This window comes from Saccoglossus kowalevskii, chromosome 2 (genome assembly GCF_978046115.1).
Source record: "Saccoglossus kowalevskii chromosome 2, keSacKowa6.1, whole genome shotgun sequence".
Lineage (NCBI taxonomy): Eukaryota > Metazoa > Hemichordata > Enteropneusta > Harrimaniidae > Saccoglossus > Saccoglossus kowalevskii.
Window position 1 is genome coordinate 34358170 of NC_140642.1, and position 57269 is coordinate 34415438.

A 57269-nucleotide genomic window follows, 5' to 3' on the forward strand; every position below is an offset into this window, starting at 1 on the left:
TTATGTTATTTATAACTACGCAAACGCGTCAATAACTCTTATGCAATACACAAACGAATGTCGCCAAATATATCTACAAATTACGTTTTTATGAAACAGCAAATAACGTATTGCGGAAGCAATAGGCTTTGTGTCTGGAACGCAAGCGATAGTGCGCCATCAACGGAGCTGATGTGCGTAATGTGATGTCACTTCTTGTTGCGCGAGGTGTGACGTCACTCCATCTTCATGGCGTCACAACAGAAATGTAAGTGGTCTTTCTTAGTGTGGTAAATTGTGGAAATAATATTCATTTTATATTGATCTCCGCTTCACTTGGTATATTTATCAACCTTAATACATCCAAGATTTGAATGAAGGTGGTTTGGTGTGGTATATCATTTGAATTTCATTCCTAGAAGCGTTTTGAATTTGTAGTCTGAGGCGGTTTCTTTTGCTTAAAACCAAAAAAAACCACCAACGGTTCTTATTTTAGGACACTCGTTTGTAAGGCGACTCAAAACTTTTGTGCATGAGGACCAACAGCAATATAATGTGTCACCAACTTTCGATTTGAGTCAAATGGTTATTTATTTCCATGGTGTTGGTGGACGAACGGTATCGTCGCTGGTAAACTTTGACCTTGGTGTGGTGAGCCGGGTTTCGCCGGATATTATGGTCTTAGAGTTAGGGTCCAATGATCTGTGTGACTTTTGCGTGGAGCCATTGCAAATCACATGCAAAATGGTGGACCTCGTTCATCAAATGCATAGGGAATTCAGGGTAAAACAAATAATTGTCAGTCGAGTCATGCACAGGATGAGACCATTTCATAAGTTTCATATTTACAATGCTAGGGTAGATATTTTAAATCACGCGTTAAAGTCTGCCTTAGAGGAACTTTCATTTGCCATGTTTTGGAAGCATATTGGCTTATGGAATTCTTCTCTAACTATAATGTTACCAGATGGCATTCACTTGAACAAATTGGGTAATTATGGATATTATCGAAGTGTTCGTGGGGCACTCTTGCAGGCATAGAGGTTTTTAAAGGCAGCACAGGTTTAACTGGTGGTGGTTAGGTAGTTGCTAAATGCAGACTGTTACATGAATGAGTTTCTGCTTTTATTTTAAATTTTGCAGACTGTTGATCTTATCTCTATTGCAATTAAGGGTTGAATTTCTGTTTTTATTGTTATTTATTGGACTGTGGATACTATCTCTATTACTTGAGTGTGATTTTTGACTCCCATGTGCGAAGCACAAAATGGGAGTCTTTGCAGTTAGTGTGTCTGTATGTGTGTATGTGTGTATGTGTGTATGTGTGTATGTGTGTATGTGTGTCCGACTGTTCCACTGCTATCTCAAGAACCATACATTGGTTTTTGATGAAACTTGGTGCATAGATGCTCTGGGCCAATGCGCAGATTTGATTAGGTTTTGGTAAAAATCCATGCTCGTTAATTACCTAATTTGCATGATAATTAGCTAATTTTTAGCTGTTCTATGACTGTTCCACTGATATCTAAAGAACCACTCATTGGATTTTGATGAAACTTGGTACATAGATGCTCTGAACATATGCGCAGATTTGATTAATTTTTGGTAAAAATCCGTGCATATTAATTACCTAATTTGCATGATAATTAGCTATTTTTTAGTGGTTCCATGACTGTTCCACTGATATCTAAACAACCACTCATTGGATTTTGATGAAACTTGGTACATAGATGCTCTGAACTAATGCTAGGTTTTGATTAGTTTTTGGTAATAATCCGTGGATACTAATTACCTAATTTGCATAATGATTAGTCAATTTTCGGTTTTTCCACTGATATCTCAAGTACTAATCATCACATTTCAATGAAACTTGGTACATAGATGTCATACGACACTGCACAGACCTGATAGTTTTTATGGTAATATCAGTACATATTAATTACCTAATTTGCATAATTAATTAATTTTCAGCATTTGATATAAGTAGTTAGCATTACATTTCAATGAAACTTGGTACTTACATACTCAAGGACTATGCAGAGATTGATTGTTTTCGATAAATATTTGTGCATATTAATCACCTAATTTGCATAATTAGTTAATTTTCAGCTTTTCCACGGGTATCTCAAGTACTAATCATCGCATTTCAATGAAACTTGGTACATAGATCCTTTAGGACTATGCAGAGACCTGATTAGTTTTAGGGTAAATAATTGTGCATATTAATTACCTAATTTGCATAATTAATTTTCAGCTTTTCTACTGATATCTAAAGTACTAATCATCATATTTCAATGAATCTAGAATTATGCAGACCCAATTAGTTTCCGGTAAATATTTGTGCATATTAATCACCTAATTTGCATAATTAACCAACTTTCACACTGATATCTCAGGTACTATACATCACATATCAATGAATGTACATGGATGCTGTAGGACAATAGACAGACCTGAATAATTGTGGGTTAAAATCTGTACATATTAATTACCTAATTTGCATAATTAACCAATTTTAATCTTTCACACTGATATCTAAAGTACCGTAAAAACTCCAAAATTTCGACTGGTTTTAAATAATTTGTGTTAGAAATGTGACGTGTTTTTAGAGTCAAAATTAAGGTGCATTTTCGGACGGTCGAATTTTTCAGAATAGAAATCAGCAAAAAAAAATGGGGATGATAGACAGTGTGCTTCATTAGTTTTTAAAAAATGCAATGTCCGTCAATTGACGTAAACTTCCTCATGTTTCACGGTAAAAGCAAAGGTCGTGGCCGAGTTGTAACTCAAAATCTAAACAAAGTCATCAATCAGTGAGTATTATGACAAGCAAAACAAAACATCAAGACGCGGAGAAGAGGTCAGCACAAAACTAATAGGTCAAAAGACAAAGCTGTCTCGCACTACCTAGGAAAACTTGTGAATGTTCGAAGTACAGGTACCCATTGGACAAAAGATACATGGAAGTTTAGCAAACGATCTCCCCGACCCAGTGCAATGTATCCGGTTAGAATCAAAGCTCACGTGTCCCTTATTTGAGCACCGTACCGGTGATTTGAGGGACCAAATTCTGCCGTAAATTCGCCCTTGGATTAAAAAATATAATGGGATTTAAGAAAATAAAATGGGACTTTTAAGGTGTATTTTGGCGTCATTTTTCGGACATTTCAATCAATCCTGCCGGCTAAAATAGAGTCTAAGTTTTACCGTAGTCATTGACGTCTGTCTATTCAAGAGTACACGTGTATGATTTTTATCGTGACTAGCGTGAGCGGGTAAGCTTCCTTTCGAGAATGAGCTGTTATCACTGTGAACAATGTTAAATTATTCTTCAGATGACCAGTTTATTTTTTAAAAACAACTAATTTTTTTATTTAAAAAAAATCATGCCGTTTTCGCATCATCCAGCTTTTTGATTGGTTAATTAGCGATTTGACCTATTTGACCTAAGAGAACATGGCGGATATCCTACAGCATCAAACGTTTATACGAGACCGGAATCATTCGCTTACGATGAAACTAAGTTGACTTTTATTTGTATTTCATAACCATTCAACAAATTTATTTTGTGTACATTATTATAATCACTACTGAGTACAGTAATAATCAACAATTCAGAAACGCAGCATGCCGAGATTTTTGTGTTCGTTTTTATTTGAAACTTCGTTTATTTAGAATATATTTTCGTTACCAATAAAATAAAAATCTCTCAGTCAATCAGAAACCCGGATTCATGCCTTTGAGGAAGGTCCCGTTTGAACGCTCACATCGTGTTTTTTTTCGTTTGGGGGAAAACTAAAACTGGTCGCAATTTTCGAATAAGAATGAGTCGGCAATTTTTAGTGGAGTCGAAAATTTGGAGGTAAATAAAACACCGAAACCCGGCAAATAAATAGGCGGTCAAATTTTTAGAGGGGTCGAAATTTTGGAGTTTTCGCGGTGTTAATTATTCCATTTCAATGAAACTTAGTACAAAGATGCTCTAGGACAATGTACAAACCTAATTAGTTTGGGGTAAAAATCTGTTCATATTAATTCCCTAATAAGCATAATAATTCATAATTTTTGGGTTCTGTTACATTGCGCAGACCTCATTAGTTTTACACTCAAATCTGGTCATATTAATTTTCTGATTTGCATAATTAGTTTTCAGCTAAGTAATTTCGAATTATATTTAATGTGTCTCCAATACTCTCAGCACATGGGAGTTCTTTCTAAGCTTTCTTTGATTGTTTTTGTTTTTATTTAAAATTTCGCAGACTGTTGATCCTATCTCTATTACATGAGTGTGGAGTTTCTGTTTATTTAATATTTTGCAGACTGTTGATCCTATCTCTATTACATGAGTGTGGAGTTTCTGCTTTATTTATATTTTGCAGACTTTTGATCCTATCTTTATTACATGAGTGTGGAGTTTCTGCTTTATTTTATATTTTGCAGACTGTTGATCCTATCTCTATTACATGAGTGTGGAGTTTCTGCTTTTATTTTAAAGGTTGCAGACTTTTGATCCTCTCTCTATTACATGAGTGTGGAGTTTCTGCTTTTATTGTAAAGGTTGCAGACTTTTGATTCTATCTCTATTACATGAGTGTGGAGTTTTCTGCTTTTATTTTAAATTTTTGCTGAATTTTGATCCTATCTTGATCACACGTGGGAGTTTCTGCTTTTATTTTATATTTTACAGACTGATATTGTAAATGTTGCAGACTTTTGATCCTATCTTTATTACATGAGTGTGGAGTTTCTGCTTTATTTTATATTTTGCAGACTGTTGATCCTATCTCTATTACATGAGTGTGGAGTTTCTGCTTTTATTGTAAAGGTTGCAGACTTTTGATCCTATCTCTATTACATGAGTGTGGAGTTTTCTGCTTTTATTTTAAATTTTTGCTGAATTTTGATCCTATCTTGATCACACGTGGGAGTTTCTGCTTTTATTTTATATTTTACAGACTGATATTGTAAATGTTGCAGACTTTTGATCCTATTTCTATTTCATGAGTGCTTTAATATTAAAATGTTTTGCTTGATCCTAGCTCAGTACAAGTAGGCAGTTGATTCAACATCTTGCTCTAGTTTCTGCCTTCTTCAAAATAATTGTTCACTAAATAGTATCATCTGTTTATGTGCATCTCTGCACAGATTCATAGAGTATGTTTTGTAACAGTAATGCTGCTTAGTATCTTTATCATAGATCATGGCACCTGCGCGAAAGCGTAACACACTGAAAAAAAGTTGTGTCACCACCACGGAAGCGTACCATGGCAACCAGGAGAGGGAAAACCAAGCAACCTGTTCCCATGGAAACAACAGCCATATATGATGTTGGTGCAACACCAGTATCAACACAGGATGTGCCAGCACAGCCTTCTCCTAGTGTACCAGTGAGTCAACCAAGCACATCACAAGCATTAGCAGAAACAGCAGCACTTATTCAACAGTCTACTTCAGCATTACTCAAGGGTATTGAGACATTTACCAACCTACCAAACTCGATGCAAACAAGTCAAGCTAACACACATGGGTAATCGGTTATTGCAACACCAACAACTTGTACGAGCATCCCAGCTACTACAACAGTGGTTGAAAATGCTGTTCTGAATACAGTTAACGTAATAACAGGTTCCTGTCCACAATATTTGGTACAGGAGCAGGTGGAAGGAGGGAAAGTTAGTCATTTTACAAGTGTAACTGTTCCATTAGGCGCTTGGGTGCCAGACAAAGTTAAAAACAAAATTTGGTGTAATGAGTTTGTTGATTTGGGTAGTTTGTTGTCAAAATTTGACAAGGATCAGTATACATTATCAGTTATGAACCCTTCTCAGAGTGACAGTCCATCTTTCCGCCTGATTCCTACTGAAATTGACTTAATTGCAAAATGGTCATCTGCTTTTCAAATTTTCATAGCAATTTATTCAGCTAAGTTTAATTCTGATACACCTGGTCTTATGAAATACATGGATACTGTCAGGGAAATAGCAACTGGAGGAGGAGATTGGAAGTACTATGACACGAATTTTCGCAAATTACTTCAACAGGCAGCCTTACCTTGGGGTCAGTTGCACATTGAGTTGTATTTGAGAGCAAAACAATCTCCTCGCCAGTCTTTCCCAAACAGTTTTCAGTCCTTTCATTTCCAGCGCTTCTTTCCAAGAGGAGCATGTTACAAGTACCAGAAGGGAAAGCCATGTTCCAGATGCAACTACCCTCACACATGTTGCTGGTGCTCTGGATCACACCCAGGTTTGGAATGCAAAACCAGCAAACAGGATTTGCAAAATGGACCTGGCGTTGGATATAGCTCAATCAACCCCAGTTTTCCCTATATGTCTATTACCCACCGCAATAAATATTGAGCAGTTACAACTAAGGTTGTCTGGCTATGACCCTATTCTGGCTCAATACCTTATTGATGGTTTTAGTTGTGGTTTTTCTATTGGATTTTCTGGGAATAACATAACGTTTGATTCGCCTAATCTTAGATCAGCTGTTGAGCAACCAGGGGTTGTTGACAAAAAATTGCAGAAAGAATTATCTGCAGGCAGGATTGCTGGACCATTTCCGAAAAAAACCTTTAATAATTTTCATTTTTCACCATTGGGTGTTGTTCCTAAGAAGGTACCAGGTGAATTTAGACTAATTCATCATTTGTCTTGGCCACAAGGTAACTCCATTATTGATGGCATTCCACCTGAGCTAACTACAGTTAATTATGCACGAGTGGATGACGCGGTTCAGGCAATTATATAATTTGGTGAGGGCTGCTACTTTTAGTCTATGTAATGATTTGGGAGTACCATTAGTTAAGGAGAAAACGGAGGGCCCTGCTACTGTTTTGTGTTTTGCGGGTATTGAATTAGACACTGTTTTGATGCAAGCTCGTCTCCCACTTGAAAAAATACAACGTTGCATATTTCTAGTTCAGCAGTTTCTGGGACGCAAAAAGGCAACTCTTAAAGAAATCCAGTCCTTGGTCGGAACGCTTAATTTTGCTTGTACTGTTGTCACCCCGAGGAGACCCTTTTTAAGGCGCCTAATTGATTTGACTTTGGTTCTAACTCAACCTCATCATCATCGCCGTGTCAATCAGGAATTTTAACTTTGCCAGTCAGCGAGGCTTTGATAGCCATGTTTTTAACAGACATGCACATGAACGGGTTTGCGGCAAATACAATCACCACAACTGCATCAGCAATTAGTTACTTACATAAGCTACAGGGGTATAAGAATCCGACAGATTCTTTTGTTGTCAACAAATTGCTATCAGCCATGCGAAAACAAACACCGACTATAGATAGGCGTTTACCTATATCACGCTCCATTTTGCACGCCCTTGTTGACTATTTGCCATACATTGTCAATTCAGGCTATAACCATCGATTATTTAAAGCTCTCTTCCTGTTCATGTTCTATGCATGTACACGCATTGGGGAGGTAACTTTTACCACCAATAATGTTTCACATATCTTGCAATTACACGACATTGCCATTTTGCGCCAGGGGTGCTCTGCAGATAGCTCTTTGAAAGTAACTTTCACCAAATACAAGCATGGCTATGCCCCTCAGGTCGTTATTATTGGTTGTCAACATGTCCCCTACTGTCCAATTGCAGCAATCTCTACTTTTGTTGCGGTTAGGGAGCAAAAACCTGGGCCGCTGTTCTGTATGCCTGATCAACAGCCTATAAAACGTGATTACTTTATGCTTAAATTCAATGCAGGTCTACATTTTGGGGGCTTAAGCCCCCAATATTATAAGGGTCATAGTTTTCGTATAGGAGCTGCATCAGAGGCAGCAAGTTCTGGCTTGTCTGATGTACAAATCAGAAGTCTGGAAAGGTGGAAATCGGATGCATTTAAACTGTACACCCGTCAACTTGCACAATTTTAGTCAAGCAACTAGCATGGGCAATAGTTGTTTTCCTATATTCTGATTGGGCTAGCATGGGCAGCCCTTATGTCATCCCTGAGTGTTAGGTATCTTCTCATTTTTGCATATAATTTAATTTTTATTTTTTGGTGTGGGGCTGACACAAGGTGTGTCTGGTGGCATGATTTGGCCCCACACTCAGTGACGTTAACTTTGTAATTTGTTCAACAAACTTGACTTGCTACTTTTAGTCAAGAGTTAGGGATTTTAGAAAAACTTTGTTTATTCAATTAACTTGATATGTTACATTGTATTCAAGATTTTTCAATAACTTTTTCGCTTATTCAAGCATTTTGTTCACTTTACCCAAATAGTTAGGGTTTTTGAATAAACCGACCACAACTGGGGTATCCAAAGTACGGTAACCCAGTTGTGGTCCTTTTTTCAGCCAAATACAGGTGTATTTCATTGTGTAAATGGGTTCCAGACACAAATGAACGTAAAGTTATAACAATATTTTAACGGCAATAAATACGAACTCATTAAAAACTTTTTTTCTTAAGAACTCAGATACATTTACAGAATACATTTATTAGTTGTCTGAGTTAAGAATGAACACTACAGTCCAGCTAAGTTTGTCACGACTGTCCGAATCATACATAACAAACGGACGTTTTCTTGGAGCTGATGTTGTAGGCGCAGGTAGAGACGCGTTGATTTCACAGTTGTTAAAAACTGTAGTCGGTGAACGAGAAACAACTGCTTGACAAGAAGCAGTTTTGTTTACAGGAGTAGATTCGGGCGTAGCTAGACTTGTAGAATATCTGAAATGCGCCAATGATCTTCCATGGAGACAGTATCATAGTGCTTTAAACTTGACACGCTTTTGTGACCAGTTGTGGTGGAATTCTGGCTTTCGTCTTGGGTAATAATGAGTCCAACTGGTCTTTCGGTATATTTCCCACCCACTGAATAAAATTGTCACTCAGCCATTATCGAAGCGCAGACAATAATCTCAATAATCTCAAATTAAGCGCGTTGTTTGTAAACAGAAAGTTGTTCCAGGAAATAGACGCGTTTACCAAATATGGTAAACGGGGCCCTGGCGTGATATGGAAAATTCTTGCACGACTAGCGCATCGGGATTCCCATAGCGTTACGAGGCCAGGCAATACGAGGTATATGATAAATACAGTTTAAAAATGGGTATATGTGTGCTTGTGTACGTATGAAAACTAATATTTATTTATTATTTGATTAGATTTAGTATGTGAAGATCATTTAAAACTGCAAATAACTTCGACCTGATTTTGGAATTTCTGAATATATGGTATTTCAGTGATCTTCAGTGGTTTATTTTCAGAAGAGTCCCTGTTTTCAACGTTTTAAGCACAATCAACGACAAAATCTGCGGCCATCTATATTGTTTTTAATAAACAGACTCCAAATAGCTTTATCTTCGATGTCACAGTTATTTGGTCATCATTCAGTTTATCTACACATTTGGTCTAGAGGGCGTACTTATTGCTCGAAGGTTCGCGTATTTGTGGTATCAAAATGATTGATGTCTACTCGTACATCAACAGAAAAAGTGTTTAGAGGGTGTTTATAAAATAATCCGATATTTTGTTTTAACAGTGAAAATTGTACATCTCTTCACATGGTGGGAGGATGCGTGTGTTAAAAAACAATTTAATTACAATTTTGTTTTCAGAAGGTGTTGATTGTCTGACCTTCGCAGTACAAAATACACCCAGAGGTCACACTGTGTACTGTGTGGAATACTCGAACATGACCCAGGGTACTATCAATACTGATATAGGATATTGCGTATTTGCGTTGCCAGTTACCAAATAATCCATGCGTAGTGTAAATAGTTGTTAAAATAACACGCTACTATCACGGGGTGTGCTGAAGGATCCGTTCAAAACATATCTTGCTCCGCAGAACTTTCAGAAAAATCCAATGGACGGTGAGAAAAAAAAAATATTTATATTCTGTTATGGTCAGATTCGAAAACCACTTTTTTATTTCCTCTGAATAGTCTAAGTTTCTAGCAATACAGGATTATGTATGATTTAAAAAAAAATTATTTAAACAGGATCAAGAAAACATGCTACAAACTCAGATTTCGTATTTTCTCATTTTGCAACAGCCCCACAATCGCAGCAGAATGCCATTAAAAACTAAATAAATAAACAAACATATGGAAATTTCACGTATGAGGATGGAGAAAGGTATTTGTTACAAGTGGCCTGAGTTATATTGCTTGTTTTTTTAGTCATGGTGACATCATTTAGGAAAGAACTTTTCCTGAATGGTCGACATTCAAATCAATTTGCATATGAAAAGAATTGTTTAAGCATGATGCATTTATTATTCAACTGTATTAATGTTTAAATGCGAGCAATTACAATATTTAAAATAGCATCCATATCCATTAAAACATGCCATGTGCGCTAATTCAATAGTTAAAGCTATTTTGTTAGAGAAAACAGGTTGAAGCAGGGCCAAAACAGGAAATAAGTCCCAAAATATTTGGAATTTGTCGCAAATATTTCATAACTAGATTTGGTATTACTGGTCTAACACATAGATAACTGTTATGCAATCATACCGACAATGAGTTGTATACAGAAATATAATCTAATATAAATTATCTAAAAATATGCATAATATATATTACTATTGATGCATGGCGAAATGAATACAGTAATTAGAATCTATCTGTTGATAATAATGTCATTTTACAACTCAGTTGTGCAATTCCATTACCGTATACAGAATACTACGGATTTTGAATAATTGTTGAAACTTGATTTCATGACAAAAAATCATGTGTTATTTCGTTGTAAGCATGGTCTTTAATATGTTCTATCATGGTCTCTAACATGTTCTATCTGCCTTCCGAAATCTTTGAAATACGGTTTGCATCACTGTCGCGGATTTGCTTAGATCTTCCAATACAGAGTAATACACATCGGTGTCTCTTTCATCAGCAATAGTATTATTCTGACAAAGAAAACATACGTAACACAGTTCACAACCGATTAAGTTCAATCTTTGGTTGTTAACAAGCACACTAGCATGAACGTGGACGAGTTTAAGTTGTTCTTTATAGCTCGTACTAATGCACTATCATTCTTTGGTTATGAACACTGATGTTCCTGCGATTATGCGTGAAGACATATCATATCGGTCCGATTTCTGTTTTAGTCACATTGCATGCACATTTCTGTTACTTCTATGTATATTGCATAGCGCAAATCTAAATAAAAAAGTACATACCCATACACAAAACTGAGGATCAGCTAATTCAATAGAATGTCGGCAAGAATTGTGTGGTTCATACTCACCGCATGATACCATAGATGTCACCTAGATACATATCATAGAGTCGTTTACTTAATGATCTCGCCTTTCTTAATAATTTTATACACATTTATTCAAAAATATTCCATTGACAATATTTTGTAAGTTCGGAATTACATTGATTGTGTGCGGTGATATAGTCAACTCTCTTCACGCAGTGGTGTAGGTTAACAATTCATTCGAAATCGATCGATTACATTGAATATTATATTACAAGTGAATTGAAGTAACGATTGTGACATTGTTACAGTTTGTTCTCATACTTACAAAGTTGTGGATTAGATTGACGGTATTGTTTATTGGTGCAAAACTTCATGTCTCATGTTTTGGGTCCTACCATCCTCATCAATTGCTATCCTAGCTACCCACGGCAATAACTCAACCAGTTCACACTGATGAACCCACACTTGATTAACTTTCTTTAAACAAAATAAAACAACGCAAATCAATCACCTAATTTGAACTATTAATAACAAACATATCATCTGGAGTTGTTAAGAGTTTAAAATATATGTTGTCGCTTGACAGAATAAATAAATGTTGAAATTAGTAAATAGTATACTCACATCCATACGTTCGTAGCAATCTCTATCAACGTTGTATTTCAAAATCCCAGAACTTGTTCCTTGTGGCGTTTTGTTATGTCTAAATGCCTGAAATAAATCATTCGAATTCTGAGATTTTGTTTTTTTTATCAAGAAAGGATGATATGGCATAACTTCATGCGACATTGAACATTTGAAAGATGGAATAAACGTACGTACATATCTATCACGAAGAGACTGTACTTCAACTGACCAGTCATTATCGTCAACCACCTGTTGACAAAAATCAACGTTCTGTCCGCACACACTCTGTCGTCTTAGTGCGCTATGCACTAAAGGTGTTGCTTCTGTTACAGAGACGAAATGCACCATGGGAGCGATTGCCAATATTTGGAATAGTGTAACATACATCTGAAAGCAGGATTTTGATAGACATGCTTATTTTAAAGTATACGCAATATAGTTTTGAAAACCCACATAAATCAAAAGATTACATAGTAGCAAACACTTCACCATTTACGTTTATTGTTATTGTGTATTGATTATAAAGTTATACGCTACATTTAAAGTGTCAAAACGGAATGCAGCGGTTATCGGCTACAAATCACAACTTCGTTAATAGTTCATAAAACAGTATACTACTATTCAGTGCAGCGTGTTGGTATAAGTTAATATTTTATACACAAATACGATGGTAGGCCGAGCAACTGAAGTGTATGCATGGCATTGTGGTCAGTGATTATTTGTACTCAATTCACAAAAGTGTACACAAAGGTTAATAATTCTTTTTTTTTAAAGAACAAATTACTAGAGATTCTGAGACTATTGAAAACGATTCCGTTGATCATTATTGGGCACTGAGTTTGTAGATGCGTTAACAGTTTGGTGGTAATTTTACAAAAAGTGGTTGAAAGTGGTGTGTACGTGTGGCAAATTGGTATATGAAATAAAAAGAGTTTCCTGTATTCGCTGTTTAAAATATTAGTGATTACGATCTATTTGTCTCCCGAGTTACAAACACTACTTATAGAGGCTATTGCATTATTAACTAATCCACAGTGAGTACCTGATACTATACGAGGCATGCGTAATAGTCGGAAAGTGTCATGAGAAACCAAACGGTTTGTAACATCGATCAAGTAACAGTTAAGCTCATTAAAACAATTTCAAGTTATATATCTTTTATTTAAGTTTAGGATGCATGTTTCAATATTGTAATAATAAATTCAATTTTGTTTAATGATTATTCAGAAATAAAAAAAAAAACCTAACACAAATTAAGAATCTTTACCTTTGCAAATGGTGTAGCTTCTTCTTGAAGTTGGTCGAGAGTTGAGTAGAAATAAGTTGCCACTCCATCGCAGCAATGCCTTATATACTGTCTTCTTGCGTTACAATTCGGTTGATTTTGGATATTCCTACTATGATGATAATATTATGTATTTCATCAGTCATTTCCACTTGAACAGGAAATGGTATAAATAGATACCAATGGTAGTAAATCGTGTTATAAACTATAGCGTAGGAGGAAAGAATGTACGTAAGCCTAGAAAGAGAGTATATACTGACTAAAAATGAACAGGTGAGTTTCTCCAATTTCCTCAATCAACAAATCACTCAATATAGATACGTATTTGATAAGGTGCCCAAATTCTGTAGCTTGAGTAATAAAGGGAAAATAGGGATTTCTGTACATACCCATTAAATTAGTACCACAGCTTATATTTAATTGCACTTCATTTTATTCTGAAAGTTGGCGATTTGATTCAAAATCCCGAAGACATGTTTAGAGTAAAAGGTGTTCTCGTTTTTGTAGTGTGGAATTTTTTTTTGGGGGGGGGGGGTTAATAGCTCCGCCCGACGGTAGTGAGAAAAAATGTTTTCCCTATACAATATCTAAAAACATTTAACAGATTTTAGCAGAATATCACTCCAAACGATAAAATATACAAGTCATTTAAAATCCGCGGAGCAAGTTATTTGTTTGCCTCAGTAGTGTGTAGTGTTATAAATACCCACAAATAATGTTTTAGACAAATGAAATATCAACTCTTAAAAGCCTGTGGCCTTGATGAAAAGTTGGTAGACCAACTTGCCAGTGCTGTTAACATCAGTGTATGTAAAGTACAGTATATGTACTCCTAAAATGCAATACTTTCAATTAGGCAGTGTTTTCTTGACAATAATACTTATATTAGAAAACATAGATAATAATACAGTGAAATTACAGTTCAATGATAATACTGATGATTTCAAAGGGATAGTTTTAGTTGTATTATTCAGCAACATCATTCAACATTTTATCCTCAAATTGGGAATGAGTGTCAAATGTCATTATATTGAGTTGCTGACATATTTTTTTCGGGGTATTCTTCCCTTTTTGCAACTTATTTTTTTCTGGAAATTCAGAGCTAAATTAGAGTTTTTGCGCTTTCCTCTCTTGAGACGATTACTGCCAGTAACAAACTTCCTATGAGTATATTTATAGTATTTATTCCCACACTTTCAATTGACAACAATGGTATCATGATTTTTAGTAAAATGCCTCGGACTGGTGATGGATTTTAAATACATTGGTTTCACCGTGTTTTTAACTGCAGTGACATTTGTACAAGGCATATATTGAATAGAAACACTACAGCAAGACGACTATTCAACTTCTAATACGAGATTTTGATACTGTGGTAACATTTAACTGTATTCTTGATGTCCTGGGACCGTGTAGAACCTCAAATACGAGTACTGCAATTGGCTCAAAATCATGGGCTCATTTCAAAAAGCAAACAGAAAGTCAGAACGTTCAATAAATTATCGCTAATATGATGTGTTATTTGGCTTTATGACAAACGGAACTCCCTGGGTTGAATACAATTGACCAGTAAATTAATAATTATATTAATGATACAAACTCGATCGGGATATGAATACGTCAGGCGTCAACAAATAGAACAATCAGTTCTCATCTAGTCTTGGTTGATTATCCTGCAATTGGCGAATACTACCTCAGACAATTTGCCGTTGCGTTTTAATGATAAACATAAAGGATATTACAGGCACTTTTCACTAAATCGTGTATTTTATTCACCGACGAATATGTCGTGGGCGATTATCGAATGTTTATTTGTTGCAAATTTGCGGACGCCATCCAGTCGTATTGGTTGGCATGCGTTGACGGCCTACACACCGTAGTAGCATACATCGACACGCCCATGATTACGATTTCTATGTTAGTAGTTTGGATGAATGTAGTGTGGGTAATGTGTATTTTATTCGCCGACCAATATGTTTATAGAGAAATGACTTTCAATTTTCAAAGGTTTATTTGTTTGATGTTTATTTGCGGACGCCATCCAGTCGTTTTGGCGCGCGCGTTATTGGTCCAATAATAGAAACGCACCGATCATTTGTCTGCGGTAGTAATTGCTTTGATTTTTGAACTTAATGTGATAATAACAATTAACCCAGCCTCGATCATCACGTCAATAAATGATGATATTATTAACGCTACTTGTTTTGTGTAACCCATGTATGAACAAAACACTGCACGATATCAGTAAATACAAATGAAGAAATAAGTAAACGAAAATTGGGAATTTTTCCAAACAAGCAAAGTCGTGATTTCACTACGTAATAATTGGCTTCCAACTACGTAAATTGTGTTGAATTTACATCGTAACAACCTACGCCTTCTAAGCTTGGAAAGCACCTAAGACCAATAAGCTAGAGGCGTCACATACTACATAGTCGTGAATACAATTCAAAGTTCGTAAAATTACGATGTCAGATGGGACTGCAATCAACATATATATTGTCGACCATTGCTATAATGTATATACAGATGTTAATTATGTTGGAAATTAGTGCAACTCTTGTTTTTCTATCGCAAAATGTGTTAATGTGTAAATTCCACATCTCTGTCGCCCCTCAAAGACAGTGGTAGAAGAAAAACAACTTTGAACTGTGCAGTATCCTTACACCCACTAACTTAGGCAAATTGTTAGCAAAGATAGACATAGAGGAAACCGGTACTCAAGAATTATTGACACTGTAAATAAGCGTAGAAGTCATGCTTTGTATATTTGTGTGACTATATTGGCAATTTGAGAGTGTTGTCATGGTTTGACAGAATAAAAGTGAGATAATGCTTATCGAGATATAATTCCACAACTTCTAGACACAATTTCATACATTACAGAACAAAATTGCTTCAAAAAATAATACTAATGCATTACATAATCTAAAATATACTAGTAATATAAGATGATTTTTTTTTAAAGTAAAGAGGGTACTATTAAAAAGCCTACACACACGTGGTAAAAAAAGAATTTTCTTATATTATGACAGGAAATACATGAATGAAACTTGAATGAATCTTTCCCAGGAAATACCTATTAGATCTTGAACATGTTTAAGAGATTTAAGTGTAGGAATGCAAAAGTGTTTGAATAAATCGATGTACTAAGAATGGAAGAGTGTTTGAACTTTCCAGCATAGATATAATACAGTTAATGTGTATCCATTCAAGTTTGGCTTTCTGTGATGGTGTCTAGACATGCGAGCAGTACTCCAAGTAACTAGGCACCGTAAAGAAAAGTGACTTTAAAACTCAAATATCATCAAAAGGAGAACATTACGCTAAAGGAGACATATCACTTTGAAAGCCTTAGTAGCAATAATAATTTTGACACCCAGGTATTTTACAGACTTGGCCCTATCGCTGGGAATATCATTGATTAATATTAAGGGATTTCTTATTAGTCAAGGTAATTACATTTGTTCATACTAATTTCAGCTCCCATCGCTGACACCAACGAGTCAGTCTTACTAGTAATACGAGTGAATAATTTAGAATGGCCAGTGTAAAGTGAGAGAGCGTAATGAGATATGACGTCATCGATATACACCACATTATCGGCCATAGTTATGCCGATTAAAATAAGCAGTTTATTATTGAAACAATTTTTATCGAATTTACAGAAATTCACGTAAATTACTTGAAATACGAATACGGTGCTACATATGTTCTGATGCTTTACGAAGATACGCGTTCGTTCATAATATGTTCGTAAGCCGCGACAAAGCCTGCGTATGTCTCCTGCGCTGTCGGAATAATCTGGTCTTCCGGAAGTAGAAATGCATATTCTCCAGTGTCCCTGAGTTCTGTGGTATGGGAATATTTGATACCCATAATGCCATGCCCCCAGTCAACGCTGCAACCTGACGATACATCTGTGAAAGTTGCAATTATTTAGATACAGGTATTAATACTGAGATATCGGAATAAACTATTCGGAAGATTAAGTAAGTTATGGCACCTTTGAGTGTTTTATTATATTGGGATATGTTGAATTGATGAATGGGGCAATATCGTACCTATATATAGCTAGGTTATAACGCAATTAACTGATACATGTACCTGAATTGTTGGTTGATTCATATTATTCATTGACATAATATTACATGATATGAAAAAGTTACTTCATTGAAAGATGTTCAGTGTCTAGATATGAAAATCGTGGTCCATGTCCCTCCCATAAAACTATACATTATATTGAGTTGCAGTGACAATATTTTAACACTCACATGAATTCACAACGTATGACATATGGTTAGTATAAATAAATACACATTTTGTTTCAGGAAATCCCCATTTGATTTGAGCAGTCGGGTCAGTTGGTGACATATTACAAACATATTTATCGTATAGTTTCAGTGCCGAAAGACAAATTACATCACTTACAGAGTAAATCTGGGATGGTACCGTACGTATATTGTTGTCCATGGACTGACGCCACTGCTTCAGTGAATATCTCGCCAACTTTCATCTACAAAAAAAAATATCATTATTCTTTGTTAATGACGGCTATGTTTTTTATTAATAAAATCAAACGTTCGGACTTGGAATGAAATTGAGATGTGAAACGTGTTTTAGTTATGAACTGAGGAATGCCGATTTTTATTTATTTCAACTCAAAGTGATGAAGCGAACTGAAACAGCTACCCAAAGTATGGATTTGTAAATCAACTTCCATTATTCCAGGGTATTTGAAGTTATAAGACCGAGATGACCTTTTAAGGACAACATCCACTAGTAGAGCTGTTACTAAATCATTACTAATAACCATTAATGTATAGCTGCAGATTCGTGGGCGCAATCTTGGCTTTACTATTTACAAGTCGTATATTCGATGTAGCTGGAAGAAGTGTATTTAACTCAAATACTACTTTTTATCTTATTTGGGTTTTGGATCTGCTACAAATGCATTTGGTGTACCATTTATACAACGGCCCACTTAAGGCGCATATACGAAGCGCGGAATGTAAATTTATTATTTTGTGTATACTAGAATAAAACGGACTAATAATTCAAAATTACGTACGTATTGGAGGCCGTGGCGTGCGTGTTTTAAAATGATGTGTGCATTTTAAAAACGGTGTGACTGTGCTTTTTAATGGTATGTGCATTAAATGTATGTGCATTCAAAAATGATGTGTGTATTTTAAATAGCGTGTGTGTTTAAAAATGACGTGTGTTTAAAAACGACGTGTGTGTTTAAAAACGACGTGTGTGTATATTAAAATGACGCGTGTGTTTAAAATGACATGTGTGTTTTTAAAAATGACGTGTGTGAGGTCGAATTTCGTGAGTGTAAAAAAAACGCGTGCATTAACCTTTTTACGCCTGTAGGAGGCACTATTTTTGAATGATTTTTTTTTCGTGTGTGTGCAAAAAAACGCGTGCATTAACGTTTTTACGCCTGTGGAGGGCGCTATCTTTGAATGATTTTTTTCGTGTGCGTGTTAAAAAATCGTGTGCATTAACCTATTAACGCCTGTGGAGGCGTCGTCTCAAGTGGTAGCCATTTTCGTTTGTAGATTTATATAACATCAATGAGATACGTAGAAAGAAACGTGTCCAGCGCGAACGTTTTATTTATTCGGCCTTATAAATTTACCGACACTGTCAGAGGCCTGTCGATTTATTACGGATAGAACAGTATTCGGCCCCATGGGCCTAGACGTCCACGTATTGTCTTTTGCAACCCACCACACGAATAAATCGACAGGCCTCTGACAATGTTGGTAAATTTATAGGGCTGAATGAATAAAACGTTCGTGCTGGACACGTTCCTTTATACGTACCTTATTGACGTTATAGAAATACACAAACGAAAATGCACGCGATTTTTTTAACACACACACGAAAACAATCATTCAAAGATAGCGCCCTCCACAGGCGTAAAAAGGTTAATGCACGCGTTTTTTTTTCATTTTACACACACACATTTTCATTCGACCTCACACACGTCATTTTTAAAAACACACACGTCAGTTTTAAACACACTATTTTAAAATGCACACGTCGTTTTTAAACACACACGTCGTTTTTAAACACACACGTCGTTTTTAAACACACATCATTTTAAAAATACACATGTCATTTTAATATACACATAGTTTTTAAAACACAAACGTCATTTTAAAACACACGTCATTTTAATATACATATAATTTTTAAAACACACACGTCATTTTAATATACACATAATTTTTAAAACACACACGTCGTTTTTAAACACACGTCATTTAATACGCACATCATTTTTAATACACACACATCATTTTTAAACATACATAATTTTTAAAACACACGTAATTTTTTAAACACACATATTTTTTAAAATACACACGTCAATTTTAATACACACGCCATTTAAAATACATACATCATTTTTTAATGCACATGCATTTAATGAACACATACACACATCAGTCATTTTAAAACACACACCATTAAAACGCACAGTCACGCCGTTTTTAAAATGCACACATCATTTTAAAACACACACGCCACGGCCTCCAATACGTACGTAATTTTGAACTATTAGTACGTTTTATTCTAGTATACACAAAATAATAAATTGACATCCCGCGCCTCGTACGCATGCGTCGAATTGCTTACATGATCATCGTAGTCCTCAGGGTATTCTTCCGTGTAGCCCCAGGGATTCAACCACATCTGCGAATACGAGTGAATATCCATGAAGAAGACAAACTCTTGTGTTTTTGCTCTCTCTAAAATGAAATCCGCCACGTTTCTGACTTCGACTTCAGAGTGTGGGTAAGGACCACGGTATGTATCGAAACAAGGAAACTTGCTGGCCCCACTGCCTGTGAATGAACAATACACAACTGACAAAACTAGGATCATTTCGCTGATGGTCAGTGTTTTCTCCATGTACATAGTTGTTGATTTGGACTAGCTGCACTATCATCCACCATTCTAACAGAACGAATTGAATATAATGAATGGTCGCCATTTATCGTTATTACCATGTGGATACATATATTTTTCATGTTATTTAACCATAACTTCGCTTCTTTTTATCAGATTTATTTCATTGTTGTATGTATTTATCAGTATTTATTATCTTTAGTTATGTTATCAAGATTGCGTAGTAGTAGGCAAATTTCCTATAGATTTATGCTGTTTTCGTGACGCAAAGAAACACACTTTGGCCTGTATTCAGCCATTTCTATCAGTTTACATAAGTGTATTCTCCCTGATTGGCTCAATTAAACAACCAATCATATTAATTGACGCCAAGGATTAAAATTCTAAGGTGTGAATCCACCCTTGTCTTTAAATTGACAAAGAGTGTTAATTAAGACAGACTTCATCCTTTGTACTCCAAGTGATACATTGTTCCAAATCGTCCTAGTGTATGTAGTTTTCAACTAGCTCTATCTCATTGCTGTACAACTGAATAAATGCGTGTTCACCATTAGAACATTGCACACTGGTATACCGTCTACTGCTTGATGTATCTACAGTCTATCTGGTGAGATTTAAAGATCCTATACTGTTTGTGGCAGTTTTCCCCCACAAAATTGGTGCCGAGACCAGGATTCTCAACCAGACCTCTACGACTCAACGTCAGATCACAGCAAGCAATCATGCCAAGAACAGTTCAACTCATCCAGAAGCGGGATAAAGCTCGGACGCAACTCCGAAGAGTCCTCGAACCAGTTGAACTACTAGTCAATCAGTTCAATGAGCTACAAGACAAAGAGACCGCTCATCAAAATATACGCGTGCAGCAAGTGACGATAGAAAGAAAACTTAACGATCTCATCGCCGCTAACAAAGCAGTCATGGACGTCGTCGATGTTGACAGCCAAGAATTCGACGAAACAGAGTCGTACGAAGTCGATGTCAGCCACCGATGCACCCGACTCACGCTATTCTTGGAGGAACAAAATGCGACAGCCCAACGCGGTCAGCAGACCCAACGCGAGCCAGTCCAGCAAACCCAGGCAGCTAATCCGCCGCAACATCGACATAAATCAATACAATTACCCCAGCTCAAGATACCGACGTTCTATGGCGATTCACTACTATGGTCTTCATTTATTGACAGTTTCAACGCCGCTATTCACAACGATACGCAAATTCCACTGGTCCAGAAGTTTTCTTATTTGCGTAGTTTCACTGACGGAGAAGCTGGAAGACTAATCGACGGACTCCCGATCACCGAAGTAAACTACACAATCGCCTACGATCTCCTCAACAAAAGGTATGGACAAACCCAAAATATTATAAACGCTCACATGCGATCACTGTGGAACAGACCCGCACCGGAAAACAACCCAGCAAGCCTACGCCACTTTCACGATGATCTAGAAACGACCATCAGAGCATTAAGAGCCCTTGGACGTGACGAACAAAACTTCGGCGAGCTGCTAATACCAATGCTGTTAGACAAGTTACCTATCGATTTCCAGCGACAGTTAATGCGTGCGAAAGGAAGAAATGCGTGGACACTAACAACACTCAACGAAGCTATGATTAATGAGATAAGTGTACTTTCAGTCGGACATGAACCCACTATGTTTCAACCCGACACTTATCAACCAACCGTCTCTGCGTTCCGTACACAGGTAAATCGAACCCCAGTCGATAAATGTAACGAGACCAATCCTCAGAATATATCTGCCTTCCACGGATCTTCACAGCGACGTCCCCCGAGACAGTCCACGACGCGATACTCGAAAGGGAAGAATTACCAAAACTGTGCTTTCTGTGAGGGACCACACAAGTCGCTCAATTGCACAACGTATAACAATTACAAAGATCGCATAGACATTGTGAAACGCAACTCGTTGTGTTTCAATTGCCTCGGCAAGCACGCAGTGCGAGCATGCAGATCCCGTTTTACGTGCAGACAATGCCAAGGTAAGCACCACACGTCATTGCATACGGACAATAGCAATTCAACTTCAAACCCCAAATCATCCGAAGTGAACGTCCATTTCTCGCATGCTACTCGTAATTCTGAATCTCGGATTCAATCGGATCGAAGAACATATACTACGCCTGAGCCCAAACTACGCAGAACTCTGCTGAAAACAGCTAAAATTCCTACATCATATAATGGAAATACTTTACCCGCCACAGTGTTATTTGATGAAGGGGCCGACCGTAGCTTTGTTACTCAAAAGTTCGCCAACAAATTACGCGCCAACGTTCATTCATCAGAAGTTCTCAATCTCAAGGCGTTTAGCAACCCGCGTACCGGATATAAAACCATCCCGCGTACTACATTGAATTTACATAAGCGTGATGGTACCACCGCTCCTATTGACTTGCTTTACGTCAACGAAATATCCGATGATCTGATGAACAATGTCACCGCGGACATTTTACAACTGCCGTACCTTCGAGAATTGGAACTAGCACATCCCATTTCAAGCGAACCAACGATAACAATTGATATTCTCATAGGAGTCGACAAATACTGGGATTTCGTTGGTGACCACATAATTCGTGGTCCAGGGCCTACAGCTGTTTCATCGCCGTTCGGCTACCTGCTTTCCGGACCAACACCCACTGGTGAACCTCGATCATCACGAGTGCAAACTTTCCACATCACCGCGTTGCCTTCAACCCAGGACCAACTAGAAGCAAACGTTACATCGTATTGGGATCTGGAAGCCATCGGTATACGTGACGCGATAACCACTTCGGACGAACTCACTAACAATCAAGAGCAGTATAAACAATACACTGACAATTATTTATCACAACAAGATGGCAGATTCATCGCTAAACTACCATGGAAGGCGAATCACAACCCTCTGCCTACAAACTACAAGTCGGCAGAGAAACGCACACGTAACATGATCCACAAATTACCACGTGACATTGTCAGTATTTACGATAAGGTAATTTCTGACCAACTAAATCGTGGATTCTTTGAAGAAGTCAACAACGACAACCCATCCGTCGGTCACTACCTGCCTCATCGTTCGGTAAAACGTAACAGTGTCACCACACCGATACATGCAGTACCCGATGATGCAACGGACATTCCGAGCAATCACCGCGTGTTAAACCGCCGCTATCAACACATTGCTTCACTCCAACGCACTTTCTGGAAACGCTGGTCGGCGGAGTATCTTACCGCTCTTCGAGAAAGACACCTACTCACCACGAAAGGCGTGACAAATAACACAGTCAAAGTCGGTGATATCGTGTTAATTCACGATGATATTCGGAAACGAATCAACTGGCAAATGGCCAAAATAACGCGACTGTTTCCAGGCAAAGACGGTATTGTTCGTGTAGTCGAGCTCAAGACGCGACATGGGATGACAAATCAAGCCATCACAAAACTATATCCGTTGGAATTAAATGCCGGCGTCCCGACGAACACGCCTCCGCTCAACGATGGGGATATCCCCAGAAGTCATGTGCACGACTCCAGTCCCAGTTCAAAGAATCGAACGCTTCTTACACAACGCAAATCGAATCACGCAGACACTTCCCGTTTTCAACAAAAGCAGCGAAAGGCTTCTGTGTTGGCTAACAAACGCATTAATATGCTTATCAAGAAAGACCTCATCTAAGGACATAAATGAGACTTTTATATAGAAAACAACACTTTCTTCAAACTTTATTGACTCTTTAGTTATGTGACTAATCAGTCTCATTTGTCAACAAGTAATGTATAACTATTGTAAGCATTGCCTTATCGTACAATGACTATTTGATGACATAATTATTATTATTATTATAGTTCTAGTAATAATTTTCGTATTTTCTTTTCAGCATTTTTTGATTTATTCTAGTATTTAAATAACATTCATATCGTCCACATATGCCTTGTATCGTACAAGAGTATCTTCTCCGCCCCCGGGAGTATATCGTTATTACCATGTGGATACATATATTTTTCATGTTATTTAACCATAACTTCGCTTCTTTTTATCAGATTTATTTCATTGTTGTATGTATTTATCAGTATTTATTATCTTTAGTTATGTTATCAAGATTGCGTAGTAGTAGGCAAATTTCCTATAGATTTATGCTGTTTTCGTGACGCAAAGAAACACACTTTGGCCTGTATTCAGCCATTTCTATCAGTTTACATAAGTGTATTCTCCCTGATTGGCTCAATTAAACAACCAATCATATTAATTGACGCCAAGGATTAAAATTCTAAGGTGTGAATCCACCCTTGTCTTTAAATTGACAAAGAGTGTTAATTAAGACAGACTTCATCCTTTGTACTCCAAGTGATACATTGTTCCAAATCGTCCTAGTGTATGTAGTTTTCAACTAGCTCTATCTCATTGCTGTACAACTGAATAAATGCGTGTTCACCATTAGAACATTGCACACTGGTATACCGTCTACTGCTTGATGTATCTACAGTCTATCTGGTGAGATTTAAAGATCCTATACTGTTTGTGGCAGTTTTCCCCCACACCATTGTTAGGAACTCTTGTGCGCCTTAGATTAGTATTTTACTCAAAGAGTTAAATGGCGGCAGTCGTCGTGTCGCGTCCTGTTCGATATGGGACTCACAGCGACGTATACAACGCGTGTAAAATACATTGTTTGTTTACATGAAAATCGAACACGCGCTGCTCGACGACCACCGCGCTTTAAGGCTTCTGAATTGACTGACACGACACTGTACATGGTGCAGTTGGGGACTTCAATCTTATGTATTCATTGAATAAGGTAACTTGTTATAAGTTTTGCGAAATGCACAGTGACTCAATTCAATGATCTGTCACATCGATCAGTGTGTCGATGTATATGGGAACCAATAAAATGGCGTGCAATGCAAGTATGGAATGCCGTAGTGCGCCCCCATCACAGACTGGACACTGTATACATATATTTGCAACACTTCATTGTATTTTCAGTCACATTGAGATACAAGTTAAATAGGCGAATATCGTCCTCTGGTTGGTCAAACTAACACTAGCATACGTCTAATGTTTTACCATAGTTAATGGCAAATGGTTCAACGTGAAAATGTCTACCTACCTCCCCATTCATAGGCCCAGTTACGATTAGGGTCTACGCCGATACACGTCGAATCGTCGTTCACAGACCGAGTCTTACGCCACATCCGATCCTAAAAAACAAATTTATATCATTGAAGCGAAAATACATACAACACTTTCAAAAAGAAAATGGATTTCAATTAAATCTATAAAATATAATACATAAAAACGAAAGTCTATCATCGTGGTGGCGCACTCACATCTGTCCACGTGTATTCATATCCATCGGGATTGGTAATTGGTAGAATGTAAAAATCAAAAGTGTCCAGTAGCGTTCTCACAAGATCGTTTGTTGAATAATCGACAAGGAGCTGGTGGATATATAACATAATATTACGTGTCATTATCATGCAGATGTATTATTGGTCTTGGAACTAAAATAAACGAAGTGTAATCTCAAGATTTGTATGACCAACCTATACGATATGTTAGTTTACACTAGTCTTGATAATATATATAGTCGAGTGTAAATATATGCATTTTATATTACGTAAATAACGTGACGATGTTTCTTGTTATTAACCTGATTTGTCATCCATGTATTAGTTGCTGGGGTTACCCACTCCCTGGCATGAATACCACTATGGACCCACATTGCTGGCTTCACTTCACTCGATTCACTTCCAACCTAAGTAAAAAAATAATAGTACATTATCACAAATCACGTGAGACTGAACTGGGTCTAGTGTCAGACACACAACAGTTGATCTCGGGAATTATTGACGGTTGTTTATTGTAGGACCAAAACAGACTTTTTGGAAAGAAAATGGTCTAGATATGCGTTGTTTTTTAACACCTACTTCTATTAGTTTTTTAAAGCGTGCATTATTACCCTTCCAAAGAAAACTATACACACAATCTATACTTGCATTCTGGACATGTAAAGTTGTGCGTCACCAAGAGGCGTCATTCGTCCTTTCTTTCGTTTTCGTTTTCTTTAGTTTGTTTTTCTTCAAATACGCCACTTTGGGCATACTCGATATAATTTGTATAACGCATTTAGAAAAAAACGAAATGTTAGATCACATGACGTTCTAAAACGCAATGTTTTGTTTTCATACAACTAAAATATGTTTTACTCGAGTTAAATAACCTACCTTCAATGCTCTCATTACACGGTTTTCGTACGAGCTACCAATAACGAACTCTTTCGCTAGTGTTGGGTATCGAGCAGCTGTATCTTTCACCCATTGGTCGATCTAAATTTGCATATGAGACAGGGAAAATGTTGACTGATGATAGGAAGAACTGGTTACTGGTGAAGTACAAAGACTATGAGATTGTCGGATTCAGACATTACATGTTTATACTAATGCCAGAATGACATTCGTGCCACAATGATCTCAAAGAATAAACATTTTGGCTTAATTGTCAACTAAAAATGTTATACTTAGATGAATCAAAAAAAGTTTAGAACTCCCATATGCTGAAGGTATCGGAGGCATGAAGTACAAATACAGAATACCGTATTCACTATATTAGAAGCACATCTCCACCATTCACATAAAGCAGAAAGTGTATTTATTGCAAGCAAAATCATTGAAATATGCCTCATTTCGACTATAGACATGTCTTGGTCATTTATACTTATAGTAGCTATGGTTTAACAATTATAAATAGTTAATGAAATAATGACCATATATGATGACTTAATAAAATTATAGCACTAGTTGCATGTCCCTATCTGCAACAGTACTTAATTAAAGTTATGTATATTAATGAGGTCACGTAATTATCTATTGTCATTTGATAGATTAACACATAACATCGTAAAATGCCTGCATTATTTGAAACAGTGCTTATTACATTACAGGTATGCATATTAAGTAGGAGACATTAATTAGTATGCATGGATTTCAACCCTGAATTAATCAGATATGTGGATTATCCAAAAACAGATATGTACCTAGTTTCATTAAAAATTGATGAGCGGTATGCGTGTTATCTGTGGAGCACCTATAAATTGGTTAATATATGCAAATTAGTGAATTAGTAATCACAAAATGTTACCCTAAACTGAACATGTATATGGCTTATCCCTAAGCATCTATGTACCAAGTTTCATTAAATCTGCTATTGGCAGAAAAGTTAATTATATTTTAAATATGCAAATTAGGTAATTAATATGCACGGATTTCATTCAAAACCCAATCAAATATGAGCATTATCCTAGAGCATCTAAATACCAAGTTTCATTAAAATCAAATGATTGTGTGTGCCTTTTGCACTGATATCTCAAGAACCAGACGCACACAGACATACACACAAATGCACTATACAATCAGTGCACATGCGTACTAGAGAATTTAATTGTCGAATGAATATTCAGATGGGTGTTATAAAAACAGTGTTTTCATGTTATGATAACTAATAGTCTAATGTAGACATTAATAAACAGTTACAATAAGAACAATATTCAACATTAAAATTTTTCGCCCATATTGTATCTTTAAAAGGCAAAGGCCAGTAGTCTATCAGGTCGCAAATTCTTGTATATCCATGGTGCTTGTTTAAAGGGCGATGGTCGCCGCGCAGCGCGTGCTCAAATTCAATGCAAATGAACAATGTTTTAAATGCGTTGTGTACGTCGTTGTAAGTTTTATTTCTTTCATGTTGGCGAAATCACGATACGTATATTTGTAAATAATAATCACTGCTGTAGATATGTATAACCTAAAAGCCGATAAAAAAGACTATAAAGAAATGATTTGTTTTATGTAAGCTCTAGACGACTTTTAACTTGAGTGTTTATGACATATGTTAGGCACCATGTCAAGACATTGGGCTTACGTTTGGTCACTTACCTCAGCATACGTATGATAAACGGAATAATCGTAGTCATCTTGCGCAGTCGTGGTAGTCCTGGTATCGGGTGAGTAGTTATCGATTAATTGTTGCACATCCTCGATCCAGATATCATAATCTATGTCATTAAGTTCAAGAGATCTCACGAGTTCTTGTTTGTGTGTTGGTGACGTCATTACATGGTTAGGATAATGCCAAAAGTCGTACTGGTTTAAACAAATATTTAACAGAATCCATTTGGTTATTTGACAGTTAAGACTCAATATACGTTTTTCCGGGGTAGTGGAATATATTTAAACTTTAAAATTCAGACAATGGTTAAAAACACTGCAACTTTACCTTCCCAGAATCATGGACAGTCTTCAACGCTTCTATGTGCTGTTCAGAATGAATGTCGAGACGCAATACTTCATATCTAAAATAATAATGATACTTCAATCGTGCGCCTTCTTTAGAAATTGAAACGCTTTGATCATGTGACTGTATAGAATACTCACATCGCATGTAAACCAAATTAAATATTGTCAAATATCATCGTTATATGATAGATGTTGTATGCAACCAGCACATGCACCTACACCGAGTATTATGTTACACATACAACACCCATAAAGTACTGGTTGACAAAAAAGCGCCAGTAGCATCAGCAAAGTTGTTTTTCTTACCCATCGTATCTGACCCTTTCACCACTAATACCAATGATAATAAATTGCAGATATAGAAGGAGAACGTACATTACGCGAAATTTTGCGCTGGCCATGATCCAGTCTTCCACGCGACGTGTAACAATACGAATGTACATTCGGAATAAGGGAATAAGCTAAGACGTTGTTCATATCATGTTTCACTGATACATGTAACACGAGTACACATACAATCAGTAAATGATGCCGATATTCCCACCAAGTTGTGTACTATCACTGATGCAATAGCTTTTTTTCCCACGTACATGTGCGCGCACGTGGCAATATCGATCTGTGGTGTGTGTGTTCGAGACATATAATCTCGAAATCCAAATTATAAAAATAGATAGATGAAATGAAGGAATTAAATCGAAATGTTACGACTTACGAGCTAAATTCGTTCCGAGCGGTTTCAATGTTTTGGAATATAAATGAGATTGGTTCTCTGAAAGGCATAAGTGGTGCACTTACAAATCTTTAAAACCTGATTGTTATGCATTTGTTTGTTGATTGTTTCTTTCTACACCCAGTTCCCAGTTATCGAACAATAAAACAGCCAATCTTAAATCCACAGCTTTACAACGACATTGTCGTAGGTTATTCGTTTTATATTAAAATCATTGACATCACAAACATGCTCATGTAACAGTCTGCAAAATATCAAAATTGAGTAAATGTTTAGTTTAAAAGCACAATATAAAAAGATTAATACCAGTTTGCGAAGTTTTCAATTAGTGAATTGTTAGTCGAAAGTGTTTAAAACGTATCCACTGAAATGCACTAATCCATATATTTAAGTGAAATATGTAAAACAAGATGCTTACATGACTAAATGAACAAGGCTATACCACGCTTACACAATTTATACTCGTGTCACGTGATAACGGTTTGATAGCAATATTACATGTAATCATATAGTAGCATAACATAGACATATTTGGTTCACCATTATTTTAAATCCTCATGTTTCCCAACCCCAGCCCAGCTAACAACAGCTATCATCCCAAGGTGCCCTTTTGGAAGTAACATTCCATGCTCCCCGGTACCTCGCATTTCAGTCGCATTGCGAGTATTTGATTATCATCTGTCCGTGCGCACATTCACAGCTACCCCCCAGATAAAACGTCTACAATTAAAGAAACACAGTCGTGTATTGTCACCGTAAGTATATGGCATACCATGAACCGATTCCACAGTTTCACAAATGTCCGTTCCAATGTATTGTCATGTCTGTTCTGATGAGTTGAATAAATATATTTAATATGACACCATACATATTTGGTACGCATACGCGAAATCCTAAAAACACTAATATTAAGAATGTAACATCATTGTCTAGCCATTACTAGTATGTTTTGTTAACATTTTAGTAATGCACGCGCCTTCGAATTTTGAGGGCACACAAATGCAGTGATGTGTTATTCCTAGCAATAAAAACGAATGAAAATGTCCTGGGAAGTATAACGTACATACAACGACAAAGTTCGTTGGAATGATAAAAGAAAAACCTATATGACTGCATTAATTAAAGAAGACAAGAAAACAAAGAACGAGCAGTTCTGATCTCAAGCTTTCGAGTTTATTTCCCATACATCGTGCAATACACCATAAGAATACATGCGTCTGTCTATGTGTCCATCCGTCTGAGGTACTGATTGTTAGAATATGGTAATCGAATATATCTAGCAGTATCTTGACTTTGTCTATATATCATATTCTAACAGAAACTATAAGAGTCATGAAGATAAACTTGAAATTCAAAATGAATGTAAGAATAAAGCATAATGTGGGATACAAAAACAAAACACAATTGTAATATATATATGCAATGGCACAGAAAATTGTATATCGTGTGTTATATTAATAAGTAATATTTATTCACAGCATATTTTTGGTACAGTTTGTAGTTATCGCTGTATTACACGATTTCATATAAAACGTTGTAAGGTAAAGGTAACCATATTGTAACCTGCAATGGAGGTGATGGTAGAATTTTACTTGTTTCGTCATGTAACTTAATTAATAATTGTCAATGTGGGAAAGTTACAATAGTTCTCAAAACTGATGAGAAGTATCCCTTTTTCCCACGAAACATTGCACAATAAACACTTTTACTTATAAAATTAAAATACTTATTACCTCAATACCATAATAGTATGTCAATGGTTTATTCAAGAAAAGTAAAATTTGATTTTATATACGTAACCTCAATAATATAATGTTGGGGAAAATGTTCACGTTTCCTATTTCTTTTAAAATGTTAATAATCAAACTTATTAGTAATACTCATGTTTAGTCATAGACTTTAGTGAACAGGGAAATGCAACTGTGGGCATTCCTTTCATGTAACCTTAGTTATGATTCTCTATCCAATTAACACCTTAGATAAACTGACAATAAAGCTATGTCAACACCACTGTTACATCCTCTCCTGTTCCATAAGCTAAAGCCAGTGCGTAGTTACACAAAATGAGTTAATTTTGTGGTTAGAACTTGAAAATAATCAGAAAAATTACAATTGATCAAAACTGAATAACCAAGTTCATTCCATTGATACGAGTAAAACTAAAAATTGCGAAGTTAACAGTTTTTATTCCACTATGAAAACAGAAAAAGGAAAAAAAAGTGTAACTTTTCTCTACAATGAAACAAAACTGTCTAAAAGTAAACAACGACCAGTCAAAATGTTTGTCATAATAATGACATTATATTGGACTGTCATCATATTTAGAACCGATATATCCTAATCCACCTGTTATACACTGACAAATGTGAATATTGGCACAGCATAACTTATTAGACATATAAAAAAATCGTAAAATGGTAACAACTAAAACTGTTTCAGATGTATAAAGCTACTAGGTATATGTATTAATGGGATTATCTATACAGAAGATTATAACCCACGTTGCACACAGGAAAATGGATTGTTGTTGTCTCTGACTGAAGTTGCATGTCCCTGTTTTTTAAGGTCTATGGTTTAGTATACATAGTGATGAGATAAGTATGTGAAGATACATCTGGTTAAAATGAAACAAGTTTAAGCAAAGAGATAGTGACAGACAAGGTGATTGTCATTGTTTGTTTGTCACTCTTTTGAATTGCATTATCACATTTCAAATATTTACAATGGTCTCCTGTTTACCGAGAGAATTCGTGAGAGACATAAGAGCCAGGTCAACTTCAAGGGAAGACATGATAGTAGTTTAAGTTGGACTATAGGGACGACCATGAGGGCGCTGTTCATAATCGGATGCGATGACATCATACGAACAGCGCCCTCATGGTCGTACCTATAGTCCATCTTTAGCATAAATAATGACGTCACAATGGGAATTCGTGCATAAATTAGCATAAATGAGGACCAATGCCGTAAAGGGATCATTTGAATGAAGATGACGTCACAATGGGATATTGTGAATACATTTGCATACATAAAATAGATGTGAATACGAGGTCGTGTCGAGGTCATCGTGACATTTGCATAAATTACTATCAATTTTTTTAATTATTTTTTTTTTTTTTTTTTTTTTTTAATTATTTTAAATTTTTTTTTTAATTGGACAGGCGTGGACGAAAGATTTTAGCATAAATGAGGACCAATGCCGTAAGGGAAATTGTGCATACATTTGCATACATAAAATAGATGTGAATACGAGGTCGTGTCGAGGTCATCGTGAATACATTTGCATAAACTACCATCAATTTTTTTTAATTATTTTTAATTATTTTTTTAATTGGACAGGCGTGGACGAAAGATTTTCAGAATATATCGTAGAGGGCGCTCACACATACACACACACGTTAATAAATACACGTCATTTTGAAAACTAATGGAGTTTATTGCACAAAAGAAGTAAACAAGAATGAAATATTGACATGGAGTATATATTTATGACATGGTTGAGTATTTTTTAACGTCACAAAAAAACATACGATGTGAGTAAGGAAAATAGTTGCGTAGTGTATAAATGTTTAGCGTGATTAAATATTTCTTTGTTAACACCTCGAAAAATACGTAGATACATGTAAATGTGCGGCGTGGTTAAATTTATTTTTAATGCCACAAAAAATACGAGTACATAAACGATTCGATTAAAACACAGAAACGAGAAAAGCCAATAATAGTAAACATTGATCAATAAAAAATAATTCATTCTATATATACATATGTTGTTTATTTTTACATTTCTTACTTCCTTTCAATGAGTCAAGCAGTCTGTACACTTTTTTTTTTTATTCCATCACTATAATCAGAATCGCTCATCTGTCGTACAAGAAAGAGAGAGAGAGAGGATAATATTAAAAACCGATAGTTATATAAAGAAAGTATAAGTTATGTGTTGAAAATTTAATAGTATGAATTATCCCGTAAAACTGCGGTCATCAATCCGCTAAAATGCAAAGTATGCAAAATCGGTTGATCGACGTACAGTTTGTTTTTCAAAAAAATGGCGGACTACGCTACTATGAGTTAAAATGTATAATTACCTGATCGTTTCACAGAATAACTTTTGACATACATAATCATCACACGGAATGAGTTTACGGTGTAACGTAGCGATTTTCGTTTTTCCCTCGACGAAGAAAATATGTCCTCGCTTCTTGCCAAAGATTCAAAGGCGGTAGACCAAGTTTGACCTTCCGTGAAAAGTTCATCTCATGGACACTACGAGTCATACAGGACGTATTGGCAACACATGGCTTGAAAGTATTTGATGATTGTAGATCCACGTACGTGAAATCTTATAAATTCCATGACATGACTACCGTACGAGTCATAATAGTCTTCGTGGTAAGGGTATTTCAGACAGAAAGTGGCCCAACGCGTTCCACTCGCGAATATCAACGGTGTTTGATATAAGCGATGTGTATCATTCCGAAGCACACTTGTGAATGCCAGTCTGAACTCAATCACAAGATTAAATGTAAGGCGTGTCTAGTCCTAAGTGTTCCCATGGAACTATAAACCCCGGTTTATAGTTCCATGGTGTTCCCAACGTGAAATAGACCTCCCACGTAGATGATAAACAACAGATGTTGGTATATTTATGTTATCTAAAACATGAACACTCACAAACAGCCTGAGGGATATCGAGTTTCAAGTTGAAAGCGTGAATTTCGACCTGCGTGTATGGGATACTGATAACATGACTCGACATTCTGTTGACCCCTGCACTATCAGTCAATTCACTGACTTAAACCACAGTCACTCTACTAGGACGGTTAGGAAGCGCCGCGTCATTCTATTGTACCCACCCTTGTCTCCATAAACATTGAAACAAGAGAGGTGTTAACGAGTTAAGAAGTCATTAGCATTAAACAGGCGACGGAAAACACGCGATAAATCATGAGACAGTGCGAGAGTTGCGTCATTTCCCCCCACAAAGCATTGCAATACATGGCACTTTGACCTTTCAACGAAGAGCAGTCTCAAATGCGGAAATGAACATGCTTTGTATATACACGTTTTTCGCGAGAAAATCTTGCTGTCTTGTATGGCATTCTGAAATTATAAATAGTTAATAGAATACTATATTAGTGAATTTCCCCCAAAAGTCGCCCCTGTCTCGACTGAATCAAAACATGTTGAACGGGATTTGTATCAGTCGTCAAATAAAGCGAATGGAGGGATATGAAAGCACGACAATCAAAAATCTTTTTTGTCCAATTACCTCCTATGAAAACTATGCAATAAAGCAACACGGCGACCACCTCCATAGACGAAAACATGCAAAACTTCGCCATAAAGTTACTCTAAAAACACACAAAAAATACGAGAATGGACAAAGGAATATTGTAAAGGTTTGCAGACATCAATGTTTTTAGCGATAAAATTGTTTCTAAACTGAGTGAGGGGTTTATTTTACGGACCGAAAGACTGTTAGAGATCAAGACAAAGAGACTGTCAACAAAACACCGTTTTTCTCGAGTAAAGCATCTTCAAGATTGCAAAAGAATGCTCATCTGAAAAATACAATATCACTCCTAGTCACAGTTCAGTTGAGATTGTAGTTTGATGTAAAAATAAAGCACAATTTAAAAAAGTTCACGGTCTTCTCGAGGGTCTTCTCGAGCAACATCGAACGCAATAAATAATGGTGAAAAATAGTGCATTCCAATGACAAATACGTCATAGTTTTGAGACCAGCATAGGTTCTCAGAAGCTGCTCGTTCACACCTTTAACCAATAGAGCTTCCTAACCGTCCTAGTAGAGTGACTCCTAGTAGAGTGACTGTGCTTAAATTATTTTTATCAATTAGCCTTTGCTAAAATACTACCGTCATTTTCCACGTCATTAAAAAAACATGCCCCGCAGCGGAGGGATTTGAAATAAAACACGTTCAATCTCGTAATGACGCGTTCTCCGTGTCAATGTTACGATTATACTCGAAATTGACTATTTGGGGGATAAAAACTGGGTCAACTTGATTCAGTCAACATGAATCTGACCCAGGCAGTATGATGATTCCAGTCCGTCACCAATTCACTTGTCTGAAAAGGCACACCCCAAGGGTGTATGACGCCTTGTCTCAATTCAGGCCGAATCAAAGACTGTGCACGCCGTCGATCTATATCTGTGATCGATGTAGACGAGAAACATTCCACCACTCTGATCGTTTTTATATCATCGGTAATTCAGTGTACCGCTCGAATGTAATGCATCAATCAATAGTTTAGTTTTGAAGGTTTATTTTACAATAACTGGAAAACCGACCGAAATCGCGAAATTTTAGGATTCAATCTTTACTCAGTCAAACATCAAAACTAAGTATTCAGTTCATTCTCTCTTCACTAATAAAATGGCAGTACTCAGCAAACTATCATTCATCGTTTTTTAAACATCATTTCGAGTATCCACGATTTCGAAATACTAGAAGAGGCAAGAACGAACGTTACATTTGAATGGTCAAATGACAAGGGGCTGACCCCGCTCGAACGTGCAACAGAATGTATTAAATACATTGACCCATTTGAAAAACAGAGTCAACCTCAAAACATTGAGAGCCATAGCCGATGCTTCAAACAACGAGTTTCTCTTCAAATGGTTCAAAACCAAATTAAATGAAGCACTATGATTCGTCACAAATTACGCTGACATCCTTAGCAGCCTGGCAAAAGAAATCACTCAACTAACCACACCACCAGATTCAAATTTCCACGATCAACGACAAAAAAGAAACATTATAGACGATCTCCTGTTCGAGGTAACGGCCTTGGCTTGGCTACAAAGAGACAATTGTAGTTACTAGCTCGAGAAATTGACCCATATTTCTAAGACAAAATTAACCAAATTTTGAAATTATACATATTTTAATACCAAACTTGTTATTTTTACCAACAAACTACTGAATCACAGTACGTATAATAACGTATACCATTGACAAATTCAGACTCCGCTTATAAATTATACTCGATTATGTCTTTACCACTAATTTAAAATAAACAGTTATATTGGAAAGAATGAGATGAAATTTTATTATTATCATTGTAGATTCAATAAGCAAACTGGAAGCGGGTCAAGAAATCGTAAATGTTTCATATTATAGAGATGGTGCGTAGTTTGTTCTTTGACGGTAAACACGTACGCATTTTCAATGGCGAACATCGACCAGTAATAATGGCATACACTTTGTATGCTAATTCATGTTTAATAAAATGCGCTAAGTTTTGATTATTCCCAAGATGTACAGAGAGCACTCGCTTATCCATTAGACAGATTCCACTATACAATTATAATATCCTGACCGCATTGTTTAAACTCTCGTAAATCGACTGTTTGACGTGACTGGGGCACCGGTGGACGAGAAATGCGTGCGTGCACATTACATTTCGTTAACACTTTCATTCATAATAGTATCACTTGCAATATGGCGTAATATCAATCGACGATCCTCAAAATACTGTATGTATGTATGCACGTTGTAGTTCGAATGATTAGATATTTCTTTTATTTTGCCATTTTTGTCGATTCTTTCATTATGAACAGTGTTGACTTGCTCTCGAAATAAATACTTTACACCGATGTTACCGTTTGTAATGTTTATAGTGTATACGTGAAAGATATTCGCCTTTGAAATAATAATTGAAGACACAACTGTATAGTCTTCAAATCAGCTGGGTGTTACTATTGAAGTAACGCACGACGCGTGATATTGTTTTAATGGGGTCTGATCGCGTTTCATAACTCCTGTATTGAATAATGCCATGAATCCAAATTGTCCTAACAACATGGTAAACACGGGTCAGCAATAAGTAGCTATTTTATCGGTGAGGAAAGATCTGCTTCTTGATTGCGATTATGATTATGTCTAATATAATTTATAATAATCTATTACTCTACGTACACAACTTGAAGCGGGCTTTTCAATTCAACTCACTGCGGCCGTACACAACATGGCTAGTTCCCCCTTCGAAAGAGTGCGTGCGTGTGCTGCGTTAGCAACACTATCTGTGACCACTGAGCTTTTCAAATATTTACAAAGCACGATGTGATAACTGAGGTGGTAAACTGACCATGATGTCAATATCCAACCATCTAATTTGCACAATAATAATTAAAATTGAAACCGTATTCATGCGTGGGATCTTGGTTGGAAATACAACGAAGTAACAAAAAACCAGCAAAGTGTAACAATAATAAAATCACAAACATGTGAATGTAAAGCAAAAAAAAAAATATTTGGTGGTTGGTTTAGGCATTTGGCATTTTAGGATTTTTTTTTCTTATCGTGCCCTGAATCAGATGTGGACGAATGTTCCTAGCTCAATGATTGTTTTGTCATTTTAACTTTTTAGTATACCTGTTAGGTGTTCATCATCTGTCCTAAAGTTGATTTTATTGTATTTAATATTTTAATCATGATTTTTTTTTGTTTCTTATTGTATAGATTACAAATGAGAAGATATTGTTTTTCGTTCACTGTTTTGTCATTTTAACTTTTTTAGTATACCTGTTAGGTGTTCAACATCTGTCCTAAAGTTGATTTTATTGTATTTAATATTTTAATCATGATTTTTTTTTTGTTTCTTATTGTATAGATTACAAATGAGAAGATATTGTTTTTCGTTCACAATTTTCTAGTTGTCACAAACTGAGCAAATTCAGTCTTCAGCTATAAGATTATATACAATAAAGTAACAAAAATAAGCAATGTGTAACAATAATAAAATCACAAACATTTGAATGTAAAGAAAAACAAATTATTTTGTGATTGGTTTAGACATCTGGTATTTTAGTTTTTTTCTTGTCGTAACCTGAAACAGATGTGGACGAATTTTCCTAGCTCAATGATTATTTTGTCATTTTAACTTCTTAGTATATCTGTTAGGTGTTCATCGTCCGTCCTAAAGTTGATTTTATTGTATTTAATATTTTAATCATGATTATTTCGTTCCTCCATGTATAGATTACAATTGAGAAGTTGTTTTTCGTTCTCAATTTTCTAGTTGTCACAAACTGGGCAAATTTAGTCTTCAGCTATAATGTTATTATATCTACCCCTTTCCATTTGAAGGGTATGAGCCTTTATTCCGAGTTTCGCCTTAGCGCAGCACTATGTTTTAGATTTTTGATTGTGGTGAGATATTTTTTATATGCAAATTCTGTTTTAATTTTCTGTAGGTTCGTAACTTGTTTTTATGATGTGTACTTTTATTTGCATCGTGTAATGTTTCTGTGCTATGAATTTCTAAAGGATTGTTCGAATTACCTGTCAATATTTCAATGATTTTCTTTTTTGTCATCCTGAGATTTATGTGTATTCCAAATATTATTTTTTCCATAGTCAAATTGTTTAAAATCTGATTCATGTCTTTTACAAGGATATTTTCTCAACTCTAGCAGGCTTGCCAAATTTCTTGGTTTGCTATTTACTTTGATCCATGTCTTTTACCCAGTTGTCTTTTCCCTTTTCGTCAATATGTATTCCATTCTTGTTTTACGATGAATATTCCTGATTTGTGTGTTTTTAGTATGCAGGTATATGTAGGTTTTTGTATATTCAAGTTCTCCCCCATCAGCATAAAATTTCGCTTCATAAAAATGAAATTTGTACGAGGGAGAACATCCACACACAAAATCCCGTCTTATGGCAAATCTGTCTAGACCAATGGAAAAAAATGAAAATATATTACTGCAAATACCTTCTAAAATTAAATAGCAAAGCAAGAAATTTCGCTAGCCTGCTAGAGTTGGGAAAATATCCTCCCCCATAGCAACTAGATTGAAATATTGGATCAAAATAAATAATTCTAACCCAAACTCGCTAGTTCACGAAGCTCACAAACTTGGAATACATATTGACGAAAAGGGAAAAGACAACTGGGTAAAAGACATGGATCAAAGTAAATAGCAAACCAAGAAATTTGGCAAGCCTGCTAGAGTTGAGAAAATATCCTTGTAAAAGACATGAATCAGATTTTAAACAATTTGACTATGGAAAAAATAATATTTGGAATACACATAAATCTCAGGATGACAAAAAAGAAAATCATTGAAATATTGACAGGTAATTCGAACAATCCTTTAGAAATTCATAGCACAGAAACATTACACGATGCAAATAAAAGTACACATCATAAAAACAAGTTACGAACCTACAGAAAATTAAAACAGAATTTGCATATAAAAAATATCTCACCACAATCAAAAATCTAAAACATAGTGCTGCGCTAAGGCGAAACTCGGAATAAAGGCTCATACCCTTCAAATGGAAAGGGGTAGATATAATAACATTATAGCTGAAGACTAAATTTGCCCAGTTTGTGACAACTAGAAAATTGAGAACGAAAAACAACTTCTCAATTGTAATCTATACATGGAGGAACGAAATAATCATGATTAAAATATTAAATACAATAAAATCAACTTTAGGACGGACGATGAACACCTAACAGATATACTAAGAAGTTAAAATGACAAAATAATCATTGAGCTAGGAAAATTCGTCCACATCTGTTTCAGGTTACGACAAGAAAAAAACTAAAATACCAGATGTCTAAACCAATCACAAAATAATTTGTTTTTCTTTACATTCAAATGTTTGTGATTTTATTATTGTTACACATTGCTTATTTTTGTTACTTTATTGTATATAATCTTATAGCTGAAGACTGAATTTGCTCAGTTTGTGACAACTAGAAAATTGTGAACGAAAAACAATATCTTCTCATTTGTAATCTATACAATAAGAAACAAAAAAAAAATCATGATTAAAATATTAAATACAATAAAATCAACTTTAGGACAGATGTTGAACACCTAACAGGTATACTAAAAAAGTTAAAATGACAAAACAGTGAACGAAAAACAATATCTTCTCATTTGTAATCTATACAATAAGAAACAAAAAAAAATCATGATTAAAATATTAAATACAATAAAATCAACTTTAGGACAGATGATGAACACCTAACAGGTATACTAAAAAGTTAAAATGACAAAACAATCATTGAGCTAGGAACATTCGTCCACATCTGATTCAGGGCACGATAAGAAAAAAAAATCCTAAAATGCCAAATGCCTAAACCAACCACCAAATATTTTTTTTTTTGCTTTACATTCACATGTTTGTGATTTTATTATTGTTACACTTTGCTGGTTTTTTGTTACTTCGTTGTATTTCCAACCAAGATCCCACGCATGAATACGGTTTCAATTTTAATTATTATTGTGCAAATTAGATGGTTGGATATTGACATCATGGTCAGTTTACCACCTCAGTTATCACATCGTGCTTTGTAAATATTTGAAAAGCTCAGTGGTCACAGATAGTGTTGCTAACGCAGCACACGCACGCACTCTTTCGAAGGGGGAACTAGCCATGTTGTGTACGGCCGCAGTGAGTTGAATTGAAAAGCCCGCTTCAAGTTGTGTACGTAGAGTAATAGATTATTATAAATTATATTAGACATAATCATAATCGCAATCAAGAAGCAGATCTTTCCTCACCGATAAAATAGCTACTTATTGCTGACCCGTGTTTACCATGTTGTTAGGACAATTTGGATTCATGGCATTATTCAATACAGGAGTTATGAAACGCGATCAGACCCCATTAAAACAATATCACGCGTCGTGCGTTACTTCAATAGTAACACCCAGCTGATTTGAAGACTATACAGTTGTGTCTTCAATTATTATTTCAAAGGCGAATATCTTTCACGTATACACTATAAACATTACAAACGGTAACATCGGTGTAAAGTATTTATTTCGAGAGCAAGTCAACACTGTTCATAATGAAAGAATCGACAAAAATGGCAAAATAAAAGAAATATCTAATCATTCGAACTACAACGTGCATACATACATACAGTATTTTGAGGATCGTCGATTGATATTACGCCATATTGCAAGTGATACTATTATGAATGAAAGTGTTAACGAAATGTAATGTGCACGCACGCATTTCTCGTCCACCGGTGCCCCAGTCACGTCAAACAGTCGATTTACGAGAGTTTAAACAATGCGGTCAGGATATTATAATTGTATAGTGGAATCTGTCTAATGGATAAGCGAGTGCTCTCTGTACATCTTGGGAATAATCAAAACTTAGCGCATTTTATTAAACATGAATTAGCATACAAAGTGTATGCCATTATTACTGGTCGATGTTCGCCATTGAAAATGCGTACGTGTTTACCGTCAAAGAACAAACTACGCACCATCTCTATAATATGAAACATTTACGATTTCTTGACCCGCTTCCAGTTTGCTTATTGAATCTACAATGATAATAATAAAATTTCATCTCATTCTTTCCAATATAACTGTTTATTTTAAATTAGTGGTAAAGACATAATCGAGTATAATTTATAAGCGGAGTCTGAATTTGTCAATGGTATACGTTATTATACGTACTGTGATTCAGTAGTTTGTTGGTAAAAATAACAAGTTTGGTATTAAAATATGTATAATTTCAAAATTTGGTTAATTTTGTCTTAGAAATATGGGTCAATTTCTCGAGCTAGTAACTACAATTGTCTCTTTGTAGCCAAGCCAAGGCCGTTACCTCGAACAGGAGATCGTCTATAATGTTTCTTTTTTGTCGTTGATCGTGGAAATTTGAATCTGGTGGTGTGGTTAGTTGAGTGATTTCTTTTGCCAGGCTGCTAAGGATGTCAGCGTAATTTGTGACGAATCATAGTGCTTCATTTAATTTGGTTTTGAACCATTTGAAGAGAAACTCGTTGTTTGAAGCATCGGCTATGGCTCTCAATGTTTTGAGGTTGACTCTGTTTTTCAAATGGGTCAATGTATTTAATACATTCTGTTGCACGTTCGAGCGGGGTCAGCCCCTTGTCATTTGACCATTCAAATGTAACGTTCGTTCTTGCCTCTTCTAGTATTTCGAAATCGTGGATACTCGAAATGATGTTTAAAAAACGATGAATGATAGTTTGCTGAGTACTGCCATTTTATTAGTGAAGAGAGAATGAACTGAATACTTAGTTTTGATGTTTGACTGAGTAAAGATTGAATCCTAAAATTTCGCGATTTCGGTCGGTTTTCCAGTTATTGTAAAATAAACCTTCAAAACTAAACTATTGATTGATGCATTACATTCGAGCGGTACACTGAATTACCGATGATATAAAAACGATCAGAGTGGTGGAATGTTTCTCGTCTACATCGATCACAGATATAGATCGACGGCGTGCACAGTCTTTGATTCGGCCTGAATTGAGACAAGGCGTCATACACCCTTGGGGTGTGCCTTTTCAGACAAGTGAATTGGTGACGGACTGGAATCATCATACTGCCTGGGTCAGATTCATGTTGACTGAATCAAGTTGACCCAGTTTTTATCCCCCAAATAGTCAATTTCGAGTATAATCGTAACATTGACACGGAGAACGCGTCATTACGAGATTGAACGTGTTTTATTTCAAATCCCTCCGCTGCGGGGCATGTTTTTTTAATGACGTGGAAAATGACGGTAGTATTTTAGCAAAGGCTAATTGATAAAAATAATTTAAGCACAGTCACTCTACTAGGAGTCACTCTACTAGGACGGTTAGGAAGCTCTATTGGTTAAAGGTGTGAACGAGCAGCTTCTGAGAACCTATGCTGGTCTCAAAACTATGACGTATTTGTCATTGGAATGCACTATTTTTCACCATTATTTATTGCGTTCGATGTTGCTCGAGAAGACCCTCGAGAAGACCGTGAACTTTTTTAAATTGTGCTTTATTTTTACATCAAACTACAATCTCAACTGAACTGTGACTAGGAGTGATATTGTATTTTTCAGATGAGCATTCTTTTGCAATCTTGAAGATGCTTTACTCGAGAAAAACGGTGTTTTGTTGACAGTCTCTTTGTCTTGATCTCTAACAGTCTTTCGGTCCGTAAAATAAACCCCTCACTCAGTTTAGAAACAATTTTATCGCTAAAAACATTGATGTCTGCAAACCTTTACAATATTCCTTTGTCCATTCTCGTATTTTTTGTGTGTTTTTAGAGTAACTTTATGGCGAAGTTTTGCATGTTTTCGTCTATGGAGGTGGTCGCCGTGTTGCTTTATTGCATAGTTTTCATAGGAGGTAATTGGACAAAAAAGATTTTTGATTGTCGTGCTTTCATATCCCTCCATTCGCTTTATTTGACGACTGATACAAATCCCGTTCAACATGTTTTGATTCAGTCGAGACAGGGGCGACTTTTGGGGGAAATTCACTAATATAGTATTCTATTAACTATTTATAATTTCAGAATGCCATACAAGACAGCAAGATTTTCTCGCGAAAAACGTGTATATACAAAGCATGTTCATTTCCGCATTTGAGACTGCTCTTCGTTGAAAGGTCAAAGTGCCATGTATTGCAATGCTTTGTGGGGGGAAATGACGCAACTCTCGCACTGTCTCATGATTTATCGCGTGTTTTCCGTCGCCTGTTTAATGCTAATGACTTCTTAACTCGTTAACACCTCTCTTGTTTCAATGTTTATGGAGACAAGGGTGGGTACAATAGAATGACGCGGCGCTTCCTAACCGTCCTAGTAGAGTGACTGTGGTTTAAGTCAGTGAATTGACTGATAGTGCAGGGGTCAACAGAATGTCGAGTCATGTTATCAGTATCCCATACACGCAGGTCGAAATTCACGCTTTCAACTTGAAACTCGATATCCCTCAGGCTGTTTGTGAGTGTTCATGTTTTAGATAACATAAATATACCAACATCTGTTGTTTATCATCTACGTGGGAGGTCTATTTCACGTTGGGAACACCATGGAACTATAAACCGGGGTTTATAGTTCCATGGGAACACTTAGGACTAGACACGCCTTACATTTAATCTTGTGATTGAGTTCAGACTGGCATTCACAAGTGTGCTTCGGAATGATACACATCGCTTATATCAAACACCGTTGATATTCGCGAGTGGAACGCGTTGGGCCACTTTCTGTCTGAAATACCCTTACCACGAAGACTATTATGACTCGTACGGTAGTCATGTCATGGAATTTATAAGATTTCACGTACGTGGATCTACAATCATCAAATACTTTCAAGCCATGTGTTGCCAATACGTCCTGTATGACTCGTAGTGTCCATGAGATGAACTTTTCACGGAAGGTCAAACTTGGTCTACCGCCTTTGAATCTTTGGCAAGAAGCGAGGACATATTTTCTTCGTCGAGGGAAAAACGAAAATCGCTACGTTACACCGTAAACTCATTCCGTGTGATGATTATGTATGTCAAAAGTTATTCTGTGAAACGATCAGGTAATTATACATTTTAACTCATAGTAGCGTAGTCCGCCATTTTTTTGAAAAACAAACTGTACGTCGATCAACCGATTTTGCATACTTTGCATTTTAGCGGATTGATGACCGCAGTTTTACGGGATAATTCATACTATTAAATTTTCAACACATAACTTATACTTTCTTTATATAACTATCGGTTTTTAATATTATCCTCTCTCTCTCTCTTTCTTGTACGACAGATGAGCGATTCTGATTATAGTGATGGAATAAAAAAAAAAAGTGTACAGACTGCTTGACTCATTGAAAGGAAGTAAGAAATGTAAAAATAAACAACATATGTATATATAGAATGAATTATTTTTTATTGATCAATGTTTACTATTATTGGCTTTTCTCGTTTCTGTGTTTTAATCGAATCGTTTATGTACTCGTATTTTTTGTGGCATTAAAAATAAATTTAACCACGCCGCACATTTACATGTATCTACGTATTTTTCGAGGTGTTAACAAAGAAATATTTAATCACGCTAAACATTTATACACTACGCAACTATTTTCCTTACTCACATCGTATGTTTTTTTGTGACGTTAAAAAATACTCAACCATGTCATAAATATATACTCCATGTCAATATTTCATTCTTGTTTACTTCTTTTGTGCAATAAACTCCATTAGTTTTCAAAATGACGTGTATTTATTAACGTGTGTGTGTATGTGTGAGCGCCCTCTACGATATATTCTGAAAATCTTTCGTCCACGCCTGTCCAATTAAAAAAATAATTAAAAATAATTAAAAAAAATTGATGGTAGTTTATGCAAATGTATTCACGATGACCTCGACACGACCTCGTATTCACATCTATTTTATGTATGCAAATGTATGCACAATTTCCCTTACGGCATTGGTCCTCATTTATGCTAAAATCTTTCGTCCACGCCTGTCCAATTAAAAAAAAAATTTAAAATAATTAAAAAAAAAAAAAAAAAAAAAAAATAATTAAAAAAATTGATAGTAATTTATGCAAATGTCACGATGACCTCGACACGACCTCGTATTCACATCTATTTTATGTATGCAAATGTATTCACAATATCCCATTGTGACGTCATCTTCATTCAAATGATCCCTTTACGGCATTGGTCCTCATTTATGCTAATTTATGCACGAATTCCCATTGTGACGTCATTATTTATGCTAAAGATGGACTATAGGTACGACCATGAGGGCGCTGTTCGTATGATGTCATCGCATCCGATTATGAACAGCGCCCTCATGGTCGTCCCTATAGTCCAACTTAAACTACTCATGATAATAAATTAATAATCTTTATGGACTGGATACGGCGGCCCGAGGTCTCGCAGTGGGAGCACCAGAGCTTGCGAGGGCGCGTAAGCCGTACGATTGAGGGCAACATGAGCCGTATCCAGTCCACGAAGGTTTTACCACATACCTTATAGATGTAATTACAATTTTACCACGGCGTGGCCTCAAACACACGAGGTAATTTAGAATGAAATTATTGTCTTGATGTGTGGGCGTACTTCCCATAGCGTTACCAGGCAATACGAGGTGTATGATACAAATTAATAGTATCCAAACTACCATTATTTTTTCCACATGGACTTCTGTTAAGTTGAAAAATCTGATCAATAGCCCCAAGACGAATTTGTTCATTACAAAACTTCATTGCATCGTCAAACTTGTATACGTGTTTACAACCCTGTTGAGACAGCATGACATCTGCGCCCAAATAGGTACATTTTTCAACTACTCCTAAACAATGGGTCCTAGTTTTATAATATGTGAATATTTGTTTAAACCAACGTTTTCCATCAGACTGGCTTGAGACACACCGAATTGTCGATACGTTTTTTGTAAACACAAGACAACAACTAATATTAAAGCGGGAGGGTCGTCACCCGCGCACGCGCTGGAATTGAGTCCCAAGCGATGAAAACAACACACGCTAAAAACGCAAAGGCTCATGGGTAGTCGCTTGTTTGTAAACAATGACACGCTATGGCCATCTGACGCATGCGCAGGTGGCGACTCCCCCATACAAATATGCAAATCAATTCCTAAATCAGATTGTTTTCGATTAAGGAAATAATTTTAACTATTTTTATCGTGTTTAACTAAAAACTGATTTTTTTTTGATTTTTTTACTATATAAGAACAATAGCATTACCTTTAATATAAAAAAAGTGCCTAAAGGGTGTATATTAGAATTATGGTACGTCAAACGTGACAAGTGTTATACACCTAGCTCTGTAATCTATGGTGCTGAGCACTACAATATTTTTCGTTATTCGTGTTACTGTATTCGAGTATTGGGGCGGACTTATTTGTCCGACAATCCGATGTTCCGACAACCAATCTAATTAAAGCACATTTTTACTATGACCGACTTTATATCTCAACGAGGAATATTACGACGTCACTTACTGTCTGTATCTTAATAGTAGATAATTCTCGTTAAAATCACAGTAATGGACTATATTTGGCGTTGCTAAATACTTTTTGAGCGCAAATGATATGAGTCCACGGTCGCCTTGTATTCACGCGTGGGTAGGAACGTCGCCATCTCGAATCACCCTGTTCAGTTCAAACGACCGTCGTACGCATATGGGGCATACGGAGTACGAGAAGAAAGACAGTCACGGTGTTTTCGAGTTACTCGATATATTATGCTGCAAACCACATCATACGTACATTTCAGTATAGTATCACAATGCATTTTTTTAAAGAATGCTTTAACACGAACACTTGCGCAAAATGAAGTCAATGCAAATACAAAAAAGTGCCGAAAAGGTGTAATATCTAACATACTAGTAAATAGTTTTCAGTACGAGCAAAAATGACTTCAAATGCGGGAGCTTAAAATAACAGATTTGATTACGTGCTATAGGCGAACATGGATGTTTGCCATTTGTTTTGTCCGCGTGTTCTAAAGTCAGTAGTTACCTTTTTTTGGTACACATATGTTTTTCGTTGACAATTTCACCGAGAAGTCTTACGCCAAAACATACTGTGTTACACATGTTCACCTTCATATACTATTTTTCTTATTTGCATGCAAACAATGCTGTTGCATACGTGTAAAGCTATTAGTAATTAAATTGGACTTTCTACTTTCGTGCATACTGCGTAGTATATTGCTTCAAGGACCGATCAATGCGCATCACTGCTGTATCTACGCAAAAACAATTTCTTTATTCACGTGGTACTAAAAACATGCTTAACACGAATTTAAATTGATATTTGCTGCAATGTGTACATTCTACGTAGTATCATAACAGCGGACAGGTAGTCTGCTGTGGTGAACCTGTAATTGTAACAACATTTGTGTTTGATCAAGTTGGAAGTCAGCAATCTGAGTCGGGATTTTGGGTTGACAGCGTACACGCACATATAACAATACTGATTTCAAATGGCGGTGGTCGTCGCGCCGCCTCGGACTCATAGCAACGTATACAACGCGTGTAAAATACATTGTTTGTTCACATAAAATTCAAACCGGCGCTGCGCGACGACCACCACCCTTTAACGCCACATGCGTCAATTTGGATCTTGCGTTTGATATCAGCACAATTGATTGAGTTTGAAATATCATTCTTTTGTTTGCACTGTGACACTGAACAAGATTCGGAATTGGACACATCAACTGTATCTGCAAAAAAACACACAAAAAACCGTGAAACTCAAAATCATTGCCGGAAGCGGTGAGCAAAATCGACAATGATTTCTTAAAGCGGGAGGATCGTCACCTGCGCACGCGCGGGAATTGAGTCCCAAGCGACGATAACAAGACACACTGCAAACGCAAAGGCTCATGGGTAGACGCTTGTTTGTAAACAATGACACACTATGGCCATCTGATGCATGCGCAGATGATGACTCCCCCGCTTTAACTGAACGATAATTGTTTGCTTACTAATTATACGACCTCTGAAGCGATGCTCAGCAATATTTTTATTTTATGTATAATAATGTGGACGTAGAAGACATAGAAACCTCATATACTGTATTCAGAAGTTGCTGTTGACATTTATTAGTCGAGTGTGCCCAATTACGATCTCGCCTTTGTCTGACCTCAACGACGGTGCTCCGTTTGCCAGCTATCACCTATTTCTAAAGTAATCGACAGTAATATTAGGCTGTGTGTTGTTTGAATAAATCAAATCGGTACTACGGTACATAAACACCAATTACACGATAATCGACCCATGGTGACGCAACAACGGGTCATCGTTAAACATGATCAGGTTTTCGGGCAGATGGGCGACCTCGAATATGTAATCAACTTAATGAACAGCGGCTAGGTTACTGCCGCCTAGAACTCCTCGGATATAATCAGTGGTTTTTTTTAAAAATTTTACAACAGCACTTTCAGTACAGTGCTGGTAATCTTGGCCACCATGTCCCAGTTTGATTAAAACATGGGCAGATTTAAACAACAAACTGAGGGCGCTGCAGGGATGGTGTCAAGTAAGTGTAAGCCGCGTTCCGTCTTGCTTTAAAATGCCCTGTTTCGTTTTTTATCGTTTTAGTCGACACAAGGGTTATAATAATAAGGATATACACAAAATATCGGAATATTACACTGAAATGGCGCAATGGTGCTTATTCTAATAATATCTACTAGTGTTATTTCAAAAAGATATAAATAGGATAACAACATTTCTGTCGACTATCGATAATGGTCTGTGGCAATGAATTCAAATGCGTGTCCACCGTCGCGTTTATTAGAATATGTTTTGAATCGTTGTCGAGCCGTTGTTGTGGGACCAATTTATAACACATTGGTTTTACACAGAGAACAATATGTAACTCAGGTTGCTGCATAAAGGCTAGGATCTTGCGCAAAATCATGATGGCGACCATAAGTAACCGGATAAGTACAAGTAAGCAGTCATTCAAATGATCCTGTCAGGCTCAGTCAAGTTTCATGGTCGACGTGACTTTCCACACAGTATTACCTCAAACGCATTAGTCGTTTTTTCGTAAGTATGCCTATAGGGCGTTGCTACTTATGTCTGCTAAGCAACGGAAGAACATTCGGTTTGAACTCGGTTTTAATAATACCTGACTGCTAGTGCCGATTAAAAACCGATTGTGTTTTGTTGAAAAGAATCAGTATCCGTGAAATTATTCTTACACACTTATGCTACACAATCAATATTAGAGAGAGGAAATATAATATGGAAGCAGGCTGGCGGCAGTTGAGTCGAAAACCTAATGCAATTAAAGTAAAGAAACAATACATTTAAGTCTTAAGAGAAACGTAAATATATGCAGAAACCACCAAAGTGCCCAAGGCACAGTTGTTGAGAATGTTCTTATTAATCAGAATACAGTGGACATTAGGAGATAATATTTGGTAATCGTAGTCCTAAATAACTATTAAAAATAGCATTGGCATTTGCCAAGGTTGTGTCAATGTCAAGAACGGATTGTATTGGATCTACGGTTTCCCGTGACAATCAGGATCGTGTAATTTTGGCACTTACGCACTATCCTTTAAATGTCAGGATTAGAAACTTGATGTACAAACATTTTCACATTTTACAGACCAGCGAGGAGACAAGTTCTACGTTTCCACTAATGCCTACTGCTGCCTGGCGCCGTGACACTAATTTAAGGAGGTTCTTGGTGCATACGGGTGAAAGGGGAGATCCTGAGAAATATGGTTCTGTCCCGTGCAATCGTCCTAGGTGTAATGCTTGTCCTTTTATTACAGACTCTAATTGTATATTTGGTCCCAAGGGAGATGTTGCGGTCAAATATCCGTTCAGTTTTATCACTATGAATGTTGTATATTGCATTTCATGTATTAAATGCGGGAAACTTTACATTGGTTCTACAGTTCGTCGACTGGATGATCGGTTTGCTGAGCATCTACGGCAAACTAGACAGAAAAATCGTTATTATCCGGTTTCACTTCATTTTAATTCTAGTGGACATAATATTACAGATATGTCTATTTCTGGTGCATGCGTTGTCAATGGCAACGAAAATCAGCTCAGGCGTGTCGAGGAGGAAACTATATTCCGCCTTGGAACTAAAGAACCCCATGGTATTAACAAACAAAGTAAGCAAATAACACCGAATAAACGGCAAGGTAAAGACTATGTCTAATTATAGTAAATACGTACTGCGTGCGTGACTCGAACCGGCGCTCGCGTACGGCACCTAATCGCCTAGCTTCACGCCACTACACGTCTTCCCCTCGGCCACCGGGCATCCCCGGGCCGAGGGGAAGACGTGTAGTGGCGTGAAGCTAGGCGATTAGGTGCCGTACGCGAGCGCCGGTTCGAGTCACGCACGCAGTACGTATTTACTATAATTAGACATAGTCTTTACCTTGCCGTTTATTCGGTGTTATTTGCTTACTTTACTTCCTATGTCGACAGCAACTATGTGTATTAACAAACAGTTCAACTCATTTGTTAAGCTCACTGCCTAAGGCGCGTTATTTGTTCTATTGTGGAATTTGTTGTGATTCTAACTTATAGTTCATGCGCGTTCTTACGTTCCTATGTTCTACCTGTACGTTATAACACGTTCTTCTATGCTATCGATAAAGAACCATTGCTCGAAACGTCTAGCTATTTTTAATAGTTATTTAGGACTACGATTACCAAATATTATCTTCTATATATCATATTTATCAGTCCGAGCAGCGTTTATTTATTTATAAACTACAGTGGACATTATTCGGTGATGTAGTGTACTTCATTCGAGTTCAACCATGACTGTTCAATTCACTGTTAATTACGTGAACTGTTTTCTGATGTTCATAATCTTTGGTAAGTAGAAACCAGCAAAAAGTATTGAGTGATGTTTTGTATGGTATATGTACAATGCAGATGAAATGATCCCGCCCGGGAAAAAGGGCATGAAACGCTTGCAAACCCACTTCTTCAGAACCACATTCATCGGAAAGTTTGGTTTTAACATTCTTGTATAAAGGGCACCAGTGTCTGAAATTTCATATTCCTATTGGTTTCGTGGGAATTCTTATAAAAAGAAAGTATTGTGCAAAAGTGCACGATGTCTCATACTTCTAGGGGTACAGGTCACTTTAGCTCTCACTAGATTAACAACTAAAAATATGTCTAACAATTTCAATTTCACCAAAATACATCACAATGGTCATGTCCTGTGCTTTCCAGTTGGGATTGAATACAGACAGAAAGTACTCCAGCTAAAATCTTACACTGCTATGCAGACCTGAAATTGTGTAAGGTATAGGTTGATTGTTGCAAACCTCGCATCATTCTTGACAACCGTCGCTATGCCTATCTGAGCCAATTAAACTCTAATTGCATTTCAAACTTCAAATTAATACTGCAAATGTGCTAAAGGTGACAGAACATCATTATCGTGTATTCACTCCTGTCACAAATTGTAATATATTTCACAAAATCTTTAAAATGATTTTTATTTATTTGTCAAACACAAAGAAACATTTACAAGTTAGAAACAATAATAAGAAAATAACGAAAAGCAAGTACATTTGCTAGCAGGATGTCGTAATTGAAATGAATTATTATTGTCATGCATCGCCAATAACATACTCCATATGTTTTGAAATGTTTCATGGCTATATATTGCTTCGTTTGACAAAACATTTTTAAAGAAATCTATAAAGTTAAGGAAAAGTAAAGTTTTATTTCTTTACGGAAAAATATGATTATGGTTAAAAATGACACTTTCATTAAAGCAACTTGTGACTGAATTGTGACTGTTGATACCAGTGTTTATAACCACCAGTTTTGAAAACCAGCAGTGCGCCATTGTCTCAAATGTTCCCACAAAAAAATACACCAGTCATCTTCTCTAAATTTCCCCCAATTTTAACCAATAATTTACAGCCCAAGAAAATTACTAATATTAAATTGAAATATTTTTGTTAATGAGTCTGGAATTTATATATATTTATTTATTCTGCAATTTTTTTGTTAATGTGCACATGATTTCTTTTGTAAACCAAATTATAATTCTTGAATTGATGTCATTCAAATTGTACAATTTGAACCCTTTACAAACAAGCGTCTACCCATGAGCCTTTGCGTTTTTAGCGTGTGTTGTTATCGTCGCTCAATTCCCGCGCGTGCGCAGTTGACGACCTTCCCGCTTGAATTATTCATCAATGATAAGTAAGCCCTCGCTGGATAATTAACCATTTGCTGTTATATTGACTGTTTTTAATTGATTAATATGCTGAGAGAGCTGTCCATCATAACTAAGTTTAGAACGGTAAAGTTCTTTGTAGAAATTATGTTGTAGACTTAACATTTCTTTAGAAGAAGTAGTGGAATTATTGTAATTAGTTTTTAGCTTCCTGGTTTTGGTGAAATTCTGTTTTTCTAAATTCAATTTTCGATATCATCCTCTTTATTTCTATTTTGTCTTCCTTTACTTTTACTATAAATAATCGAAAAACATCTGATTTTAAACTTCAAAATACAGTAATAGTGGTGGAGGACATAGCCAGAGTAACAGCGGTCACTCGACTGACAATTTAAGTAGCACAAGTGAAGATGAAGGAGGACCATATGGTGGTGGATATGGTGGAAATAATAATGCAAATAGTGGTGAAGAACATGGCCAGGGTAATAGTGGTGGAGGGCATAGCCAGAGTAACAGTGGTCACTCGACTGACAATTTAAGTAGTACAGGCGAAGATGAAAGAGGATCAGATGGTGGTGGACCTGGTGGAAATAATAATGCAAATAGTGGTGAAGAACATGGACATAGTAATAGTAGTCACTCGACTGACAGTTTAAGTAGTACAGGTGAAGATGAAGGAGGACCAGATGATAGTGGACATGGTGGAAATAATAATGCAAATAGTGGTGAAGAACATGGTCATAGTAATAGTGGTGGAGGACATGGCCAGAGTAACAGTGGTCACTCAACTGACAGTTTAAGTAGTACAAGTGAAGATGAAGGAGGACCAGATGGTGGTGGACATGGTGGAAATAATAATGAAAATAGTGCTGGAGCACATGGCCAGGGTAACAGTGGTCACGCTACTGACAATTTAAGTAGTACAGGTGAAGATGAGGGAGGACCAGATGGTGGTGGACATGGTGGAAATAATAATGCAAATAGTGGTGAAGAACATGGTCATAGTAATAGTGGTGGAGGACCTGACCAGAGTAACAGCGGTCACTCAACTGACAATTTAAGAAGTACAAGTGAAGATGAAGGAGGACCAGATAGTGGTGGATATGGTGGAAATAATAATGCAAATAGTGGTGGAGAACATGGCCAGGGTAATAGTGGTGGAGGACATAGCCAGAGTAACAGTGGTAACTCGACTGACAATTTAAGTAGTACAACTGAAGATGAAGGAGGACCAGATGGTGGTGGAAATGGTGGAAATAATAATGCAAATAGTGGTGAAGAACATGGTCATAGTAATAGTGGTCACTCCACTGACAGTTTAAGTAGTACAGGTGAAGATGAAAGAGGATCAGATGGTGGTGGACCTGGTGGAAATAATAATGTAAATAGTGGTGAAGAACATGGTCATAGTAATAGTGGTGGAGGACATAGCCAGAGTAACAGCGGTCACTCGACTGACAATTTAAGTAGCACAAGTGAAGATGAAGGAGGACCATATGGTGGTGGATATGGTGGAAATAATAATGCAAATAGTGGTGAAGAACATGGTCATAGTAATAGTGGTCACTCCACTGACAGTTTAAGTAGTACAGGCGAAGATGAAAGACGATCAGATGGTGGTGGAACTGGTGGAAATAATAATGCAAATAGTGGTGAAGAACATGGTCATAGTAATAGTGGTCACTCGACTGACAGTTTAAGTAATACAGGTGAAGATGAAGAAGGACCAGATGGTAGTGGACATGGTGGAAATACTAATGCAAATAGTGGTGAAGAACATGGTCATAGTAATAGTGGTCACTCCAGTGTTTATTTAGGTAGTGTAGGTGAAGATGAAGAAGGACAAGACGATGGTGGAAATAGTGGAAATATTAATACAAAAAGTGACGAAGAACATGGGCAGAGTAACAGTGGTCACCCCAATTACAGTTCGGATAGTGCAAGTGAAGATGAAGGAGAACCAGATGGTGGTGGACATGGTGGAAATACTAATGAAAATAGTGTTGGGGGACATGGCCAGAGTCACAGTGGTCACTCCACTGACAATTTAAGTAGTACAGGTGAAGATGAGGGAGGACCAGATGGTGGTGGACATGGTGGAAATAATAATGTAAATAGTGGTGAAGAACATGGTCATATTAATAGTGGTCACTCCACTGACAGTTTAAGTAGTACAAGCGAAGATGAAAGAGGATCAGATGGTGGTAGACCTGGTGGAAATAATAATGCAAATAGTGGTGAAGAACATGGTCATAGTAATAGTGGTGGGGGACATAGCCAGAGTAACAGTGGTCACTCAACTGACAGTTTAAGTAGTACAGGTGAAGATGAAGGAGGACCAGATGATAGCGGACATGGTGGAAATAATAATGCAAATAGTGGTGAAGAACATGGTCATAGTAATAGTGGTCACTCCACTGACAGTTTAAGTAGTACAAGCGAAGATGAAAGAGGATCAGATGGTGGTAGACCTGGTGGAAATAATAATGCAAATAGTGGTGAAGAACATGGTCATAGTAATAGTAGTTACTCGACTGACAGTTTAAGTAGTACAGGTGAAGATGAAGGAGGACCAGATGATAGTGGACATGGTGGAAATAATAATGCAAATAGTGGTGAAGAACATGGACATAGTAATAGTGGTCACTCCACTGACAGTTTAAGTAGTACAGGCGAAGATGAAAGAGGATCAGATGGTGGTGGACCTGGTGGAAATAATAAAGCAAATAGTGGTGAAGAACATGGACATAGTAATAGTAGTCACTCGACTGACAGTTTAAGTAGTACAGGTGAAGATGAAGGAGGACCAGATGATAGTGGACATGGTGGAAATAATAATGCAAATAGTGGTGAAGAACATGGTCATAGTAATAGTGGTGGAGGACATGGCCAGAGTAACAGTGGTCACTCAACTGACAGTTTAAGTAGTACAGGTGAAGATGAAGGAGGACCAGATGGTGGTGGACATGATGGAAATAATAATGCAAATAGTGGTGAAGAACATGTTCATAGTAATAGTGGTGGGGGACATGGCCAGAGTAACAGTGGTCACTTGACTGACAGTTTAAGTAGTACAGGTGAAGATGAAGGTGGACCAGTTGATGGGGATCATGCTTTAAATACTAATGCAAATAGTGGTGGAGGACATGGCCAGAGTAACAGTGGCTACTCTACTGACAGCTTAAATAATGTAGGTGAAGATGAAGAAGGACCAGATGGTGGTGAATATAGTGGAAATATTAATGCAAATAGTGGTGGAGAACATGGTCAGAGTAACAGTGGCTACTCCACTGCTAGTTTAGGTAGTGTAGATGAAGATGAAGAAGTTGATTTCGGAGATGGTGGAAATACTAAAGCAAATGGTAGTGGAGAACATGGACAGAGTAACAGTGGTCATTCCACTGACAGTTTAGGTAGTGCAGATGAATATAAAGAAGGACCAGATGGCGATGGACATGGTAGAAATACTACTACAAATGGTGATGGAGAACATAACCAGAATAACACTGGTCACGTCACTGACAGTTTGAATATTACAGATGAAGAAGTAGAAGAACTGATTGATGGTGTACATAGTGGAAACACTAGTACAAATGGTAATGGGGATCTGGGCCAGAGTAGCAGTGGTCAATCAAGTGATAATCCGGGTAGAGCAGATGAAGAAGAGGAAGGTCAAATAGAGAGAACTCAAGGTGGTAATATAAATGATAATAAAGAACAGGATGAGAATAATGGTCAACTATTAAATGTTGAAAATGTACATGAAGTTCATGAGCAGGTACTTACAACACCCACCTATAACAATATTTGGTACAAAAGAGTAGTTCCTGTAGAAGGTGATGTTGGAGCACAGCATGCAGGTTTAACTACCCAAAAAGCATTTGAAGGTGAGTATTAATCATTCAATCACTGTAACGTATCAATTTTCAGAATAGCATTTTTTCGAGTGTATTCACCTGTTTTTAAATTTAAACTTGCCATGGAATTTATTAGTTATTTTGTGATTGTGTACGTCAATATACATTAAATATATCAGCAAAAAAGTAGAAATTAAAATCAATGAATAATGATTAACTTGTTTCCACATGGTCATGGATTCACTTGGATTACATGTCACTGACAATGTGTTGAGGAAATAAATAAATCATAACAGATCATATGATTAGTTGATCAAATCAGAAAACAATGATTGTTTTGGGTTTTCAGAAATGAACAGCATCATTTCGGAGAGTTCTACTGTTGCAATCAGTATAGCAGCTGCTGTTGGTGTAGGAGGGATATTCGCTGTTGTGGGAAGACACTTGTACAAGAGGTATGTGCTAGACTAACAAATTCACCAGGGAATAGGGTCGTTTTCTGTCTGTTAAAATGATCGATGAAGATTCACTGCATGTGTATTTTACAATGTGATCAATGGTGGAATAAAAGTCAGTTTCTCCTACGCCAATTAATTAAGATCGCTTTTTATCATAATGATGGTGGTAATGATGCTCGTCTTCATTTACTTTAATTAATGAATAACTCTTTGATTGTAATTGATGAATATTAATGATTACGTTATTTCCAGAATGACAAATAGGGTGTCATACCAGGCACACTCACCGACATCGAGCCAGTCTGATTTTGTGAACGAGAACAGTGATGGGGATATAGAATCGGCAGAGAAGAACGACAATGGGGCAACGCGAGCAGATGAACTAAAGGACTTGTATAAGGATCTTGGTTTTCATTGCTCCTCTATTCCCGTAGTGAATATATAGACTGATTACAATATACTGATGTTTTTTTTTTAT

At 36.5% G+C, this 57269-nt stretch overlaps 1 protein-coding gene and 2 long non-coding RNA genes across 3 annotated transcripts; 1 reads left to right on the forward strand and 2 right to left on the reverse strand.

The window, feature by feature from the left end:
• Nucleotides 1-16689: 16689 nt before the first annotated feature.
• On the reverse strand, nt 16690-28727 carry LOC100373689 (carboxypeptidase B-like). The gene is made up of 10 exons (XM_002741121.4): nt 28601-28727; nt 28275-28350; nt 27935-28141; nt 26228-26329; nt 25654-25758; nt 25331-25441; nt 25111-25201; nt 19732-19940; nt 17509-17593; nt 16690-16997 (listed from the first exon to the last, which is right to left on the reverse strand). Exons 1-10 carry the CDS (start codon nt 28693-28695, stop codon nt 16801-16803), a joined length of 1278 nt encoding a protein of 425 aa, XP_002741167.3. The 5' UTR covers nt 28696-28727; the 3' UTR covers nt 16690-16800.
• A 4040-nt stretch (nt 28728-32767) lies between these two features.
• LOC146748945 (uncharacterized) lies at nt 32768-33499 on the reverse strand. The gene is made up of 2 exons (XR_014931443.1): nt 33110-33499; nt 32768-32885 (listed from the first exon to the last, which is right to left on the reverse strand). It is a non-coding gene; the product is annotated as an uncharacterized LOC146748945 (long non-coding RNA).
• A 10464-nt stretch (nt 33500-43963) lies between these two features.
• LOC146748946 (uncharacterized) lies at nt 43964-44809 on the forward strand. The gene is made up of 2 exons (XR_014931444.1): nt 43964-44353; nt 44578-44809. It is a non-coding gene; the product is annotated as an uncharacterized LOC146748946 (long non-coding RNA).
• Nucleotides 44810-57269: the final 12460 nt, after the last annotated feature.

Coding starts and splice junctions, on each gene's coding strand:
- LOC100373689 (XM_002741121.4), bottom strand. CDS start 28,695: ATGGCCAGCGCAAAATTTCGCGTAATGTACGTTCTCCTTCTATATCTG. Junction 28,351..28,600: donor GAAAGGGTCAGATACGATGG/GTAAGAAAAACA, acceptor TTATTATTTTAG/ATATGAAGTATTGCGTCTCG. Junction 26,330..27,934: donor TTTATCATACGTATGCTGAG/GTAAGTGACCAA, acceptor ATGCAAATTTAG/ATCGACCAATGGGTGAAAGA.